The sequence below is a fragment of the Lynx canadensis genome, chromosome A1 (genome assembly GCF_007474595.2).
Source record: "Lynx canadensis isolate LIC74 chromosome A1, mLynCan4.pri.v2, whole genome shotgun sequence".
NCBI lineage: Eukaryota > Metazoa > Chordata > Mammalia > Carnivora > Felidae > Lynx > Lynx canadensis.
Window position 1 is genome coordinate 88,331,323 of NC_044303.2, and position 60,948 is coordinate 88,392,270.

General features: G+C 43.9%; 2 protein-coding genes across 2 annotated transcripts; one reads left to right on the top strand and one right to left on the bottom strand.

Moving 5' to 3' along the window:
• Positions 1-19,607: 19,607 nt before the first annotated feature.
• On the bottom strand, positions 19,608-34,857 carry PRSS38 (serine protease 38). The gene is given in 11 exon segments (XM_030315912.1): positions 19,608-19,672; positions 19,946-20,004; positions 22,922-23,052; positions 23,485-23,572; positions 23,574-23,625; positions 24,169-24,179; positions 33,218-33,222; positions 33,275-33,530; positions 34,089-34,149; positions 34,152-34,271; positions 34,719-34,857. Coding segments are annotated over 11 exon segments (987 nt in total).
• A 1,835-nt stretch (positions 34,858-36,692) lies between these two features.
• LOC115513927 (mortality factor 4-like protein 1) lies at positions 36,693-48,861 on the top strand. Its single transcript, XM_032592589.1, is given in 4 exon segments — positions 36,693-36,703; positions 43,553-43,562; positions 47,920-48,525; positions 48,528-48,861. Coding segments are annotated over 2 exon segments (699 nt in total). The 5' UTR covers positions 36,693-36,703; positions 43,553-43,562; positions 47,920-47,999; the 3' UTR covers positions 48,701-48,861.
• Positions 48,862-60,948: the final 12,087 nt, after the last annotated feature.

The window sequence follows — 60,948 nt, forward strand, 5'->3', positions numbered from 1 at the left end:
TGGGTCTTGTTTTTTTATCCATTCTGATACCCTATGTCTTTTGGTTGACACATTTAATCCATTTACATTCAGTGTTATTATAGAAAGATATGGGTTTAGAGTCATTGTGATGTCTGTAGGTTTCATGCTTGTAGCGATATCTCTGGTACTTTGTCTCACAGGATCCCCCTTAGGATCTCTTGTAGGGCTGGTTTAGTAGTGATGAATTCCTTCAGTTTTTGTTTGTTTGGGAAGACCTTTATCTCTCTGTTTATTCTAAATGACGGATTTGCTGGATAAAGGATTCTCGGCTGCATATTTTTTTCTGTTCATCACATGGACGATTTCCTGCCATTCCTTTCTGGCCTGCCAAGTTTCAGTAGAGAGATCAGTCACGAGTCTTATAGGTCTCCCTTTATATGTTAGAGCACATTTATCTTTAGCTGCTTTCAGAATTTGCTCTTTATCCTTTTATTTTGTCAGTTTCACTATGATATGTTGTGCAGAAGATCGATTCAAGTTACATCTGAAGGGAGTTCTCTCTGCCTCTTGGATTTCAATGCCTTTTTCCTTCCCCAGATCAGGGAAGTTCTCAGCTATTATTTCTTCAAGTACACCTTCAGCACCTCTCCCTCTCTCTTCCTCCTCTGGAATACCAATTATGCGTAGATTATTTCTCTTTAGTGCATCACTTAGTTCTCTAATTTTCCCCTCATACTCCTGGATTTTTTTTATCTCTCTTTTTCTCAGCTTCCTCTTTTTCCAAAATTTTATCTTCTAGTTCACCTATTCTCTCCTCTGCCTCTTTAATCTGAGCCGTGGTCGTCTACATTATTTTGCAGCTCATTTATAGCATTTTTTAGCTCCTTCTGGCTGTTCCTTTGTCTCTTGATCTCTGTAGCAATAGTTTCTCTGATGTCCTCTATACTGTTTTCAAGCCCAGCGATTAATTATAAAATTAGCTGTCACTATTTCCTGGAGATTCTTTTGGGGGGAATCTTTCCGTTTCATCATTTTGGATAGTCCTTGGAGTGGTGCGGAACTTCAGGGCACTTCTCCTGTGCTGTCTTGAATAACTTGCATTGGTGGGCGGGGCCGCAGTCACACCTGATGTCTGCCCCCAGCCCACCGCTGGGGCCACAGTCAGACTGGTGTGTACCTTCTCTTCCCCTCTCCTAGGGGCGGGATTCACCGTGGGGTGGCATGGCCCATGTGGGCTACTTGCACAGTGCCAGGCTTGTGGTGCTGGGGATCTGGCGTATTAGCTGGGGTGGATCGGCAAGGTGCACAGGGGCGGGAGGGGCAGGCTCAGCTCGCTTTTCCTTCAGTGATCCCTTTGGGAGGGGCCCTGAGGCACCGGGAGGAAGTCAGACCCACCGCTGGAGGGATGGATCCACAGAAGCACAGCATTGGGTGTTTGCGCGGTGCAAGCAAGTTCTCTGACAGGAACTGGTTCCCTTTGGGATTTTGGCTGGGGGGTGGGTAAGGAGATGGCACTGGCGAGTGCCTTTGTTCCCCACCAAGCTGAGCTCTGTCGTCCGGGGCTCAACAACTCTCCCTCCCGTTGTCCTCCAGCCCTCCCGCTCTTGGAGCAGAGCTGTTAACTTATAACCTTCCAGATGTTAAGTCCCGCTTGCTGTCAGAACACACTCCGTCCGGCCCCTCCGCTTTTGCAAGCCAGACTCAGGGCCTCTGCTTTGCCAGCAGGCCGCCCCTCCACCCCCGCTCCCTCCCTCCAGTCTGTGTAACGCGCACTGCCTCTCCGCCCTTCCTACCCTCTTCCATGGGCCTCTCATCTACGCTTGGCTCCAGAGAATCCATTCTGCTAGTCTTCTGGTGGTTTTCTGGGTTATTTAGGCAGGTGTGGGTGGAATCTAAGTGATCAGCAGGACGCAGTGAGCCCAGTGTCCTCCTACGCCACCATCTTCCTCTAGCTCACTTAACTATTATTTCTTCAAATAAATTTTCTGTCCCCTTTTCTCCCTCCTCTTCTTCTGGGTCTCTTGTAATATGAATGTTATTATATTTAATGGAATCACTTAGTTCCTAAGTCTATTCTTGTGTTCCATAATTCTTCTTTCTCTCTTTTGTTCAGCTTCATTGATTTCCATTAGTGTGTTTTCTAGGTCACCAATTCATTCCTCTGCTTCTTCCAGCTTGCTGTTCACTGCATCAAGCCTGTTTCCAGTGGTATTTATTGCACACTTCATCTCTGCTTGATTCTTTTTTTTTTTAATTATTTTATCTCTGTGGTAAGGGTCTCACTGATGTCTTCCATTCTTTCCTCAAGCCCAGTTAGTATCCTTATGTCTTTTAAATCACATAGGGAAATAAGAACTACAAACCCAAAACAGTAATACTGGCCTTCACATTTACCTGTGTGGTTACTCAGTAACCAGTAATTCTCACACAATGGAAGCTGCCATCCGGTGTCTTTCCACTCAGGTCAGAAAGGCCCCTTTAGCATTTCTTGTAAGCCATTACCCACAGCATACTCTCTCATCTTGGCTGATCTGGGAATGTCTTCATCCCTCCTTCATTATGCAGGACAGTTTTGATGGCCTTGAACTCCTAATTGACACAGTTTTTTTTAACTTCCAGTAATTATATCTCTTTAATTTCAAAAATTATTATTTTCAGCCATCTGTGTTTCTTTTAACAAATCCTATCCTTGTACCTTGAGTGCTATTTCAACCTCTACTCCTTAAAGAGAGATATATATATATATAGAGAGAGAGATTCTTAGTCAGGCTTCACACTTAGCATGGAGGCCAATGCAGAGCTCAATTCTATGGCTCTGGGATCATGACCTCAGCTGAAATCAAGAGTTAGATGTTCAAGTGACTGAGCCACCCAGGCACCCCAAATATATTTGTATAATAGTACCTATTAAATATACTTATTAAATTAAGGGCTGCTATAGTTTTTCCATTTCTTTGGATCTGAGTTCTTCTATCCATTAGATTTACTTTCTTTCATCCTATTTCCTAGCTGAATTTTGCTTGTGTACACATATTTTTCAGACTTTTGTGTGCTGAATGCTGAGCCATGCCATGGTCCCAGTGTGGGAAGTGCTTGGCTCTGGCCCCATCTTGCTTGGAGAGTGACACATCCTCTTTATGTAAACCATGCCCTGCTTTCGAGCAGGAAGTACCCTTGCTGACAGAGCAGATAACTCCACTCTGTCAGTCCAGCCTGCTTCTCTCTGCCCCACATGGGCATCTTGCCCCCCTGGTCTTGGTCAGCCACCCAGCTTATCATTGATGATGCCTATCTGTTCATTTGTCTTGGGATACTTTTCCATTTCTGAGCTGGTCAGTTATTACTTTTCTATTATGTCTCTGTACGTGGATCAGGAAGGGATGGTTTCAATCCACACTCTGCCTGCCATGTGTAAGCAGAGGGCCCTCCAACCTCATTCCCCTGCTCTCCCAGGAGCCTGTGGTCTGAGGAGCTCAGCCACACACACCCCTGGTCTCCAATTTGGATTTAAAAAATTATTTAATGTTTATTTATTTTTGAGAAACAGAGCATGAGGGGGAGAGGAGCAGAGAGAGAAGGAGACACAGAGTCCAGAGCAGGCTCCACACAGCTCAAACCCATGAACTGTGAGATCATGACCCAAGCTGAAGTCGGATGCTCAACTGATGGAGCCACCCAGGTGCCCCTACAATTTTGGATTTTTGAATGTATGGATTTATTTGGTATGAAGTGGACATTTATTAATATTGTGTTCTCTATCTCTCATTTCACCTTCTGTGATTCTGTTAGAGCTGGAAAGTCCTCCACATAAGTGTTATATGTTTATAGCTTTATTTATCTTTATTTGTGATATTTTTAGTTGCTGCTGCAGAAAGAAATGCTTGATTTTGAGGACTTTCTGAGAGTTCATTGAACCCATTGGCTTTCCTAGGAGGGCAGACTGTCCTCCATCTGCTGTGATGGCTGCTCCATGGCTGCCCTTCAGCCATGCCAGCCTCATCCGGGTGTGCAAAGTGCTGTGAGCACCAGCAGTGCCAGCACTATTCCAGGCTTGGTCTGCAGGGCTGCATGGGTCCTGTTCTTGGTTGGCCTGGGGCCTCTGCCGAGGAAGGACATTTCCCCATGTGTGCCAGCTTGCCCTGGGTGCTCTTGCATCATGAATGGGTGTCAAATTGGAGCTTAGGAAAGTCTTTCCTGTGCTGACTGGGATAATCATATGATTTTTCTCTGTTAATAAATTTATGTGTTTTCTGCTTCACTAAATGGCTAAGCAGTTCCCATGAGACCAACCTCCCTGAAGATAACAATGTAAACTTAGACAAAACATAATAACTAGCATATGAAGACTTGGAAAAGGAAACAGACTTCAAAGTATCAACTTTAGATGCTATTTATACTTTCTATCACACATGTAGCTTCTATTTAATTAATTTCTAATTAATTACCATTTTCTGTTTTAGGTATGTCTCTTGTAACAACCATGTTTTTTGGTCTTTTGGATCTGTGTATTTTTACCTACCTGACCAGCCTGAAGTTAATGGAATATCTGGTGCCTTTAAATTTAATGCAGCTGCTGATGTGTCTGTCTATAAGTCTATCATCTTATTTCCTGTGGTCCATTCTTCTTTCACTTTATATTGTTCATTTTCTCCCCTTTCCAGCCTTCTTTTGGATTGGCTTTTTTTTTAACTCTGCCACTTCCACCTATATTAATTAAAATCATACATTCTGTTTCTATTCTTTTCATTATTGTTCTTGAAATTGTATTTTATAATCTTAACTAAATAAAAAAAAACAAAGTTTATTTTATTGTATTAAAAAAATTTAGAGAGAGAAAAAGAGTGTACATGCGTGGATGAGAAGGGGAGAGAGAGAGAATCTCAAGCAGGTGCCATGCTCAGCATGGAGCCTGACACAGGGGTCAATCCCAAAATTCTGGGATCATGACCTGAGCGAAATCAAGAGTCAAACGCTCAACTGAGACACCTAGGTGTCCCTGAAAGAATAAAGTTAATCAGAAATTTTACTCATCTGGGATCTCAGACCTCAAACACTGTGGCTATACCTCTTCCACCTCAATTATATACTTGTTATGTAGTACTTTAACTCCATCTCTTCATAAACACCATCAAATGCTATTAATACCATTGTTATCATCAGTGTTCATCTACATTTGTAAAGTGCATGTTTGTAAGGTGTAGCCTGATGGAACTCTACATATGGATGTCTGCTTGTAACAGTCATTCAGGGCAAACCCAGAACCTTTTTAGAGTGAGAAGCCCTCCTGCTCCTTGGCAGCTCATACTCCAAGGCAGTCATTTAGCTCATCCATCACCTGATGATAGGCACTGTGTGTGAGGGTCCCAGATGTGAGCACTAGGTGGTAAGAAGGACACAGGGGACCATGAATGGGGATGAACATGACAGAATATTGATGGATGAATGGATGAAGAAGATGTGACCTACACATACAGGGAAATATTGCAGCCATAAGAAAAGGAATCCTGCCACTTGCAGCAACATAGACCTGAAGGACATTACATGGGGTGAGATGTCACAAGGTGACTACTGTGCAATCTCACTTGCATGTAGAATCTAAATACCCTGAACCCACAAACACAGGGAGAACAGTGCTACTAGAGGCAGAGGTGGCAGTGGGAGACTGGGGAGATGTTCACCAAAGGGGACAAACTTGCAGTTAGAAGTACATACAGTAAGAAAGGGATTAAAGGATCCAGGCATTATGACAATATAAAAAGTGGTAAATAAATAAGTCAGTGAAAATTAAAAACAACAGAAATCCCCAAGAAGACAGGAAGACAAGGAATCAAAACAAGCAATTATTAATAAAGAATTTTCCTAAATTAAGAAATGTTTGGATTTTTATGTAAAAATAACACACCATGAATCAATATCTACTTAGCCAGGCCAACATACCAGGAAGTCACTAATGCATAAGGGGAAAAAAGTCAGCTCATTACCAAACTTTATGACATCAACTGCTTAGGCCATGAGAAAAAGTAGGAGCACAGATGATAGAGATAGACAAGAAAAAAAAGGACTCAGCCCCAAAACAATGTTCTCCATACAAATATATATATGAGACATTTAAACATGACACAGATTTGGAAAAAAAAAAGATTAAGGAGGACAAGTTGTGAGCATCAAATTGATTACTTGTCAAATCAACCAGGAGAAATAACAAGACAGAATTTCAAGGTTCTGGGCTCTATGTGAGTGAGAAATAAGAAGATAGAACATGGAGGTTTTATGCCTTAACAATATGAATGCAGGTACAAATATTGTAATATGTGGTGAAGCTTATAGAGCATATAAAACATTTGGTATGTTGGCAGTAAACATATTGGGAGTGAAATGATGAGTTACTTTATTTTCATAATGTTGTTTGTCATCATGACCATGCTCTTAAATAATTTTGGGTAATCACCTTTCTTGTCCTTAAGACATAGTGTTCTCAGCTTTCATGAATTATAGAGATTAAAATAAAAGGAGGGAATGTAACCTTGTACCCTGGTCCAAGCTAGAATTTCATCCTGGCTATGGCCAGTGAGTACCCCTGGCCCTCAGGTTGTGGTATTGAAATAATGCTTTTTAGTTGGGAAACTAGGCCTTTGGGATAAAGCCTGATTCTAGGTCATGGGCAGGAAGTGTATAGTGAGCCTAAAATCTTGCTCTGCTATATAAAAGGAAACTAGCAAAGAATTAGTGTGTGTTCAGGATACCAGGACCACCTACTGTAGCTCCCATGACACCAATATGTGAGATTATGAACTTTAATGATCATAATTTCAGTGGATTGAAAAGCTTAAAAATATGTTTAAATCCATGACTTAAAATAACATTTTAATACAAATAGGCTCTTATTGTATAGTGAAAGGGAACCATCTCATTATCTCAAAACTTCTCCAGAAATACATAAACATTGTCTTTTCTATGTAAGTGCATTGCACAGGCAGGCAGATAATAGATGAAGGGTGTGACTCTTTAAAATGAATTATAGTGACTCTGATTTCTGGTTCAACATGTAAAGAGTTGGATGTCATTACTACATCTTTACATCAAGAAAGAGCTGAACAAACTGAAAATTAACAGCTCTTCCTAGATCTTCAGAGATCTGAGGTCACAGGGAATACTGCTACCCCCAACCCCAAGTCTGAGGTGAATCAAGAGACCCAGATCCCTGCACTGGGAGACATATTGGGGCCAGCCCCACAAGCTGACACACTGCCAGTCACAGGGCAAGGTTAATGTGGGAGATGAAGCTCTAAAGGGCCCACGTTTACTTCTGGGAGTTCATCAGGATTTCAGGGTGAAGATCAGAGAAGATTCCCATCCTTGTAGCAGGGCATGGGGAAGGAGGCCATCTATGATGCATCCTGTGTTAGACTCTGACATGGTCAGCAGTGAGATATCTCCAAATCTCACACTGAAGGCCAGCTGACCTCAGGAGGATGGAAGAAACAGAGGAACAAATTAATGATATAGAAGACAGAGTAATGGAAAGCAATGAAGCTTAAAAAAGAGAGAGAAAAAAGAATCATGAAAAATTAGAATGGATTTAGGGAACTCAGTGACTCCATCAAACATAATAACATTATATTATCCTGGAAGAGAGAGTAATGGGGCAAAACATTTATTTGAAGAAATAATCGCTGAAAACTTCCATAATCTGAGGAAGGAAACAGATATCCAGATCCAGGAGGAACAGAGAACACTAACAAAATAAAAAAAAGCAGACCCACACCAAGACATATTGTAATTAAATTAACAAATATAGTGATAAAGAAAAAAATTAAAAGTAACGAGACTGAGGAAGACAGTTACATACAAGGGAAACCCTATAAGGCTATCAGGGAATTTCTCAACAGAAACTTGTCAAGTCAGAAGGGAGTAGCATGATATATTCAACGAGCTGATTGGAAACATATGTAGCTGAGAATTTATCCACCAAGGGTATCATTCAGAAGAGAAGGAGAGATGAAGAGTTTCCCAGAAAAACAAAAACTAAAGGAGTTTGTGACCATTAAGCCAGCTCTTCAAGAAAAATTAAAGGGGGCTCTTTGAGTGGGCAGGAGAGACCTAAAGTGACAATATAAATGCAAGAAGCACAAAAGCAAGAAAAATGACTATTTCTGTAAAAATCAGTCAAGAGACTCACAAAAATGTATAAAAAATATAATAACATATACTTAAAACATGGGGAAGAGAGGAGAAAAGAATAGGTTCAAACTTAAATGATCATCAACTGAATGTAGACTGGTATATGTAGAAGATGTTATTTATAAACCTAATGATAACCAAAAGTCAAAAACAACTAATAAATATGCAATGACTAAAGAGAAAGAAATCCAAATATATTACTAAAGAAAACCAGAAAACCATGAAAGAGAAAGAGAAGAAAGGATCAGAAAAAAAATCATCAGAAACAACCACAAAGCAAGTAATAAAGTAGCAAAAAATACATAGCTATCAATAAGTACTTGATATGTAAGTGGACTAAATGATCCAATCAAAAGACATAGTGTGTCAGAATGGATGAAAAAAACAAGACCCATCAATATGCTGCCTACAAGAGAGTCATTTTATTTTATTTCATTTCATTTCATTTCATTTTTTAAAATGTCTTAGGTTTTCTTTTTCTTTTCTTTTTTAATTTAATTTTGTTAAATTTACATCCAAATTAGTTATCATATAGTGCAACAATTACTTCAGGAGTAGATTCCTTAGTTCCCCTTACCCATTTAGCCCATCCCCCTCCCACAATCCCTCCAGTAACCCTCAGTTTTGTTCTCCATATTTATGAGTCTCTTCTGTTTTGTCCATGTTTTTCTATTGTCTCCATGTTTTTCTATTATTTTTGTTTCCCTTCCTTTATGTTCATCTGTTTTGTCTCTTAAAGTCCTCATATGAGTGAAGTCATATGATTTTTGTCTTTTTCTAATTTCACTTAGCATAATACCCTCCAGTTCCATCCACGTAGTTGGAAATGGCAAGATTTCATTCTTTTTGATTGCTGAGTAATACTCCATTGTATATATATATATATACCACTTCTTCTTTATCCATTCATTCATCAATGGACATTTGGGCTCTTTCCATACTTTGGCTATTGTTGATAGTGCTGCTATAAACATGGGGGTGCATGTGTTCCTTCAAAACAGCACACCTGTATCCCCTGGATAAATACCTAGTAGTGCAATTGCTGGGTCATAGGGTAGTTCTATCTTTAATTTTTTGAAGAAACTCCACACTTTTCCAGAGTAGTTACACCAACTTGCATTCCCACCAACAATGCAAAAGAGATCCTCTTTCTCCGCGTCCTTGCCAACATCTGTTGTTGTCTGAATTGTTAATGTTAGCCATTGTGACTGGTGTGAGGTGGTGTCTCATTGTGGTTTTGAGTTGCATTTCCCTGATGATGAGTGATGTTGAGCATTTTTTCATGTGTCTGTTGGTCATCTGGACGTCTTCCTTGGAGAAGTGTCTATTCATGTCTTTTGCCCATTTCTTCACTGGATTATTTGTTTTTTTTGGGTGTTGAGTTTGATAACTTCTTTATAGATTTGGATACTAACCCTTTATCTGATATGTCATTTGCAAATGTCTTCTCCTATTCTGTCAGTTGCCTTTTAGTTTTGATGAGTGTTTCCATTGCTGTGCAGAAGCTTTTTATTTTGATGAGGTCCCAGTAGTTAATTTTTGCTTTTGTTTCCCTTCCCTCTGGAGACATGTTGAGTAAGAAGTTGCTGCAGCCAAGATCATAGAGGTTTTTGCCTGCTTTCTCCTTGAGGATTTTGATGGCTTCCTATCTTACATTTAGGTCTTTCATTCATTTGAGTTTATTTTTGTGTATGGTGTAAGAAAGTGGTCCAGGTTCATTCTTCTGCATGTTGCCTGTCCAGTTTTCCCAGCACCACTTGCTGAAGAGACTGTCTTTATTCCATTGGATATTTTTTTCCTGCTTTGTCAAAGATTAGTTGGCCATATGTTGTAGGTCCATTTCTGGGTTCTCTATTCTGTTCCATTGATCTGAGTGTCTGTTCTTGTGTCAGTACCATACTGTCTTGATGATTACAGCTTTGTAGTATAGCTGTAGTATATACGATTGTAATGCCTCCTGCTTTGGTTTTCTTTTCAAGATTGCTTTGGCTATTCAGGGTCTTTTCTGGTTCCATACAAATTTTAGGATTATTTGTTCTAGCTCTGTGAAGAATGCTGGCGTTACTTTGATAGGGATTGCATTGAATATGTAGATTGCTTGGGTAGTATCGACATTTTAACAATATTTGTTCTTCCTATCCAGAAGCATGGAACCTTTTCCCATTTTTTGTGTTTTGTCAATTTCTTTCATAAGCTTTCTATAGTTTTCAGTGTACAGATTTTTCCCTTCTTTGGTTAGATTTATTCCCAGGTATTTTATGATTTTTGTGCAACTGTAAATGGGATCAATTCCTTGATTTCTCTTTCTGTCACTTCATTGTTGGTGTATGGGAAGACAACCGATTTCTGTGCATTGACTTTATATCCTGCAACTTTGCTGAATTGATTAATCAATTCTAGCAGTTTTTTGGTGGAATCTTTTGGATTTTCCATATAGAGTATCATATCATCTGTGAAGAGTGGAAGTTTGACCTCCTCCTGGCTGATTTGGATGCCTTTTATTTCTTTGTGTTGTCTGCAGAGGCTAAGACTTCCAATACTATGCAGAATAACAGTGGCGAGAGTGGACATCCCTGTCTTGGTCCTGACCTTAGGGTGAAAGCTGTCAGTTTTTCCCCATTGAGGATGGTTTTAGCAGTGATTCGTTCATGTATGGCTTTTATGATCTCAAGGTATGATGCTTGTATTCCTACTTTCTTGAGGGCTTTTATCAAGAAAGGATGCTGTATTTTGTCAAATGCTTTCCTCTGCATCCATTGAGGGGATATATGGTTCTTGTCCTTTCTTTTATCACGTTACTGTTTGTGGATACAGCCCTGCATCCCAGGTATAAATCCCACTTGGTCATGGTGAATAATTGTTTTAATGTATTGTTGGATCCAGTTAGCTAATATCTTGTTGGGAATTTTTACATCTGTGTCCATCAGGGAAATTGGTCTATAGTTCATTTTAGTGGGGTCTCTGTCTGGGTTTGGAATCAAGATAATGCTGGCTTCATAGAAAGAGTTTGGAAGCTTTCCTTCCATTTTTAGTTTTTGGAGCAGCTTCAAGAGAATAGGTGTTACTTTTTCCTTAAATGTTTGGTAGAATTCCCCCCGGAAAGCCATCTGGCTCTGGACTTGTGTTTTTTTTGAAGAATGTTTATTACTAATTCAATTTCTTTACTGGTTATGGGTCTGTTCAAATTTTCTATTTCTTCCTATTTCAGTTTTGGTACTGTATATGTTTCTAGGAATTTGTCCATTTCTTCCAGATTGCCCATTTTATTGGCATATATTTGCTCATAATATTCTCTTATTATTGCTTTTTTTCCTGCTGTTTTGGTTGTGATCTCTCCTCTTTCATTCTTGATTTTATTTATTTGGGTCCTTTCCTTTTCTTTTGGTCAAACTGGCTACTGGTTTATCAAGTTTGTTATTCTTTCAAGGAACCAGCTTCTGATTTCATTGATCTGTTCTGTTTTGTTGTTGTTATTTGTTTTGTTTCGATAGCATTAATTTCTGTCTAATCTTTATTATTCCTGTCTTCTTCTGGCTTTGGGTTTTATTTGCTGTTCTTCTTCCAGCTTTTAAGGCATAAAGTTAGGTTGTGTATCTGAGATCTTTCTTCCTTCTGTAGGAAGGCCTGGATTGCTATATACTTTCCTCTTAAGACTGCCTTTGCTGCATTCCAGAGGTTTTGGGTTGTGGGTGTTATCATTTTCTTGACTTCCATATACTTTTTAATTTCCTCTTTAACTGCTTGGTTAGATCATTCATTCTTAGTAGGATGTTTTTCAGTCTCCAAGTATTTGTACTCTTCCAAATTTTTTCTTGTGGTTGATTTCGAGTTTCATAGCGTTGTGGGCTGAAATATTCACAGTATGATCTTGATCTTTTTGTACTTGCTGAGAGCTGATTTGTGTCGCAGTATATGGTCTATTCTAGAGAATGTTCACTGTGCGCTGGAGAAGAATGTATATTCTGCTGCTTTAGGATGAAATGTTCTGAATATATGTTAAGTCCATCTGGTCCAGTGTGTCATTCAAAGTCATTGTTTCCTTCTTAATTTTTTGATTAGATGATCTGTCCATTGCTGTGAGTGGGGTGTTGAAGTCTCCTACTATTATGGTATTACTATCAATGAGTTTCTTTATGTTTGTGATTAACTGATTTATATATTTGGGAGCTCTCACATTTGGCACATAAATGTTTACAATTGTTAGGTATTCTTGGTGGATAGACCCCCTTGATTATGACATAATGCCCTTCTGTATCTCTTGATACAGTCTTTATTTTAAAATCTAGATTGTATGATAGAAGTATGGCAACTCTGGCTTTCTTTTGTTGACCACTAGCATGATAGATGGTTCTCCATCCCCTTATTTCAATCTGAAGATGTCTTTAGGTCTAAAGTGGGTACAAGAGACTCATTTTAGACCTAAAACTACCTGAATGTTGAAAGAGAGGGGGTGAAGAAACATTTATCATGCAAAGGGATGTCAAAAGACAGCCAGGGTAACAATAATTATATCATACAAAATAGACTTTAAAAACGAAGAGTGTAACAAGAGACAAAGAAGGGTATTATATAATAATAAAGGGGAGAATCCAACAAGATCTGACAATTGTAAATATTTATGCCCCCGATTTGTAATACCCAAGTATATAAATAATACCAAACATAAAAGAACACATTGATAATAATACAATAGTAGTAGAGGACTTTAACACCCCACTTACAACATGGACAGATCATCTAAGCATAAAATCAACAAGGAAACATGGATTTGAATGACATACTGGACCAGATGGAATTAATATATTGAGAACATTCCATTCATCCTAAGCAGCAGAATACACATTCTTTCTAAATGCACATGGGACATTCTCCAGAATGGATCACATAGTAGGTCTCAAATCAGCCCTCAAAAAGATTGAAATCATGCCCTGCATCTTTTCTGACCACAACCACTCTCAAAATTGAAGTCAAGCAGAAAGAAAAAAAAATCTGGAAAGACCAAAAACACAAGGTTAAACAATGTGCTGCTAAATAATGAATGAGTCGACCAGGAAATAAAGAAGAAATAAAAAAGTACACAGAAACAAATGAATATGAAAAACACAGTGTTCCAAAACCTTTGGGATGCAGCAAGGGGTGTCTTAAGAGGGGCGTATATAGCAATACAGGTCTACCTCAAAAAGCAAGAAAAATCTCAAATATGAAACCTAACCTTATACCTAGTGGAACTTGAAAAAGAATCACAAATGAAGCCTAAAGCCAGCAGAAGGAAGGAAATAATAAACATTAGAGCAGACACATGATATGGAAACTAAAACAACAGGAAAACAATAATAGAACAGATCAATGAAACCAGCAGCTGGTTCTTTCAAAAAATTAATAAATTGATAAATCTCTAGCAGACTCAACAAAAAGAAAAGAGAAAGGACCCAAATAAATAAATCATAAAGGAGACAGGAGAATACAAACAACACAGAACTATAAACAGAGAATATTATGAAAACTATATGCCAACAAATTGGGCAACCTGTAAGGAATGGATAAATTCCTAGAACCATATAAATAACCAAAACGGAAATGGGAAGATAAAAAACTTGAGGAGACCAATACCCAGCAAATAAATTGAATCAGTAACAAAAAAATCTCCCAATAAATAAAAGTCCAGGGCCAGATGGTTTCCCAGGTGAATTATAACAGGATTAAAGAAGAATTAATACAATTGTCTTCTTAAACGATTCCAAAAAGTAGAAAATGAAAGAAACTTCCAAATTCATTTTATGAAGCCAGCATTACCCTGACACAAAACCAGATAAAGACTCCATTAAAAAAGAATTACAGGCCAATATCCCTGATGAACACAGAGGCAAAAATTCTCCATAAAATGCTAGAAGATTGAATCCAACCATACATTAAAAAATCATTCACTGTGATCAAGTGGGATTTATTCCTGGGTTGGAAACATGGTTCAACATTAGTAAATCACTCAGTGTGATAAACCGCATTGATAAAAGCAAGGATAAAAACCACAGGATCCTTTCAATAGATGAAGAAAGAGCCTTTGACAAAGTACAACATCCATTCATGATAAAAAAAAAAAAAAAAAAAACCTCAACAAAGTAGGGTTAGAGGAAATGTACCTAACATAATAAAGGCCATCTAGCTAACATCACCCTTAATGAGAAAAAAACCGAGAGCCTTTCCTCTACAGTCAGGAACAAGCCAAGGATATCCACTCTCATCACTGTTATTTAACATAGTACTCGAAGTCCTAGCCTCAGCAGACAACAAAAAGAAATAAAAGACATCCAAGTCAGCAAGGAAGAAGTCAAACTTTCAGTATTGCAGATGACATATACTATGTAAAGAAAACCTGAAAGACTCACCAAAAAACTGCTAGAACTGATAAACAAGTTGAGTAAAGTCACAGGATACAAAATCAATGTACAGCAGTCTGTTGCATTTCTATACACCAATAATGAAAGCAGCAGAAAGAGAAATTAAGGAATCAATCCTATTTACAATTATACCAAAACATTAAGATATTTAGGAATAAACCTTATGAAAGAGGTAAAAATATCTGGCTCTGAAACTATAACACTGATGAAAGAAATGGAAAGATGACACAAAGAAATGGGAAAACATTTCTTGCTCATGAAAGAATATATATAGTTAAAATGTCTATACTTCTCAAAGAACCAACACTAATCCTTCTTAAACTCTTCCTAAAATTTGAAGAGGGAACACGCCCCAAACTCATTCTTGAGGTCAGCATCACCCTGATCCAAATCCAGACAATGGGTTTTTCCCCACAAAACAACAGTATCCCTCATAAATACTGATGCAAAAATTATCAAAAAAAATAGCAAAATGAATTCAATAGCACATGAAAAGGATTATACAACATTACCAAGTGAGATTTATTCCTGGAATGCAAAGATAGCTCAACATTCAAAACCAATCAATGTGGGGTGCGTGGGTGGCTCAGTCGGTTGGGTGTCCAACTTCAGCTTAGGTCATGATCTCACCACTCGTGAGTTGGAGCCTTGCACTGGGCTTTGTGCTGACAGCTCAGATTCTGTGTCTCTGTCTCTCTCTGCCCCTCCTACCCCTTCTCTCTCAAAAATAAATAATCATTAAAAATGTTTTTAAAAATCAATCAATGTAATAATGACATTAACAGAATGTGGATGAAAGCCACATGATTATCTCGGTGCAGAAAAGCTTTTCACAAAATCCAACACCCTTTCATGGTAAAAACATTCAACAAGTTAGGAATAGAAGGGAGCTTCATTGGGTGGCTGGGTGGCTCAGTTGGTTAAGTGTATAACTCTGGATTTTGGCTCAGGTCATGATCTCAGTTTGTGAAATTGAACCCTGTGTCGGGTTCCATGCCAATTGCTGGCAGTGCAGAGCCTGCTTGGGATTCTCTCTCTCCTTTTGTCTCTGCCCCTCCCCTACTTGTGCTCTCTTCCTCTCTCTCAAAGTAAACAAACTTAAAAAAAAAGAAGGGAACTGCCAAAAAAGGGCCATATGATAAACCCAAGCAAACATACTCAATGGTGAAAGACTGAAAGCAGTTCATCTAAGATCAGGAACAAAACAAGGATACCCACTTTTGCCACTTCTATTCTAACCTTATGCTGGAAGTCCTGGCCAGGGAAGTTAGCTAGAAAAGAAATAAAAAGGTATCTAAAGTGGAAAAGAAGAAATAAAATTATCTCTGCTCTAAACATGAATTTCTGTGTAGAGAATTTAAAGATTCCACAAAAAAACACTTATTAGAATACATGAATCAGGAAAGTTGCAAGAGACAAAACCAATAGAAATCATTCACGTTTATATACACTAACAATGAATAAAAAGGAAGTTAACAAAAACAATTCCATATACAATACTATCAACAAGAATAAAATACTTCAAATTAACTTACCCTAGAGGTGGAAAACTTGTACACTGAAAAGCACACAACACTGCTGGAAGAATTAAAGAAGTACCAATAAATGGAAAAGGCATCTCATGCTCATGCACTGGGTGCATAATGTGGTTAAGTTGTAAATATGACCCAAAGCAATCTACGGACGCAACACCATCCCTATCAAAATTCCAATGGTATTGGTTGCAGAAATTAAAAATTCATCCCAAAATTCATATGGAGAAAAGCTTCCATGATATTGGTTTTGGTAATGCTTTCTTGGATATGACACAAAAAGCACATGAAACAAAAGCAAAAACAGACAAGAAGGAACTACATGAAACTTAAAAACTGTGCATCAAAGGACATAACCAACATAGTTGGAAACCTATAGAATGGGAAAAAAATATTGGCAAATTATATATCTGGTAAGAAATTAATATCTAAAATATATAAAGAATTCCTATAATTCAACGACAAAGACACAAATAACCTTACTTTAAATATCAGCTAAAGACTTGAATAGACATTTCTCCAAAGATGATATACAAATGGCCAACAAGCACATGAAAAATGCTCAACATAATTAGTCATTAGAGGAATGCAAATTAAAAATAATGAAGTGTTACCACACACCCTTAGAATGTCTACTATCAAAAAAATAGAAAACAACAATGTTGATAAGGATGTGGACAAATTGGAACCCTCATGCACTGTTGGTATGAATGTAAAATGGTGCGGCTATGGTGGAAAACAGTATGGAAGTTCCCCCCAAATTTGTAAAACTACCCTATGACCAGCAATTCCACTTCAGCGTATATACCCCCCAAAATTGAAGGCAGAGTCTTGAAGAGATATTGGCACATGCATGTTCATAGCAGCAATATTCACAATATCCAAGAGGTGGAGAGCAACATGAATGTCCATTGGCGGATGGATGAATGGGCAGATGTGGTAAATACATTCAATGGAATATTATTCCATCCAAAAAAGTAAGGAAATTTTTGACATATGCTACAACATGGAAGAACCTTGAGAAGACTGTGAAAAGAAGCTGGCCACAAAAGGACAAAGACAGTAGGATTCCCCTTAAATGAGCCTAGAACAGTCACACTCATAGAAGTGGAACAGTAGAATGCGCATTTCTAGATGGGGAAGAGGCAATGGGGAGTTATTGTTTAATTGGCACAGAGTTTCAGTTTTGCAAGATGAAAATAGTTCTGGAGATGGATGGTAGGAATGGCTGCACAACAGTGTGAATGTACTTAATGCCACTGAATATACACTAAAATGGTTAAATGTTAAGTTTTATGTTGTGTGTGAGTTTGTTTCTCCACCAGAAAAAGAAAAATTAAAAGGACAGTCTACAGAATGGGAGAAAATATTTGAAAATTACATGTCTTATAATGGATTAATATCCAGAAGGTATAATGAGCTCCTACAACTCTACACCAAAAACCAAATGACCAAATCAAAAATGGGCAATGGGCTTGAACAGATATTTTTCCCAAAGAAATGGCCGTAAACACACGAAAATATGTCAACATCACTCATCATCAGAAATGCAAAACACGAGATACCACTCTACACACTTTAGAGTGGCTATTATAAAATAATGAGGGGGTGCCTGGGTGGCTCAGTTGGTTGATGTCCACTCTTGATTTTGGCTCAGGTCATGATCCCACAGTCATGGGATTGAGCCGTGCTTCGAGCTCCACACTGAATGTGGAGACTGCTTGGGATTCTCCCTCTCTTTCCACCTGGTCCCTGACTCATGCTCTCTCTCTCTCAATAAAATAAAATAAAATAAAATAAAATAAAATCGGAAAAGTATAGGTGCTGGCAAGGATGTGGAGAAATTGGAACCCTCGTGCACTGTTGTTGAGGACGTGAAATGGTCCAGCTGCCCAGGAAAATAGTTTGGGTAGTTCGTCCCAAAACTAAATATAGAATTACCATATGACCCAATAATTGTACTTGTGGGCATATATACAAAAGAACTGAAAGCAGGACTCAAACAAATACTTGTATACAAATGTGCACAGTGGTATTTCCTCAGTAGACAAGACGTGGAGCAAACCAAATGTCCACCTGCAGATGAATGGATACAGGAAATGTAGCATATACATATACTGGAATATTATTTGCTCTGGAAAAGGAATTAAGTTCTGGTACACATTACATAGATTGAACCCTGGAAATATGCTGAGTGACGTAAGCCTGATGCAAAGGACAGTGTGTCGTCGGACTTACATGGGAGAGTAGAATAGGATAGTTCATGGTGACAGGACTTGGGATGGTAGTTGTCAGGGGCTGGGGGTGGCACACTGTATAGGAGTTATTGCTTAATGGAAGAAGGAAACATCCTGGACATGTATAGTGGTGATGGATGTCCAACAATGTAAATTCACTTAATGCCACTGAAGTCATTGTATGCTTAAAAATGCTAAAATGGTAGGGGCACCCTGGGTGGCTCAGTCGGTTGGGCATCTGACTTGGCTCAGGTCATGATCTCATAGTCTGTGAGTTTGAGTCCCGTGTCAGGCTCTGTGCTGACAGCTCAGAGCCTGGAGCCTGCTTCTGATTCCGTGTCTCCCTCTCTCTCTGCCCCTCCCCTTCTTATGTTCTGTCTCTCTCTGACTCAAAAATAAATAAAAACATTTTTAAAATTTAAAAAAATTTAAATTTAAAAAATGGGAAAAATGGTAAACGTTATGTAATGTGTATATACCACAATTAAAAAAAAACAGTTTAAAGACAAAACAGTAAGTGAAACATTAGTCTTGGAGAACATAACCAAGGACATCATAAAAGTTTGGCTCCAGAATTCTTTTTTTTTAACGTGAAATTTATGGTCAAATTGGTTTCCATACAATACCCAGTGCTCATCCCAACAGGTTGCCCTTCTCAATACCCATCACCCACCCTCCCCTCCCTCCCACCCCCCATCAACCCTCAGTTTATTCTCAGTTTTTAAGAGTCTCTTATGGTTTGGCTCCCTCCCTCTCTAACTTTTTTTTTTCCTTCCCAAAATTCTTTTAAACATTGGTTGGAGAAGCTTCTCAATGTATGTTCTCTGTAGAGTCCCTGCGGATGTGACCGGAATGCACCTGGATCACAAGTACCTTCCCTGTACGGGGCCCTGCTATGGCCACCCTGTGGGCCCGCTAGCCCCGTGGTCACCCCCACCTTTTCTCTTCCACCCCCGGCTGGAGTGTCTCGCCAGCCGCTCGGCTCTTCTGTTGTCCCTTCCACACTCTCTCTACTGGTTATCCTATTTTCCTCGTGATTTCAACATCAGAGATTCTAGTTTCCATGGTGATGTTCTTGAGAGGTTTTGTCTCTTCAAGTCTTTTTGCATTTTCTCCAGTTTGCATTTTTGGCTCTCTCTCTTTTTTTTTTTTTTTGTCCTCATTGCTGTTTTGACTAGGTTACTCCCTGCCTGTCATTATTGGAATTTTAGTCTGATTGAGAATACCGGGAAAGTGCACAGATTACCCTGAAACCAAGGCATTTAGTTGTTGCCTGATTCTCATGAGTGATGCTCTGGGGCTCACTCAGTGAGGTGTGGGCGCTGTGTCCCTGGCACGCTCACTCCTGCAGCGGCCTCGCCAAGGCCTGTGCAGAGAGTGGCTAAGGGCCAAAGGCCGGCTGGCATTCTGGTCGGGAACTTGCAGTCTTCTGCTCAATTGGTACGGCATTCAGCAATGCTTCCAGCGATTCCATCCAAATGGGACAGGTTATGTGTGGTGCTCTCTCTGTGCACACACTGCATTAGCAGGTGAATTCCTGGTAGCACAGAGCACACATCCTGACCTAAACCCTCGCTTGTAGACCTGCTTCTGTCTGGTGCCTCCAAGCAAGTTGCCCAGATGGCTAGCGATTACTCACCTCTTAGCAGGGAGCCTACTCCATGTAAAAAGGTCTCTTTAGCTGGGTCTCCAGGGGCCCTGGATGGCAAAGGAGGGTAACAGAGGACAGATAAAACACTCAAGTGATGCAGGCGCTAAAGGCCACAAAGATGCTCTGGCCCCGAGTGCAGCTCTCTCAGCTTCTTGCCAGAATACAGGGCCAATGACAGCGGATGAACCACTCAGGTCCCTCTTGTCACTGTGGGGCCTGACAACACTCGGCACACTGCAGCACTCAGTGAATAGTTCTCGCATGCTACATGGGACGAATGTGGTTATGTTCAAATCATTCTTAAATTCCTGGGATAAAGTGTACTTGGGTGGATGTACGCTGTTTCTGGGACAAACTATTTGGCCATGCCAAATTGCAGTTTTGAAACTTAATACCTCCAGCGACTTAAATTAACACATTAGTCATACACTACTTTCTCACATGTACTTGGGCCCCGTTTTGAGTGTCTTATGCACAGACACCACATATCCCGTATCCATGGCCTGTTATAATGATGCAACATTTCAGTGTCTGCTGGGGTAATTCCCCCCGTCACTGGCCTTCATATGTAGCTTTATTCCTCAGTGTTCTTCTTCTGTTTTGATATAAACCTCAAAATCAACTATTTAGCTCCAGAATACACACACATGTGCGCACACACACATGCCTGCATGCAACACACACTGCCCACACACTCATGCACACGTGCATGCACACACTAGGGTTGCTTTGCCTGAGAAAGACAGAGTTAACATTTGTTCAAATCTACTTTTTCTTGTTCTTTCTCCCTCCCACCCCCCACAGGGCATTTTAAACATTTCCTCCATATGGACGTTCACATTTCTTGTTAAGGCTGTAAGGTATCTTCTCTCTTTGGCCGCTACTGTAACAGGTGTCTTCCCTTCTGCTATGTCTCCTGGCCAGAACCCGTTCTGCTTTTGTCCATGTTTTGTCTGGTGGCTTACCAAGTATTCTTACCGTCTCTGGGAGTTGCACATTGTCCTCTTGTGTGCTCTGGATGTGCTCTAAGTTTTCTGACATAGTTTTAATGTCTCTTCCTGCTTGCCCAGATGATTCTCTTGTGCAGCTGTGGCAGCTGCTGTTCCAGTGGTGTGAAGGGTCAGGAGACACAGGAGCGATGTCCTGTGACCCAGCCTTAGCAGGAAATGCACTGTTTCCCCACCAAGGAAAGGACCGGCTTTTAGGCCAAGGCAGCGTGTACCTTACTAGCAATAGCTATCTTTACTTTCTTTCCTTTATTTTTGGAAAATGGGTTTTGAATTTGTTAAAAAGCCTCTTCATTAATATTAGTCTTATTAAGGAAAGTTAATAATATGTGAATTACACCTATGGGGTCCTGCATTCCTGGAGTAAATCCTACTTGATTACAACGTGCTATCTTAAAGTTGGATTCTGGTGGCTAGTCCTTCACCAGGACTTCTGAACTGTAAGCTGGACTGTGGCAGTCCCCTGCTTACGTGGTGGTCAGGTGTGTTCACGCATGTGCACCACCAGGGTGAGTCTGGAAGCCTCTCCCCAGTCTGCGTGTGGGCTGCGTAGCAGCACAGGGATAGCCCTCAGCAGAAGGTTTGACAGGTTCCCAAGGAACCCTCACCAAGGGCTTTTACATTCCTTCTGAAACGTCTCCACTTCTTCTCCAGACTTTGGCCTATTTGAACCTTCCATCTCTACTGTGGTTACCTTGGTAAATTACTTTCTTTCTAAAAAGTGAAATGTTTTATTTTAAAATTATTTACATAGAATTATACAATACCTTTTATGATTTCAGAGATTTTTTTTCTTTAATATTTCCCCCTTGTCATTTCTTGTTTTGTGTATTTTTTGCTCTCAGCTTATATCTTTTTTTAAATGTTTATTTATTTATTTTTTTTTTTAAATTTTTTTTTCAACGTTTATTTATTTTTGGGACAGAGAGAGACAGAGCATGAACGGGGGAGGGGCAGAGAGAGTAGGGAGACACAGAATCGGAAACAGGCTCCAGGCTCCGAGCCATCAGCCCGGAGCCTGACGCGGGGCTCGAACTCACGGACCGCGAGATCGTGACCTGGCTGAAGTCGGATGCTTAACCGACTGCGCCCCCAGGCGCCCCAATGTTTATTTATTTTTGAGAGAGAGAGCTAAAGAGGAGAGAGAGACAGAGTGTGAGCAGGGGAGGGGCAGAGAGCAAGGGAGACACAGGATCCAAAGCAGGCTCCAGGCTCTGAGCTGTCCAGCAGAGGCCCAAAGTGGGGCTCAAACCCACAAACCGCGAGATCATGACCTGAGACAAAGTCTGGCACTTAACTGACTGAGCCACCCAAGGGCCCCAGCTTATATCTTGATGAAGTTAGTGACTTCTTACTTTTTGATTTTTTTGCCAAAACCAGATGTTTAGAATGTTAGTTTTGGTGTTTTCTTGGCATTTGGCCCCCTGGATTTCTGTGTTCATCTTTTTAGTTCTTCCGAATGCCTACTCTCAGCTCACATCTTTCAATTTTTCATATTGGAAATTTGGGCACTTAAAAACTCTTTGACACTGACAGGTCTGAGCATTTAAACTCTGCTGGCTTTGGCTGCACATGGATTTCATGTCCCGACACTGATGGCCGGCTGGCCTGTGCTTCTCCCGCTTGCTGCCTGTCACCCTGATAAGGCCACTGAGTGCCAGGCGATATACACACTCTGTCTTCGTGAGGGGGCCTGTGCTCTCAGTGACAGACGACATAGCCCTCTGGGATGCTCACTTGGTAAACATTTAATATCTTACCACATCTCAGCCCAGAGCACTGGGCCCTTTTGTGGTGAGATGTGGCCCCACATCTGGGCCTGGCCGGTGGCCCTCACAACATTAACAGGACAGCCAGCATGGTCACAGGGACACTGAGGGTGGCGCATAGCATGGAGGAGAGGGTGGGGAGTGGCTGAAGAGGCAGGGTGTGTGCTCTATGTGATAATGGATCCCACTTTGAGAAATAGGAGACCCGCGCATAAACTGCAGGATACATAGGGTATGTGCATCCACGGCCCCAGCTCACCACTCCAACCTGCAACCAGGTTTGGTTGAATTCACAGACGAGTGGGCCGCCAGAGTCACCCTGGAAAGAGAGGGGGTTCCTGTGAATGGGGAGTTCAGGGTCGTGCAGCCTCCTGCATCCCACACACTCAGCCCCACTTTGCCGGTGCCAAGCTCTGCTGCAGGCGGGCTGTGCTCCAGGCACTGTCCTGCCAGTGGGGATGGGGGTGGGGACGGTGCCATGGGGTGACAGACAGTGGGCAAGGCCCCAGGCAGACGTGGAGCCCTGGGCTGTTCTGGCAGTGCTGGGGTCCACAGGGTGCTGAGTGCTAACTGGAGTCGCATAAGCCACCCAAGACTCCCGCCCAGCTGAAGGCCACATGGTGATGTGCTCCTGAGCCCTACAGGAGACAGGCCATCCGGGACCACCTCCCACTCCCGAAGTGCCCCCTGGCTCAAAGCAGGTGAACATCTGAGAGCCCAGGCTTGGCCCCTGCCCCTCAGAGGGAAGCACCTCGCACACAGTCTTCACGTTTCTTGAGTCCCCGGCACAGAGCATGTCCATCAATAATATCTGACAGTGTCCGTAGAGCAGCTGGCACAGGGCAGTGAATCAGGGGCATCTGTGCCTCCTGCAGCTTGTCTGAGGTGTGGCCTGTCGGAAAGGAGTGCAGGCCCAGTGAGGGGTCCCCAAGGCACCTGTCATCCTGGGGCCCAGCTGGCTCACCCTGAAGGCTCCTCCTGCCCTGACCTCCTCATGGCTGCCCTCTCTGCACTGGGGTTGCCTGGTTTGCTAAGTGGGTATGAAATATATGTGTCACGTGAGTCTTCCTAAAGCAGCAGGAAGGGCCACACCACGTTCTAGCCTGTTCCCTCCCACTGCCTGCAGCTGGGGACAAACAAGCCTCTGTCAGCCCAGTCCCCAGGTGGCTGAGAGGGCACTGTGTTGCAAAAATAAAGACCTCTGGTTTTTGGCCCGGTGGTCACCCTTGCGTGCCTCAGTCTACCCTGATGGGCACAGCCATTGGTCCCAGAAACCTGTGCTCTCCTGGCCCATGTGTGAGAGGTTCCCATGGCTCTGGGCATCGCTCTGACTGAAGAAAAGCTGTTGCACAGGCTTCAGACCCATGCGACCCTGGTGTCAAAGGGGTGCCCATTTGGGGAAGGCACAGCACCCTCCAGGGGCACCTGGGGAAACCACTTTTGGAGCTACAGAAGGTGACCCAAAGCAGGGAGTCAGCAGCGTTTGCGGTTGACGCTGGCTGCGCAGGCAGGGCAATGTCAGGAGAGGAGCCACGGACAAGGCAGGTGGTGCAAACGGGCACGCAGAGCAACAGAGCACCCACAAACCAGGGTTTGCAGTGCTGGAAGAGGCAGCCCAATAAAGTGCATCGGGAAATACGCTGGCTGTAACCTCTCAGGGCCTCCACTGTGACCACGCAGGGCAACAAGGAGTGCACTTCTCTCCTGCCATAAGCAAGGCAGCAATGTGTCTGCACAGGACACAACTGCTTTCCTACATTGTGGCTGTCCAGGGAACACATAGCAGATGAGGCAAGACCTCAAGGGACCCATGCCCCTCGGGTGGGGAGCGTCCCCAGGTACCCGGGCGCTGGAACCCCAAGGTGGACACCACAGGGAGGGTGTTGCAGAGAGAAGGAGGCCCAGAGGGCACAGAGTCTCAGCTCCCTCAGCTTGCTGCTGGGTCCTGAGCCGTGCGTGCAGAGGGTACAGACAATCCCATGGGGAGGATGGGCAGAGGATGGTGGGGTGGACTCCACAGCCCCAGAGCTCACAGGGGCCTGGTATACCGAGGTTCCAGCCATCCCAGAGTGGAGAGTCTTGCTGACCACCCAGACAGTGGTGGAGACAGAGGACGTGTGGTGTAAGCTATCCATCACCACTCTCACGGCCGCCACAGCCCCATGCAGCTGGTGGACGGAGGACCAAACTGATGAGCCTGGCAGAGCACAAGGGAAGAGGTGGAAGGAAGATGTGTATGGAAAGCGGTCAGCAATAATTTCAATGGCTTGTGTAGGGTGGGCCAGCACACCAGCTCAGATGCTCGGAAGCCCAGGAGAGGTTTGCACTCACTAGTAGGTCTTTCCTCTAAGTCTCCACTGAGAGCCATGGGACAATACAGGAGACAGGGCAGGGGTCCAGAGAGAGAGCCCCTCCCACGCAGGAGGCCAGGGGATGGCCAGCTGCCACCGGAGGACTGCAAGAGCACAGCTTGCTTCCTTTTTCACCTGTGGACCACGAGCCTTCCATTGGTCGGGAGGACCAAAAGATACTCTTGTCCCAGGACACAGAGTCGAGTGCAGCTGCCCCAGGTGTGCCAGCACTGTGCACAGAGGCCCATTTCCATGGGCCCACAGCACTGCCAGGGACCAAGGCTGGACCAGGCAACTCAGGGCTCCTCCTTCCCAGCACCAGTTGCCCTCCAGAGGGTAGGCGACAACGTGCCACGGTGGTGCAGAGGTGCTGAGGTGAAAGGAGGAGCAGGAACAGAGAGACACCCCAGGCCCCACATCCAGCAGCCACCACGGAGGGACCTGAGCCTCTGGTGCACTGAAGGCAGCCAGAGCAACAGCAGAACCTGCAACCCAGCTCAAATTCTCACCAGACTGCCCCGCCCTCGCCACCCCACTAATGGACTCAGCAGAGAAGGGTCTATTCTGGGGCTCACAGGCTTCAGTTCTAAATGTGCTACAATGTCCTGGCATTCAACAAAAATGTAACAGATACACATGCATGCACACACTCACACATGAACTCACACCATGCACGTGCACCCCTCACCCATATGCATACATGCACGTGCACACACCTGTACACACACATGCACACACACATGTACAAAGGCACACATGTACACAGGGGGTGGTCTATGAATCTGTCCTTGTGCTAGAATCACATTGTCTTGATATCTATAACTTTACAATATTTGAAAGTGGGAACTGTGAGTCTGTCCAGCTTTGATCTTCTCCTCCAAGAGTGTGTTTTGGCTACATAGGGACCCTTCCAATTCCATATGAACTTAAGAATCAACTTTTCCATTTCTTCAGAAAAGGCACTGGACATGCAGGCCACTTTGGGTGGTGCTGACATTGTGACAATTTTGTCTTCTAACCCGTGAACCAAGTTGCCTTTCCATTTATTTAGGTCTTTCAAAAATCCCCCTCGGCAATGTTTTGTAGCACTTGGTTTACAGGTCTTCACCTCCTTGGCTGAATTTACTAAAGGTAGCTTTTTTTTCAGATGATGTAGTATTATTTCTTAATGTCATTTTGTGATTGTTCACTGAAGGCATATAGAAACTCAGTTAACTTTTGTGTGTGGTTGATCTTTATCCTGCACTTTGCTGAAATTGTTCTTGTTTGTAGTGTTTGGTTTTATGTGTTGATTTTAGGATTACTTGGAATTTGGGTGACTTTTCTTTCTTTTTCTTGCCTAATTTAACTGTCTGAAGCTTCTGGTACAATACAAAATGTCAGTGGTGAGAGTGGCCTTCTTATCCTGCTCATGATTTAGGCGTCAGTTGTCCACCTTTCTCTGCTGGGTAAGATACTGGCTGCGGGTTGTTCATAAATGTCCTTAGTCGTGCCAAGGAAGTACTCCCCCTCTTCCTACTTTTTGACTGGCTTTTTTTTCTTCATGAAAGGACATTGGATCCAGTCAGAGGCTTTTTCTGCATCACTTGAGCTGAACATATGGGTTTCCCCCTTCATTCCTTTAATGTGGTGTGTTCTATTGGTTAATTTTGCATGCTGAGCCTCCTTTGTATTCCTGGGACAAATAACACTTTGTTGAAGTTGTATAATCCTTTTTTAAATGTTTATTTATTTACTTTTTGAGGGAGAGAGAGAACTCAAGTGGGTGAGTAGGAGAGAGAGAGGGCAAGAGAAATCCCAAGCAGGCTCCGTGCTGTCAGCCCAGAACCCGATGCCAGGCACAGCTCACGAACCATGAGATCATGACCTGAGTTGAAACCAAGAGTCAGACACTTAACCGACCAAGCCACCCAGATGCCCCAAAGTGTATAATCCTTTTAATGTGCTGTTTTTTATTTTGATGGCATAATGGTATGTATGTATGTATGTTTGTATGTATGTATTAATTATATAATTTATTGTCAAATTGGTTTCCATAAAAACACCCAGTGCTCATTCCAACAGGTGCCCTCAATGCCCATCACCCACTTTCCCCCTCTCCCCCACCCTCCCATCAACCCTCAGTTTATTCTCAGTATTTAAGAGTCTCTTATGGTTTGCCTCCTTCCCTATATGTAACTTTTTTTCTCCTTCCCCTCCCCCGTGGTTTTCTGTTAAGTTTCTCAGGAACCACATAAGAGTGAAAACATATGGTATTGGTCTTTCTCTGTATGACTTATTTCACTTAGCATAATACCCTCCAGTTCCATCCATGTTGCTGCAAAAGGCCAGGTTTTATTCTTTCTCATTGCCAAGTAGTATTCCATTGTATATATAAACCACATCTTCTGTATCCATTCGTCAGTTGATGGACATTTAGGCTCTTTCCATAATTTGGCTATTGTTGATAGTGCTGCTATAAACATTGGGGTACAAGTGCCCCTATGCATCAGCACTCCTGTATCCCTTGGTAAATTCCTAGCAGTGCTATTGCTGGCTCATCAGGTAGATCTATTTTAATTTTTTGAGGAACCTTCATACTGTTTTCCAGAGTGGCTGCACCAGTTTGCATTCCCACTAACAGTGCAACAGTTTCTCCACATCCCCTCCAGCATCTGTAGTCTCCTGATTTGTTCATTTTAGCCACTCTGACTGGCGAGAAGTGGTATCTCAGTGTGGTTTTGATTTGTATTTCCCTGATGAGAAGTGACATTGAGCATCTTTTCATGTACCTGTTGGCCATCTAGATGTCTTCTTTAGAGAAGTATCTATTCATGTCTTCTGCCCATTTCTTCACTGGATTATTTGTTTTCTGGGTGTGCAGTTTGGTGAGTTCTTTATAGATTTTGGATACTAGCCCTTTGTCTGATATGTCATTTGGCAAATCTTTTCCCATTCCGTCGGTTGCCTTTTAGTTTTGTTGATTGTTTCCTTTGGAGTGCATAAGCTATTTATCTGGATGTGGTCCCAATAGTTCATTTTTGCGTTTAATTCCCCTTGCTTTTGGCGATGTGTCAAGTAAGAAATTGCTGCTGCCTAGGTCAGAGAGGTTTTTTTCTCCTGCCTTCTTTCCCTCCCTATGGCTTTGATGGTTTCCTGTCTCACATTAGGTCCCGTATCCCTTTGGTTTATTTTTGTGAATGGAGTAAGAAAGTGGTCTAGTTTCATTCTTCTTGGCATGTTGCTGTCCAGTTCTCCCAGCACCATTTCTTAAAGACACTGTCTTTTTCCATTGGATATTCTTTCCTGCTTTGCCAAAGATTAGGTGGCCATACATTTGTGGATTCCAATTCTGGGTCTCTATTCTATTCCATGGCCTATGTGTCTGTTTTTGTGCCAATATCATGCTGTCTTGATGATGACAGCTTTGTAGTAGAGGCTAATGTCTGGGATTGTGATGCCTCCCGCTTTGGTCTTCTTCTTCAGTATTACTTTGGCTATTGGGTTCCATACAATTTTAGATTTCCTGTTCTAGCTTCGAGAAGAATGCTGGTTGCAATTTTGATTGGATTGCATTGAATATATAGATTGCTTTGGTAGTGTTGACTTAACAATATTCTTCAATCCATGATCATGGAAGGTTTTTCATTTCTTTGTATCTTCTTCAATTTCCTTCATAAGCTTTCTATAGTTTTCAGCATACAGATCTTTTACATCTTTGATTAGGTTTATTCCTAGGTATTTTATGATTCTTGGTGCAATTGTGAATGGCATCAGTTTCTTTATTTATCTTTCTGTTGCTTCATTATTGGTGTATAAAAAATGTAACTGATTCTGTACATTAATTTCGTATCCTGGACTTTGCTGAATTCATGTAGCAGTTCTAGTAGACTTTTGGTGGAGTCTATCGGGTTTTTCTGTATACTATCAGGTCATCTGCAAAAAGTGAAAGCTTGACTTCATCTTTGCCAATTTTGATGCCTTTGATTTCATTTTGTTGTCTGATTGCTTGATGCGAGGACTTCCAACACTACGTTAAACAACAGCGGTGAGAGTAGATATCCCTGTCGTGTTCCTGATCTCAGGGGAAAGCTCTCCGTTTTTCCCCATTGAGGATGATATTAGCTGTAGGTTTTCATAAATGGCTTTTATGGATGTTTAAGTATGTTCCTTTCTCCCTGACTTTCTCGAGGGTTTTTATTAAGAAAGGATGCTGTATTTTGTCACTGCTTTTTTTTCTGCATCGATTGACAGGATCTTATGTTTCTTTTCTTTCTTTTCTTTTTCTTTTTCTTTTCTTTTCTTTATTAATGTGATGTATCACATTGATTGATTTGCAAATGGTTGAACGAGCTCTGCAGCCCAGGAAAGAATCCCACTTGATCATGGTGAATAATTCTTTTTATATGCTGTTGAATTCGATTTGCTAGTATCTTATTGAGAATTTTTGCATCCCATATTCATCAGGATATTGGCCTGTAGTTCTCTTTTTTTGCTGGATCTCTGGTTTGGGAATCAAAGTATGCTGGCTTCATAGAATGAGTCTGGAAGTTTCCTTTCCTTTCTATTTTTGGTACAGCTTGAGAAGGGATAGGTATTATCTCTGCTTAATGTCTGGTAGAACTCCCCTGGGAAGCCATCTGGTCCTGGACTCTTATTTGTGGGAGATTTTTAATAACTGATTCAATTTCTTCACTAGTTTATGGGTATGTTCAAATTTTCTATTTCCTCCTGATTGAGTTTTGGAAGTGTGTGGGTGTTAGGAATTTGTCTATTTCTTCCAGGTTGTCCAGTTGGCATATAATGTTAAATACTTCTTTTATAAAAGAATAAATGGCATATAATTTTTCATAGTATTCCCTGATAATTGCTTGTATTTCTGAGGGATTGGTTGTAATAATGCTATTTTCATTTGTGATTTATCTATTTGGGTCATCTCCCTTTCTTTTGAGAAGCCTGACTAGAGGTTTATCATTTTGTTTACGTTTAAAAAAACCAAATCTTGGTTTCATTGATCTGCTCTACTGTGTTTTTAGATTCTGTATTGTTTATTTCTGCTCTGATCTTTATTATTTCTCTTCTTCTGCTGTGTTGGGGTGTCTTTGCCGTTTCTGCTGCTATTTCCTTTAGGTGTGGCTGTTAGATTTTGTATTTGGGATTTAATGTGCTGTTTGAATTAAGTTTGTTGGTGGTCTTGTTGAGGATTTTTTACATCTACATTCACGAAGAATAGTGTCTCATACTTTTGTGTCTTGCTTTGGGCTCAGTGTAATGTTGGCTCCATAGAATGAGGTGAGTGTTCCCTTCTCTCCTATGTTTTTCAAATATCATTTGAGAAGAATTGCCATTAACTTCCTTTAAATCTTTGGTAGTGTTCATCAGGGAGGCCACCTCATCCTAGACTTTTATTGTTGAGAGGTTTGTGAATACCAACTTGCTTACTTGTTACAACTCACTTGGAGTTTTAAGTTTCTCTGGAGGTCAGTTTTGGTAATTTGGGCATTTCTAGGAATTTTTCCCTTTCATGTATGTTATCAGACTTGGCGTGGAGTTATGTCTAGTATTCTCTTAAATCCTTTTATTTATGTGATGTCAGTAGTGGGTGTTCTCAGTTCATTTCTGTAGTCAGGCTAGCTAAAGGTTTGTTCATTTTGTTGGTCTTTTCACATAACTAACATTGGTCTTATTGACTATTTTTTTTCCTCATCTCTATTTAATTTTCTCTGCTTTCTAGTTATTGTCTGCTTTCTGCTAGCTTTGGTTTAGTTTCTCTTTTGTTTTCTTAAGTTGTAAAGTGAAGTTATTATCGGAGGTCTTTCTTCTTATAAATGTTAAGTACTTCTTTATAAAAGAATAATGGCATAGCTATAATTTTTCCCATAGTACTGCTTTTGCTGCATCCCATACATTTGGTATGTTGCATTTAGTTCTTTTTTATTTGTCTCTAAGTATTTTGTAATTTTCCTGTGATTTTTTTTCTTTGATCCATTTGTTATTAACAATGTGTGTTTTACTTTCATGGTTTTTGTGAATTTTTCCATTTTCTTTATATTACTGATTTCTACTTCACCCTGTCTGGGTCAGAGAAGATATTTTGTAGGATATTTACCTTTAAGATATACTGGGACTTTGTTTGTGGCCTAATGTATGGTCTATCCTGAAAATTTCACAAGTGCATTTGTGTGTGGCTGTTGCGGGGTGGGTGTCTATGTGTGTCTGCTACATCTAGTGGGTTCATTGTGATGTTCGAGTCCTCTTCTTTCCTTCCTTATCTTCTGTCTGGTGTTCAGGGTCCCATTGTTGAGAGAGGCAATTGAAATCTCCACTATTACAGTAGAGCTGTCTAGTGCTCCTTTCAGTTCTGTCAGTTTTTGCTTCATATATTTTGATGGTTGTCTTTAGGTGTGTAAATGCTTATAATTTTATATCTTCCTGATGTGTAAACCTTTATTCATCTATCATGTCCTTCTTTGTTCTCTTGTAACTTTTTTTTAAGAGTGTATTTTATCTGGTAATAGTGTAGCCACCCTGCTCTCTTTTGGTCACTGCTTGCAGGAATATATTTTTCTGTCCTTTCATTTTCAACTTGTTTGTGCCCTTGGAATCTCAGGTGAGTTTCACAAACTGCACAGAATTGGATCATGTATTTTATCCATTCTTCTAATCTCTGTCTTTTGATTGGAGAATTTAATCCATTTACATTTAAAGTAATTATGATAAGGAGAGACTTACTTCTGTCATGGTGCTATTTGTTTTCTCTATGCCTTGTATCTTTTTGTCCATCATTTCTTGAATTACAGTCTTCTTTTGTGCTTAAACACTTTTTTTCTGTAGTGAAATGTTTAAATTCCTTCTTCATTTCCTTTTGTGTATATTCTACAGATATTTTTTTTGTTACCATGGGAATTACATTGAACATGATAAAGTTATAACTTTCTAATTTGAATTTCTAGCAGCCTAAATTCAGTAAATTTTTTTAATTAAGTAAAGCAGACATTAATCTTTCTTAACCTGGTATAAGATTAATCTAAAGTCTCCAGACCAGACCACAAATTTATAGCAAGTTATTAGAAGGATTTCATTAAAATAGAAAATAAGAGAAGGAGACCTAGCATCATTGCAATAAGACCAAAAAATAAAAAAAATAAAAGATGAAAATATGGGAAAAGAAATGATGAAACAGTCATTATTGGAAAAAAAAAATAGGGATGTTTCTTTTCCAAATACTAAATTGACAAGGTATTAAAGTGAGTTCTATAAGGTGGCTGGGAAAATCAATGTGCAAAAATCAATAGCTGTCACTAATCAGCAATACAATAAAAAAAAAGTTTCAGGGGTGGCTGGGTGGCTCAGTCAGTTAAGTGTTCAAGTTCGGCTCAGGTCATGATATTGCAGTTTGTGAGTTCAAGCCCCATGTTGGGCTCTGTGCTGACAGCTCGGAGCCTGGAGCCTGCTTCGGATTCTGTGTCTCCCCCTCTCTCTACCCCTTGCCCACTCATGCTTGTCTCTCTTTCTCTCTCTCTTTTCAAAAATTATAAATAAATGTTTAAAAAAAGAAAATAAAATATTCAGTAACCATAAAAATTCTAAAGTACTCAGGTATAAACCTAGAAAGAAAATATGAGGCCATTATGGAGAAAACTAAAATAACTAATAGATTTTTAATTTTTTTATGTTTATTTTATTTTTGAGACAAAGATGGTATGAGTGAGGGAGGGGCAGAAAAGAGAGGTACAGAGGATCTGAAGAAAGCTCCAGGCTTTCTCCTGACAGCAGAGAGCTTGATGAGGGGCTTGAACTCACAAACTGTGAGATGACCTGGGCCAAAGTTGGATGCTTAACTGACTAAGCCACCCAGGTGCCCCATTTTTAAAATAAGTTTAAAAAGATTGTTTATAAGTTGAATTTAGAATCTTAAGGAAAACTCTGTTTTGAAATCTGTATTTGTATTTTCAATATACTAAATATACATTCTGTACTCAGAATCGATGTAACTTCTTCTCTGTAGACAACAAAGACAGCCAGGGATAACAAAACCACACACTGACAAAGAAATAGTGATTGATGGGTGGGATTTCCAGTCTCCAGACACCTGCACTCCCATAACTGACAGAATTCATTCTTCTCTGTAGTGACACAGAGCTGTCATCCTACACAAGCTCCAATTAAGAGATTGACCCCTTAGTTCTCTTACCTTGTTGGGAGGATGACTCCCCATCCTGTAGCCCAGCAAATGACATTCTGAAGGTTCACATCTGGGGGTGCAACGCAGACTGGGAGCACAGAGTCAGAAAACACAATGCGAGATTTCAGCTGCACCAGGGCAATGTCCCCTCCAATAGGGTGGTACACTTCATACGTAGGGTGAATGATCACCTTGTTCACCTCGAACCACTGGGTGTGATTGCCTGCAACCCTGAGGTCCACAAGGCCCACGTACATATCAAATGCTTCAGTGTTCTTCTCCCTGTGGGGACAGAGGACAGAGGCACAGTGGCTTGTGCACCTTGTACCTGGGAAGGGAAGTCTCCTAGGAGTTCACAGGCCCAGGGAAGCTGGAGCATGGTGGCCTGGGTCTCCAGGCTGTCAGCCAGGATATGGAAAAGCAAACTCCTGCCAGCACACTGGAATCCTGGTTGTCTAAGAAAACTGCCCCCAAAGAAGTCCTAAGCTTGGGCCCATGGAGGATTCAGGGACTCATCATGACATGCTGCTCACCGTCAGCCCAGGAGGGTGAACTTAGGTGTGCAGTGAGTCGCCCATGAAGGTACGTCTTTCCTCACCTCTCCTGTGATGTTTCCTCTCACCTCTCATCCTATGACGAGGCTCCACACCTGTCCCAAGAAGCCAATGGCCCCCAAGGAGCACTAAGCCCTGTGAGAGGAGAGGCTGCCCTGGCTGGAACTGTGTGCTGGGCGCCACTCTCTCCCCCACTTCTGGGAAGTCCCAGCTGTAGGTAGCCCACGTGGTCAACCCCAGAGGCCCTGGACCTCCTAGGGAATGGCACCTGGTTCTGCCCACTCACTTCTGGAAGCAGTGGGCTGCCGACAGGATCCAGTACTCATCGATGATGGACCCTCCACAGCGTGGAAGCCTGCATAGTGCACGCTGACCTGCCATGGCCACTTCCTCTCTGGGACATCCACGCCCCCCACAATCTTCCCCTGTATTGTAACGATGGCACAGGCTGAGGAGAAAGGGACAGAGTCTGCAAGTTATCAGCGGTGGCAGGTGGATGGGTTGGGGAGAAACACAGAGTGGCAGAGAGGTCCTGCCTCTGGGTGAGAAGGGAAGGGAAAGTTTGGGGAGGTCAGGAAGAGGGCAGGGAAAGGGAAAAGACAGGGAGGGGTGAGGCATGAGAGGGAATTGGAGGGGAAGTTTGGGGGAGGGCCAAGGAAGGGAGGCCAGGGCAAGGGAGGGGATGAGAGTGAGGGTAGGAAAGGGAAGGCAGGTAAGGGAAGGTTGCTGAGGAGGGGCGGAGAGGTGCGGGGAAGGGCATGAAAAGGAGGATAGGAGCAGGGAGGGGCTGGGAGGGGCGGGAGGGGAAGAGAGGGGTGGGCCTCCACCCCACGGAAAAAGAAGCCCCGAAATCGCCCCTAGGACCCCTTCAACTTGGGCTGGGAAGGGTCCTACCCATGTCTCGGTTCAAGGAGACACCCTCGATCCTGGGGTGTTCCGTGGGCTATGGCTGCAACTTGGGTGGGGGGCAGGAGGAGCAGGAGCAGGATGAGGCCGGGGGCTGCAGGCACCGAGGCTCCAAGCACAGCATGAGGGACAGATGGCCGGGAAGCCATGAGGTGGGAGGGTCCCAGGGGTTCAAGGGCAGGACCTCGTCTGACTTGCAACCCTGCTGGGGCATGCGACGCCAGGAAGATGTGAGGGCACTGCAGCACCTCGGCGCAGAGCACGTGACAGCACAGAACACGTGAGGGCACCGCAGCTCCTTGGCGCAGAGCACAGTGACAGCACAGAACACGTGAGGGCACCGCAGCGCCTCGGCGTGGGGCACGTAACACCGGGAACACATGAAGGCACCACAGTGCCACGGCAGGGGGCACGTGACAACACAGAACACATGAGGGCGTGCAGCTCCATGGAGCAGGGCACAAGACACCAGGAACATTGATTGGCGGGAACCCTGACTACCTGTTTTGGGCAGACACGTGGTGTCTCAGCCACCTGGGCAGGCCCCTCCTCCTGGAGTACCCGCAGGCTGCAGGCTCCTCATTTCCCATCAGGGAGCCAGTCCTCTGGTGGCCTCGCTCCAGACAGCCCACTCTTGGGGTCACTCCGATTGTACATTCCGGCTCATGTGTTCTGGCCTGTCTGTCCACCTTCATGTTTCCCAAGGGACAGGACTCCACCTGCGTCCCCTCACTGCAGGCTTGGGATGGGAAAGAGTGGTGCCTCCTACTCTGGGTGAGGGGAGAGAAGAGGGCCCGTCCTGCAGGGGGTGTGGACACACGGCATGGGTTCTCAACCAGGAGTGATGTTCTCAGGGGACATTAGGTAGTGTCAGGAGCCATTGTCGATGATCAGAATTGGGGGGTGTGGTATTGGCATCTAGTGGGTTGTTCAGGGACGCTGTTAAGTAGCCTACAGTGCACCTGCTGCCACCCTCCCAGAACCAAGAACTGTCCAGACCCAAGGTCAATAATGCTGAGGCTGAGATATCTCAGCCTGCAGGTTCCGCAGGGACCACCTTACTGTGGGGGAAGGGGTTGGAAGTTGGCCTTCTGCTGATGAATTCTGCTTCTGAGGCACCTTTTGGGGGGCAGAGTGCGGAGCTTTCCCAATGTCTGCGTTGAGAATAGGAAGGATGGTTAGAGCATTCCATCATGTTGGGCCACCCTGGTCTGTGGGTTTAGTTAGGACTAATGGTGAGAGTATGTGTGTGAACATGTGTGAGATTCTGTGAGCATGTGAGAGTGTGTGAGCATGTGAGAGTGTGTAGCATGTCAGGGTATGGGTATGTGTGAGCGTGTGAGCATATGTGTGTGACTGTGAGCATGTGTGACTGTGAGAGCATGTGAGAGTGTATTGTGTGACTGTGAGCATGTGTGTGAGTGTGTGAGAGTGTAAGCGTGTGAGAGTATGTAAGCATGTGAGAGTATGGGTGTGTGTGAGCGTGTGAGAGTGTATTGTGTGACTGTGAGCATGTGTGAGTGTATGAGCATGAATGTGTAAGCATGTGAGAGTGTATGTGTGTGAGTCTGTGAGAGTGTGGGTATGTGTGAGTGTATGTGTGTGACTGTGAGCATGTGTGAGTGTATATGTGTGTGTGTGTGTGTGTGAGACTGTGTATGAGTGTATATGTGTGAGTGTGTGAAAGTGTGCGTGCATGTCTGGGAAACTGTGTGTGAGTGTGAGTGTAGGTGTGTGAATGTGAGAATATGTGGGTGTGTGAGTGTGTGATAGTGTGTGTGTGTGACTGTGAGCATGTGTGTTGGCATATGTGTATGTATGTGAGAGTGTGTATGAGTGTATATGTGTGTGAGGGCGTGTGTGCATGTGTGGGAGAGTGTGTGTCAGAGTGAGTGTAGGTATGTGTGAGTGTATGTGAGTGTATGTTTGAGTGTGTATGTGTGTGAGTCAGTGTGTGTGTGTGTGTCAGAGTGTGTGAGTGTGTTTCAGAGGTGTGTGTGTGAGTCAGTGTGTGTGAATGTGTGTGAGCATATGTGTGTGAGAAAGAGTGTGTATGCATGCATGTGTGTGGGCATTTCCAGGTCACAGGCTCCTCTACATCCAAGTTGGACACATGGGAGGAAAGAAACACTGCAGGGAACTCCACACTGAGCTGCTCTTCAAGTCCTGTGGCCCCTAGCTAGTCTGTTTATCCTTTCAAAATCTCCTGTGTGTGACTTGTGTGGTTGTGAGTAGTGGGAGGAACAACATGGAATGTGCTCATCATTTTTGTCTAAACCTGAAGGAACTTCTCCCAGCTGAGTTAATTTCCACCAAACTGCTATTTTCACTTGCTTGAATTGATGTTTATTTTCCATGTTGGAGTCTTTCCTTCGATGTCTGCTCTTCCTTTGTTTCCATTTGAAATTAAGACTACTGGAATGAAAAGTGATTGGAAACTCGGGTTGTGGACAGTGCTGGGTGAGTCATGGGTAGCCTGTGATGTCAGTAACTTCAGGACATCCCTCTAAGCTTGTCAGCTTGTACACATGATCTCAGGCTCCTTCCTGAGGCAGGGGTCTTACTGCAGACTCTGGGAACTCAGGTAGAAGGTAGTTGTGTTTTAATCTGCATTGTATATACTATGTCCTAATGCTCGTAACTTAACGCTGGCACCCAGGGCCCTAAACTGTGGATTTTGCTGTTACTCTGCAGAAAATAGAACTCTAGATTGTCTGCGATAGTGAGGCACATAGCCTGAAGGTGTGGAGTGGGGGGAAGATTTAGGGTTGTAACTTCTTCTCAGTTTTCCCTGGACACTCCTGGGTGTATCAACCCCTCCCACAGTCAGAGCTAGACACACCGCTTCTTCCTGAGGATTCTGTATTGTAGATCAGGATGTTTTCTGCTTTCTCCGTGGCCTACTCAGTTCTGTTACATCAGTCACTACTTATATATATCTGTCATCCACTTGGTCAAAAACCATTCTTATTAAAGTATAATTTACACACAGTAAAATGAATCAAATCATGCAAGTTTTGAAAAATGCTTGCAGTCATGTTACCACCACAATCAAGCTATAGAAGAGTCCCATTGCCTTCCCCTTTAGAGTCCTTCTGCCCATAGTCCCTTGAAACAGCTAATCTAGACTTTCCATCCACACAGTTTGCCTTTTCCAGAATGTCATAGATGCATTCTTTAAAGTCTGGCTTTCCTTACTTGATATAATGCATTTGAGATCCATCCACGTGTTTGCCAGTAAAACTGATTGGCCTCAACATTTCTTTTCTGGGGGATTTTAACTATGAATTTAAGCTCTGCAATACTTATAGGATTGTTTAGGTTATTGGTTTATTCTTGAGGGAGTTTTGGTATGTTGTATCTTTCAAAGAAACTGTCCATTTCACTTGAGTGGTAGAACTTAGAGCCATAAAGTTGTTAGAAAAATTCCCTTGTATTATTTCAATGCCTGTAGTAATGACCCTCTTTCATTCCTGATACTGGTGGCTTCTAACTAGATTTTGTTTTATTTATGAAGGCTGTTGTTTCTTTGTATGCTACTTGACTGAATTTTCTTCCATTCGTGATAGTTTCACATCGATTCTTTTTTAGGTATTAAATTGAAAGAGCTCTTATATATTCGTGATACAAGTATCATCAGATGTATGATTACCAAATACTTTCTCACAGTAGAAAGAAATTAGGTTACCTTTTGATTTTCTTGAATTCACTCTATGGCTCACAAAAGTTTTTAACTTTAAAGAAGTCCAATTTATCTATTTCTTTTGACATTGGTACTTTTAGAGTCATATCTAAGAAATCATTGCTTAACCACCAAGGTCATGAAGAGTTAATCCTGTGTTTTCTTCTAAGTGTTTTATAATTCCAGCTCCTATATTTAGGCCTTCAATCCATTTGGAGTTAAATTTGAATATGGTGTGAGGCAGGGGACCAGATTCACTCTTTTGCATGTGGATGTACAGTTGTGTTAGGATCATTTATTGAAAAGACTAATATTTTTCCCATCGATTGTCTTGGAACCCTTGTCATAAAACAACTGACCATAAAAGAAGGGTTTATTTCTGGACTCTTAATTCTGTTCTGTTGAGGTGTATTTCTGTTCTTACACAAATTCCACACTCTTTCAATTATTGTAGCTTTGTCGTAAATTTGCGATCACAAATTAAGTCCTCCAGCTCTGTTCTTCTCCAAAATTTTTTTGTCTATTCTGAGTCCTTCACATGAATTTTAAGGTCAACTTATAAATTTCTAAGGAAACCCTGCTGGAAGTTTGACTTTAGTGAATCTGGAGAGTAGTACCATCTGTTACAGTTTGAATTATCCTTCCCCTACCCTGCCCGCCCCGTAACAGATATGTTGAGGTCCTATTGTCGGTACCTCGAATGTGACTTTATTTGGAAATAGGGTCGTTGCAAATGTAATTAAAGTTAAAATGAGGTCAAACCAGGGTATCCTTGATCCAAAATAACTGTTGCTTTATGAGAAGAAGAGAGAGGAGCATACAGGGAGAAGATGGCCTTGTGATGGAGAATGCAGTGTGAAGGTGGAGGCAGAGATGGAGGGAGAGATGCATCGACAAGTGGAGGAATGCCAAAGTTGCCAGCAGCATGAGAAACCTGGATGTGGAGATGTACTCCATCAGAACCCTTACACAAACAGCCTTGCTGACACCTCAATTTTGGAATTCTGGCCTCCATAACTGAGAGAGAATGAATTTACGTTGTTTTAAGTCAAGTGTGTGCTATTTTGTTATGGCAGCCCCAGAAACAAATACAGATTTTGGAACCAGGAGTGGGGTCTGGTAAGTTTGAAATCTATAAGGCACGTAGTAGCCTGGAGTCTTGAGCAAGTGTTGAAGTTAAGGTCTTGAGTCTGAAATCTGCAGGGCAGGTGGGCAGGCTGGAAATGGAGCAGGCTGGAAATGTGGCAGCCTTAAGGCAGAGATCCAGGATACCTCAGGGCTTTGCTGTGAAGGCCATCAACTGATTGGATGATGCCACTCACATAACAAAGGTAATCTCCTTTACTTAAAGTCTATGATTATAAATATTAATCACATGTACAAAACACCTTTACAGCAACATCTGGAGAACATCTGAGCAAACAATTGGACACCATAGCCTAGCCCAGTTGACCCATAAAATTGCCCATGACAGTTCATTCCTTGTCAATTCAGTGCCCGTACATATCTCCTTAATCCATAGTTAATCTCCAAATAACGACAATATGAAGTCTTATTTCCATCTATCATGATAGAACCATCTCGAATATAAGTGAAAATGCACTAACCCTTTCCTAGGAGACTATGCAAAGTGCACAGGTGATGCTCACTCTTCTCTTATAGAATCTTCTATTCTTTTGTAAAATATTTATTTATTTATTTATTTCAAGAGAGTGAGCACACGTGAGTGGGGAAATGGCAGAGAGAGAGGGGAAGAGAGAGTCCTAAGCAGGCTCCGTGCTCAGTGCAGAGCCCGACATGGGGTTTGATCCCACAAACTGTGAGATCATGATCTGAGCTAAAATCCAGAGTCAGATTCTCAACCCACTGAGCCACCCAGGCATCCTCACACACACACACGCACGCATGCACACACACACACACACACACACATTCTTAACAAAATGAGGAAAAAGTACTCATTGCAATTACAGTCCGAGTTTCTGCAAATGGGCACGTGGTCCTTGCTAGTCTCTGTAAGTACTCTCCTCCACTCCTCATTCTGTATCCCCTTTTGCCCTTGGCAAGCACCTCAGGTGGTTGTGGCCCGTGACCTGGTGCAATGACCCAAGTCTGCCTTCCTGAAGCACTTGTGCCATTGGTTCTGCCTGAACTGTGTCGTTTTCCACTGATTTAATCACTGGGCACAGTAATGCTAGACACACCCCGAGAAATGTCCTGTATTACAGATGAACTCCTTCCCTCCACTGTGGACATACAGCTCAGTTTCCTTTTGGTGCATTTGTTCTTGGTTTCTCTCCTACTCCTTTTTATCTTGTTAAGGTTGCTAGTGACGGCTCCACTTTCCTAAGTTTGCTTGTCTTGGTCAGTGTAGCTAAACCACACTGGTTCTTTAGGGTTGACATATATCTTTTTTTTTTTATTTTTAATGTTTATTTATTTTTGAGAGAGAGAGACAGAGCATGAGCTATCAGCATAGAGCCTGATGTGAGGCTTGAACCATGAACCATGAGATCATGACCTGAGCCGAAGTTGGACGTTTAACTGAGTCACCCAGGTGCCCTGGCCATTATATGTTTTTTTTTTAACGTTTATTTATTTTTGAGACAGAGAGGGACAGAGCATGAACGGGGGAGGGTCAGAGAGAGAGGGAGACACAGAATCTGAAACAGGCTCCAGGCTCTGAGCTGTCAGCACAGGGCCCGACGCGGGGCTCGAACTCACAGACTGTGAGAGATCATGACCCGAGCTGAAGTCGGATGCTCAACTGACTGAGCCACCCAGGCGCCCCTATATGTTTAAATTATCAACAAGAGGCGGTCTTGAACTTTGCCTTCTCACTTCCTCAGGTTATATTCTACTGTCTAATGGTTTCACCACTGGGCTGGACAGTGGCTTAATTGCTTCATGGGGGATGCATCTGGGAAGAAGTATGATGATTTGTAAGGGGCGCTTATGCATAGCTATTCATCATGAATGTTATGCAGCCATAAACTCTTATTTTTAATGTTTATTTATCTGAGAGAGAGAGAGAGAGAGCACACATGAGTAGGGGAGGGGCAGAGAGAGGGAGAGAGAGAGAATCCCAAGCAGGTTTCATGCTCAGTGCAGAGCTGTATGCAGGGCTTGAAACCACGATCATGACCTGAGCTGAAACCAAGAGTTTGTCACTCAACCAACTGAGCCACCCAGGCACCCCTTTTGTTGTCCCCTTTTAAGCTAGGAAGGACATCAGTGCTGCCATTCTGAGACATCTGTGGCCTCATGTTAAAAGGTTTGTTCTCGGTTTCCTGTTCTCGTTTTAAGCTGCATGTCTCCAGTCTCACATGTCTCCTGGGGCTATTAGTATGGACTCCATTCGCTTGGGCAAAGGAACGACAGAGTCCTGGTGGCACAAGGCCACATTCAGAAACCCTCGTCTGGGGTTTTTCATTTTCATAAGCTTTTAAGGAACCTGTCAATATCTCGGAGGTAATCACCATTCAGTAAAGACTGTTCTCTGGCATCTGATCCCTGGAAATATTGCATCCCTTGCATTGTATTTCAGGACTGCTGCCCTTCAAGGCTCTCCAGATCAGCACCCATCCTGCAGAGGGTATGACGCCCTGTACTCTGCCTCCATTCCTTCCCAGACCCCCAGGCTGGAGCCCCTCACCCTGCACTTTCCATGCAGTTGGCAGAAGGCAAAGAGAATTTGGAGGAGAAAGCCACCCAACTTGAAAAGGTAAGAGCCTTTCAGGGAAGGATGTGGAAGTGGCCTGGGAGGGAGGTCTTGAGGAAGGGGATGAGCCTTTCACCTCATGGTGAAAGGAAGAGCATGGTCGCCAGCTGTGGGATGTGCCCACAGAGCCAAGGCCTGAATTCCTGTTGGGTTGGCTGCAAGAAGTGGGTGGGCGATGGCTCCCGAGAGGCATACTGACCCATTCTGTGTGGCTGGCAACACCAGTGAAACATTCTGACACAGCACGTTTTCATTTATCCTGGAGCAAATCAGGCCAGATCATCATTCCAACTTCTAGCAATTTTCTGTAAGTACAGCACTCTGGCAAGAAATAAGGAGTTTGCTCTGAGCTGGGAAAGAGTTGGGCTTGCCTGTCTCCTGCAGACACAACTTGCCCCCCACGTGTGTGTGGGGTGGCTACGCTAGACCAACCAAGGTCTGGGTCCGGCCAACCCTGCAGGTGTGGCAAGAAGCTCTGCTTGACGTTCTCAGGCCCTCTGCCCCAGGGTACACAGAATGCTCACAGTCCAGAGGCCTCTCTGCTGCAGAGGTCACCAACACTGCCCTGCAGAGGCAGAAGCTCCAAATGACAAAGGACAGCTGATAAGAGAGGACACATAGGATCCCACTTGCCCACAGCCTAGCAGGCCAGGGGTGCCCATGGCCACATTCCCTCTTCTTTACACCTTTCTTCTCTAACAAACTTGTGGCCATGGGATGGTCTCAGTAGCTGGGGGGTGGGGCTGCCTTTTCTGCCTGCCCTTCTCTGCTCCAGGTGAGTCTCTGCAGGTGTGTCATCATCCAGGGCAGAGTGTGGAATGTTCCATACCTGCAATTTCCTGTTGGAGAAAGCAGCCCCTTAGAAACTCAAGGATTTCAGAGCCATTAACTTCCACCTCTCATTTCTGCCACAACACCCACACTCAGGGTGGCACTGGTTCACAAGAAGGCTTTGTTCTGCCATCTTGGCACATGGCATGTCATCTTTCACTCTTCCAGGGGAGGACTATAAAATGTGCTTTAGTGAGCACCACGACACATGCACTTCAGTCTCCTATAGAAACTCTGACTTTAAGCCTGGTGGAAGAAGGGCTTAGGGCTATTGGCTACAAGAATAGCTCTCTTCTTTCATCAAGACCCAAGGAAACTATGGGGTTTGAACAATGAGCCAGGAAAATGCATTATGGACAAGATGTAAAGCATGCTTTGGGAGCATGTAGTCTAGACCAGGGCTTCGTCATGTACACCCTATTCATGGAGACACCCAAGAAGCTGAACTTCTCACTTCTGCATATGAGGGACCAGCATGCATGGAACTGGTCAAGGTTGAGATAGGAAACAGTGCTCACCCAGAGAGCTAGAAACACATATTAATAGAACAGTGTTAATAAGAACGATGAAGCCACCTTTTCTAGTTCTGATTGTACAGTGATGCTCCTAGGCTCTTCCCAGTGTCATTGAGAATGGTGATAGCACCTATCCTAGTCCTGATTGTATAGTGAGGGTCCCTAGGTTGTCTTAATTTATGGTGATGTTTTCTGTAGCTTTGTTGTCAGGTTTTTTTTTTTTTTTTTAGCATATATTCTTCAAGTCAGGGATTTTTTGTCTTCTTTTAACCTTGGTAAGGTTTTTAGCCCTGTATTTTTTATTTTTTAAATGTTTCTTTATTTTTGAGAGAGAGACACAGACAGAACATGAGTGGGGGAGGGGCAGAGAGAGAGGGAGACACAGAATCTGAAGCAGGCTCCATGCTCTGAGCTGTCAGCACAGAGCCCAATGTAGGGCTCAAATCCATGAACCACAAGATTGTGACCTAAGCCAAGGTTGGACTGAGCCACCTAGGTGCCCCTTAATCATGTATTTTTAATGGTCATTATTAAATTCCTTCATGCTCTATTGAAATGAGCTTGTATTTTTATTATATTAATGTAAATTATATATAAACTATATATTCATTAATATTGCCTTATTACATCCCTACAATTATGAAACTGAGAAAATCAAATACAAAAGAGTGGAAGAGTGGAAATGAGTATGTAATAAAAATGACCTGTCTGTCTATGTGAATAATTTAGAAGAATTTACAAATTATTCTAGTAGTAGAATTCAGCAAGTTTCCTAGAATGAAGATAAAATATAAACAATCATATGTGTATACATAAGCAACAAAATCTGAGATACACACTTAAAGATACATGACATTTACTATACAACAAAATGTTTAAGTATTTAGGATTACCTAAGGATCAGAAAAATTATAAAAGTTTATTGAGATGTTAGAGACAAATGAATGGTGAGATATCCAATGTTCATGGATATAAAGGCTTAATGTCGTAAATGTACCTGTCTCTAAATCAATCTATAGGCCAATGAGAATCCGGTAAAAATATGATATAGCAATTACTTGAGTGGTATGGCAGACAGAGTAATGGTTCCCCAAAGCTGTCCACATCCTAATCCCCATGTCCTGTGAAAATGTACCCCTCCTGGTAAAAGGGACTTTGCAGGTGTGATTAAGGTAAGCATTTGAGATGGGAAGATTTTCCTATATTATCCAGATTGGCCCAGTGTGAAAACCCATGGGTCCTTATATAAGATAGGCAGGAGGGTTCATGTTAAGAGAAAGCAAAGTAACCACAGAAGTAGAGATTGAGTGATGTTGTCACAAGCCGGGGTATCTGGCAGCATCTAGAAGTTGGAGTCAGCAAGGAATTGGTTCTTTTCCACAAGGAACCAGCCCTGCAGATGCAATTGTTGATTGTAGCCCCATCAGACTCAGTTCAGACCCTTGACCTTCAGAACTATGAAAGAATATGTGTTGTTTTAAGCCCCCCCCCCAAACACACACATCTGAGATAGTTTTTAAATGTACAGAAAAGACTGGTTTTAAAAGTTATAATTCATGTGGAAGGGTGATAGATAAATTTTCCTTTTAAATACCAAATCTTATTATGACACCCTAGTAGTTAAAACACACTGGTGCCTATGCAGGCACAGAAGCTGGTTGGAACTGGACAACCGATAGTGGAATCAAGTGCAAGATTAGATCCTTCCATGTGTGGAAGTTTGACACATAACTCAGGTGGTGTTGGAGGCCAATGGGAGAGGAGGAGATATTCGGCAAATGTTCTTGGTAAAGTAGCTACTACATGGGAGAAATTAAGAACGTGACCTCACACTCTACAAAAATAAAGAGAACACTTTAAAATGTTTAGTTTAATATATGGACAAGTTTCCAATAATGGCAAACAGTTTAATAGGGGCTTTCCCATGAAGACAACACATAGGCGTCATCTTCACAGAGGCAGGAAACATCTAAATCATCTAAATCGTGGTAATGAATCACCAAACCCGGGGGAGCAAGGAGGTGGAGAGGTGAGTCAAGCAGTCAAGGCTGCTCCTGCTTTTTCAGAAATGGCAGCTTTGTGGCTGTATTACTTTTGGCAGTCTTTGGGGTTAGGGAAACAACAGTAGGAGGCCATGGTTCTCCAGGGGTGTGGACCATGGTAAACCACACCTGCCCTGGACTGCAGACAAGATGGGATGCCCCCTAGGAGGGAGCGGGCAGTGAGCCAGCTCTCCCATGGACTGCAGTCCAGCCTTGAATCTCACGGAAGCTCAGAAAATCTCAAACCCAAGCTTGGTGTAAGGGAGCTCCAGATTGCCCCTGGAGAAGCAAGCAGAAATCCTCTTAGGATAGTGGTCACATCACCCTGGGCCTGGGATTATTCTGAAAAATGACATTTAAATATCTGTTCAGCACACAAACAAAGATGACCAGAAACATGAGATAATTTGCCATGACAGAACTGGTGGAAAAACAGACATGAAGAAACCCAGATACTTGAGTTATAAGCCAGAAACTGTAAAACAAATGTGCTTACTATATTCAAGGAGATAAAACCAGGCCTGTAAACTTCTGAAACAACTGGAAACTATAAATTTGACACAGGAGATTTGAAAAGGAACCAAACAGGACTTCCAGAAATGAAAAATACAAAAATCAAGTTCAGAACTCATTGAATGACATTTATAATTACCTTGACTCAGGTGAAGAGAGACTCTGTGGACCAGAATATGAGTCAGAAGAAATTACCCAGAATGGGAAGGTAAAAGGGAAATTCAAAAAAGAAGCATGAATATGCTTTCATGCTATTGATGTGTATATTTTTTAAAAGAAAAAGTGCTGTTTTGTTTTCATTTGGGTTTGAATAAAATAATGAGAAACATTTCTGCTTTTGGCCAATATAGAGTAACAGAGACCAAATTTACCTTTCATCTGAAACCACCATGAAGTGGTTTATCTATCCTAAAAGGATAGATATAGGAAACCTGTTTTTAGTACTTGGATATCAACTAGTGCATAATTGTAATCCCTGAGAGGCAGGAAATAAATGGAAGTAGCTTTAGCATTGTCTCAGCTTCTGGGACACAGCACAGGAGGAAGGATCCTGGATGGGGCCTGGAAAAGCACTTGCCTGAGTCATGGGACACCAAGGTGGCTCAGCCTGTCCACACAGAGAACCAGAGGTGTGAGGGCTGCACAGAGGTGAACCTGGGGGATTGAAGAAGACCCCCTCTTGGTGTTCTGCTGAGCACAGATCAGCACAAACACATGTAAAAACTGTCCGAAGCTGAGCAAAGGATCTCCCAGAAGAATGAGAGGGAACAGTACCCAGTGCTTATACAGGACTGGGAATAGTGGTCCCACCAGCCAGCCATGAAGAAGTCATAATTCATGGAGCACTGGATAGACTGCTCATCAAGTTCTCACTGCAGAAGTGTGGAATAATTAGCCCCAGACTGAGCCCTGCACAGACCCACCTAACAATCCCAAAAGCAAGACCTAAAAGGCCTGTCTATTCAAGTAACTTCAATGCATCCCGGGTCAGAGCTCAGCAAGATGTGTAGAAATACAAAAACATCCTGCACCAACAAGGTAAAACTCAATGTCTGGCATCCACTCATAGTTCACTGGGCATGCAAAGAAGTGAGAAAACACAACTACAGTGAGGAGAATTAAAAAAACAAAACATGGGCGCCTGGGTGGCTCAGTAAGTTGAGCTTCTGACTTCAGCTCAGGTCATGATCTCATGGTTTATGGGTTTGAGCCCCACGTCAGGCTCTGTGCTGACAGCTCAGAGCCTGGAGCCTGCTTCAGATTCTGTGTCTCCCTCTCTATCTGCCTCTCCCTGGCTTACACTCTCTCCCTCCCTCTCAAAAATAAATAAACATTAAAAAAAACCCAGAAACTAACAATAATTGGCAAGGATGTGGAGATTGGAACCCTCATGCACTGTCAGTTGGGGTGTAAAATGGTGTACCCATTGTGGAAGACAGTACAGCCATTCTCAAAAAAAAAAATTACACATAGGATTACCACATGGCCCAGCAATTCCACTGGCACATACCCCAAAGAATTGAAAGCAGGATTTTGAAGAGATGTTTGTGCATCCATATTCATAGCAGCATTATTCACAGTAGATAAAACATGGAAACAAGCCATGTGTCCATCAGTGGATGCATGGACTACCAAAGCATGTTCTATACATACAATGGAATATTGTTCTTCCTTAAAATAGAATGGAATATTAGTTTGCTTTAAAAAGGAAGGAAAGATATAAATGGTGCCGAAACAGGACCCGAAGCCCAAATTCCAGGAGGGTGAGCGAGTGCTGTGCTTTCATGGGCCTCTTCTCTATGAAGCAAAGTGTGTAAAGGTTGCCATAAAGGACAAACAAGTGAAATACTTTATATATTACAGTGGTTGGAATAAAAATTGGGACGAATGGGTTCCAGAAAGCAGAGTACTCAAGTACGTGGGCACCAATCTGCAGAAACAATGAGAACTTCAAAAAGACAATCAGGAGCAGTATGCAGAGGGGAAGATGAGAGGCGCTGCCCCAGGGAAGAAGACCGCCGGCCTGCAGCAGAAAAGTGTTGAAGTGAAAACCAAAAAGAACAAACAGAAAACACCTGGAAATGGAGATGGTGGCAGTACCAGCGAGACACCTCAGCCTCCTCGCAAGAAAAAGGCCCGAGTGGATCCTACCGTTGAGAATGAGGAAACATTCATGAACAGAGTTGAAGTGAAAGTAAAGATTCCTGAAGAATTAAAACCGTGGCTTGTTGATGATTGGGACTTAATTACCCGGCAAAAACAGCTGTTTTATCTTCCTGCCAAGAAGAACGTGGATTCCATTCTAGAGGATTATGCAAATTACAAGAAATCTCGAGGAAACACAGATAATGAGTACGCTGTGAATGAGGTGGTGGCCGGCATAAAGGAGTACTTCAATGTGATGCTGGGGACTCAGCTGCTCTACAAATTTGAGAAGCCACAGTACGCGGAGATTCTCGCAGACCACCCGGACGCGCCCATGTCCCAGGTGTACGGGGCGCCGCATCTACTGAGATTGTACGAATTGGAGCCATGTTGGCCTATACTCCTCTGGACGAGAAGAGTCTTGCATTGTTGCTGAATTATCTTCATGACTTCCTAAAATACCTGGCAAAGAATTCTGCGACCTTGTTTAGTGCCAGCGATTATGAAGTCGCCCTGCCTGAGTACCATCGGAAAGCTGTGTGAGGCGAGGCACTGAAGCTGTTTGGATTTCTGTAAACACATTTTTGTTTAGTCCTCCTCTTGTACAAATGATGTACTTTGCAAATGTTAGTGTATAACAGAATTGATGTTTGTTTTCTGTTTGATCTTAAACAGAGAAAATAAAAGGGGTTATAGCTCCTTTTTTCTTTTCTTTTTTTTAAATTTCAAAGTCACTACCAGTGTATTCAGTGATGGACGACGAGAGACATACTGTAGAGTGTTTTATTGCCTAGTCGACCAAGCTCCTTTTGAATGCTGGTGGTTTTATCCCTTTGACACTCCGCACTTTTATAATATGTGTTAATGCTGTATGACAAACTGCTCTGATTCCTAGTGCCAAAGGTTCGATTCAGTGTATATACCTGAACACGCTCATCTGTCTGTGCTCCTATTTTTATGGTGCTTAAAGTAAAGAGGCCATCCTACAGGCCATCCATGCTGTTCCTTAGGCATCGTCCCTTTGCTCCGATTGTTGAAGAATGGTGGCTTGTTTCATGGTTTTGTAGTTGTGTCTAATGCACGTGTTAACATGATAGATGCAATGCGTTGTGTAGCTACAGTTTTCTGGAAAAGCCAATCTTTTAGGAATTGTTTTTCAGATCTTCAATAAATTTTTTCTTTAAATTTCAAAAAAATAAAAATAAAAAGGAAGGAAATTCTGACACAAGGTACAACCTGGATGAATCTTGAGGACATTGTGCTATGTGAAATAAGCCAGTCACAAAAAGACAAACACTGTAGGATTCCACTTACATGAGGTCCCTAGAGTAGTCAAAATAGGCACAGAAAGTACAGTAGTGGTTGCCAGGGGCAAAGTAGGTATTATTTAATGAATATAGTCTTAATTTTGCAAGATGACAAGGGTTCTTGGTGGTAATGGTTACACAATAATGGGAATATAAGGAATGCCATTGAACTGTACACTTTAAAATGGTTAGGATGGTATATGTGTATTTTACCACAGTAAAATAATTAGGATCAGCCCACGAAGTCTGTCCTTGGACCCACCACTACAGCAGTGAATGCAGACAGGTAAACAAAGCCTCACACTAAAGGCCCTTAGTCATACATCATGTCAGCTTTGACAACAGTTACAAGGCATACTTAAGGACCAAACACAGTTTGAAGACACAGAGCAGCACCAGAACCAGACCCGGGTGTGGCAAAGATGTTGGAATTACCGGACAGGTAACATAAACTATGACTCATATGCTAAGGGCTCTGATGGATACAGTAGACAGCATGAGGAGCAGATGGGCCATGTGAGCAGAGAGATAGAAGTGCTAAGGGTGGGGTTAAAGGGAAATGTTAGAAATCAAAACACTGTCACAGAAATGAAGACTCCCTTTGCTGGACTCATCAGCAAAGTGGACATGGCCAAGGGGACAGTCATGAATCCTGAAGATATGTCCAAACCCTGACAGACAAAGAGAAAAAAAGTGAAAAAATAACACAATGCCCCAGAATGGTGGGACAATCACAAAAGGTGTCACATACACATAGTGGGAATATCAGAAGGAGAGGAAAAAGAGAAAGGAATAGAAGAAATATTTGAAGCCGTAAGGAGTAATGACTAATGACTAATGGTAGACACCAAACCACAGATCCAGGAACCTTAGAGAACATCATCAAATGGGGCGCCTGGGTGGCGCAGTCGGTTAAGCGTCCGACTTCAGCCAGGTCACGATCTCGCGGTCCGTGAGTTCGAGCCCCGCGTCAGGCTCCGGGCTGATGGCTCGGAGCCTGGAGCCTGTTTCCGATTCTGTGTCTCCCTCTCACTCTGCCCCTCCCCCGTTCATGCTCTGTCTCTCTCTGTCCCAAAAATAAATAAACATTGAAAAAAAAAAAAAAAGAGAACATCATCAAATAAGATATATGGAAAGACATATCATATTCAGTGCAGCAAAAAATTAGACAGAGGAAATCTTGAAAGACATCAGAGGAAAAATCCTTGCCTATAGAGGAGCAATGTCATCAGACTTCTCCTCATAAAGCATGAGTTCAAGAAGAGACTGCAATGAGGTTTTTTAAATGTTTTAAGTGGGGTGCCTGGGTGGTTCAGTTGGTTAAGCGTGCAACTTCAGTTCAGGTCACTATCTGTTTCATAAGTTTGAGCCCCAAGTCGGGCTCTGTGCACTGACTGGTGAGGCCTGCTTGGGATTCTCTCTCTCTCCTTCTCTCTCTGCCCCCCCCCCCACTGTGATCTCTCTCTCTCTCTGTCAAAATAAATAAATATTTTACAAAATGAAATAAAATCTTAAAAAAAAAGAATTAAAGACTGCTTCAGTCAAAAACAATATATTTTAAACAGTATTCACAATAGCCAACAATGATAGCCAGAAAGCAGTGAATAACATACTCAAAGTGCTGGGGGTGGGGGAAGGAAATACCAACCAAGAATTTTATATCCAGCAAAATTATCTTAAAAAAAATGAAGGCATAATAAAAACATTACCATATAAACAAGAGCTGAGAGAATCTGGTGCTAGCAAATCTGCTTCCTAAGTTTTATTTAGGAAAATTCTTTGGGTTGAAAGCAAGGACAATGGATGGTAATTAGGATGCACATGAACAAATGAAGTTCTCTGGGACTGGTACTTATGCAGATCATTGTGAGAGACTGCATAATGTATATACCCTCTCTTTCATCCCCTTAACTTGTTTAAAAAGCTGTTGCATAAGGCTATATATATATATATATATTACAAGTATACAAATGTATACAATCATACACACACACACGTATTTGGGTATGTGTATACAAATAAACATAATATTTCTGATGATAATAGCACAGAAGCCATGGGTGGGTAAAGAAATCACATAGGAAGATGTGCACACTGAGGTAACTAAATGCTATTGTACGGTTGTACAGTGGCTACTGCTGAGGAAACAGCAGCATGGAGGGGAATTTCCAAAATCATCACTCCCTAGTGTCTTTTTGTTCAACAGGTCTTTCCTCTGCTTATGTTTCCCCTTTCATTTTCCCCATAAGGGCAAGAAGAAACCCAGCGTCCCCTTGAAACAAACTTTGCCAAGCCTTATTCCACTACACGAGGAGACTCCTCCCCCCAGATACCAATAGCACTGCACTTATAGCATCCCCAGCATCCACATTCCCACTGTCACCCCCATCAACCGTGTCTAGGCTTTTCCTATCATGTCCCTAGAGTCCTTCCAGCCACCACCCTCTCTGCCTGATTCCAAAGCCACCGCACACTTAAGTATATGGTAAGGCAACAGCTCACACTTAATACCAAAATCCATATTCGTTTCCTATTGGTGCATAACAAATGATCAGAAACCTATCATTTTACCTAAAAACACATATTTATCATCTCACAGACCTGTAGGTCAGAATTCTAGAATGATATGGCTAGATTGTCTGCTCAGGGCATCACAAGGACTTTAAAACAAAATACATTACTAGAGGTAAAAAAAAAAAAAGACATTTAAAAAGTGTAAAAGGATCAATTCATCATGAATTGTGTCGTGTATCATGAAGATGCAATAATTATAAAGACAGAAACATCTAACAACAGAGTCCCCAAATTCATGCTGCCAGAACTGACAGGATTGAATGGAGAAACAGACATTAAACAATAACAAGCTGAATATGTTAACAACTCACTTTCAGTAGTGGATAAAAAGCTAAGCTGAAGATCACCAATGATGAGCAAGCCTGGAACAACACCAGACCTCAAGAACCGTAGAACGCCTAACCACGCAACAGCACACACATTCTCCAGAACTCATGGAATAGTCTCCAGAATAGACCATTTGCTAGATCAAAAAATAAACCTCAAATAAACTTAAGGGACTGAAATTTAAGGGACATACAAATTATGTCCTCTCACCAAAATGGAATGAAATCTGAAAAGAATAATAGAATAAAATCTGGGAAATTCACAAATATGAGTAAATTAAACAACATACTCCTCAGTAACCAGTGGGTCAAAGACAGTATCACAGGATAAGTTAGAAAATACTTGGAAATAGATTAAAATGAAAGCACAAGAGCGAGCGAGAGAGGCGAGAGAGGGGAGAGAGATTCCCCCCCATCACATATAAAAACATAAGACATGTATGGGGCACCTGGGGGCTCAGTTGGTTAGGCGTCCGACATCTGCTCAGGTCATGATCACATAGTCTGTGATTTCGAGCCCCTCATTGGGCTCTGTGCTGACAGCTCAGAGATTGGAGCCTGCTTCAGAATCTGTGTCTCCATTTCTCTCTCCCCTCCCCTGGTTGTGCTCTGTCTCTCTCTCTCTCTCTCAAAAATAAACATTAAAAAAACATAAGAGATCTAGCTCAAGCAGGTCTTAAAAGTATGTATAACTTTAAATTCCTGCATGAAAAACAAGAGAGTTCTCAAATGAATACCTAACCTTCCACCTTAAGTAACAGAAAGAAGCAAAAACTAAACCCAAAGCAAACAAAAGGAAGGGGGTAATAGAGATGAGAGTGGATCAATGGCATACAAAATAAAATAGAGAAAACCGAAGTTCTTTGACAAGATCAACAGAACTGATAAACCTTTAGCTAGACAATGAAAAAAAGAAAGGCTCACATTAATAAAGTTAGTGATAATTACCAAAAAAAAAAGTTAGTGAAGGAATATTTTTAACAACTGTTTACCAACTACTGAGAAATTTATATGAAATGGGCAGATTCTTAGAAAGGCACAAGCTATCTAAACTGACCTCAGTAGAAATAAAATGTCTGAATAGACCTATTCCAAGAGACTGAGTTAGTACTTTTAAGATGTGCCAGAAAGAAAAACCCCAGACCAGAGGCTTTCAAGGGTAAATTCTACCAAACACTTAAAGAAGAAGTAATACTCATTCACAAGCTCATCCAAAGAGAAATAAGCAAGGGAAGGGAGAAATAGAAGGGAAGGGAGCCCTTCTCAGTTCAGTCCTGAAGGCTAGTATTTCCCAGACCCAACAAAGACACCACAAGAACAGAAAACTGCAAACCACTGTTATGATGCAGAAACAAAAGTCCTCAATAAAATACTATCCAACTGAATCCAGTAACAAATTAAAAGCATTATACACCATGAACAAGTGGTATTTGTGCTAGGGATGTAAGGTTGGATTAACATGCAAAAACAATGTGATAAACTCTATTAATAGACTAAGGACAAAATCCACATGCTCATCTCAATAGATGCAAAAAAAAAAAAACCACCTGACAAAAATCAATACCATTTCATGATAAAATGACCAACAGACTTGGAGTATCAGGGACTTCATGGACTTGATAAAGAGCATCTACAAAACCCCCACAGCTAACATCATACTTAACGGTGAAAGACTGGGTGTGTTTTCCATAAGATGAGGAACAAGACAAGGATGTCTGACCTCATCACTTCCATTCTAGTCAACATTGTTCTGGAGGCTCCAGCCAGAGAAATTAGATAAGAAATGAAAAGAGGCATCCAGATTGGAAAGTAAGAAGTCAAATTATCTCTATCTGCAGATGACATGATCTTGTGCATAGGAACTCCACTAAAAATGGTTAGAATTTATAATAGTTGCAGGATACAACATCAATATGCAGAAATGAATCAATTTCTGTACACTAGCAATGAACAATTTGAAAATGAAATTAACAAAACAGTTCCATTTCAATAATATCAAAAAGAATAAGATACTTAGGAATACATTAAACAAAAGACGTGGAAACTTTTTTAAACTTATTTTTAAATCTAAATTGTAGTTATTTAACTTAAGTGCAATATTGGTTTCAGGGGTAGAACTCAGTGATCCATCACTTACATACAATACCCAGTGCCTATCACAGCGTCCTCCTTAATGCCCATCACCCATCTAGCCCATCTCCCACCCACCTCACTCCATCAACCATCAGTTTGTTCTCTATAGTTAAGAGTCTCTTGTGGTTTGTTTCCCTCTCTTCTCTCTCCTTCCCTTCCCCTATGTTCATCTGTTTTGTTTCTTAAATTCCACATATGAGTGAATTATTATTATTATTATTTATTCTTTTCCATCGCCAAGTAGTATTATACCAAATCTTTTTTTCAAGTTTATTTATTTATTTTGAGAAAGAGATTATAAGCAGGGGAGGGGCAGGAAGAGAGGGAGAGAGAGAATCCCAAACATGCTCCTTGCTGTCAGCACAGAGCCCAACATGGGGCTTGATCTCATGAACCATAAGATCATGACCTGAGCTGAAACCAAGACTCAGACGCTTAACTGATTGAGCCACCCAGGCACCCCCACATCTTCTTTATCCATTCATTAGTCATTGGACAGTGACTAATTGAGACCTAGGGACAAGGACATCTAGGACCAACTTGGGGGACAGGGACATGTGGGACAGACCTGGAGCACAGGGACATCCAGGACAGACCTAGGGGACAAGGAAATCTAGGAGATACCTGGGGACAGGGACATCTAGGACAGAACTGGGGCCCAGGGACATCCAGGATGGACCTATGGGACAGGGACATCCAGGACAGACCTGGGGGATAGGGATATCTAGGACAGTCCTGAGGGACATGGAAAGATCTAAGACAGACCTGGGGGACAGGGACATCCAGGACAGATGTGGGGGACCTGACATGTAGGAGAGACCGGGGGACAGGGACATCTGGGTGAGACCTGGGGAACAGGGACATCCAGGGCTGACACTGGGGACAGGGACATCCAGGACAGACCTGGGGGACAGGGACATCTAGGACAGACCTAGGGACCTGACATATAGGACAGACCTGGGGACAGGGACATCCAGGACAGACCTGAGGAACATGGAGATCTAGGACAGACCTGGAGACAGGAACATACAGGACAGACCTGGGGGACAGGGACATCTGGGTGAGACCTGGGGGACGGGGCATCCAGGACAGGTCTGATTTCCTCCAGGCAGCAGGAGGTCCAGCTGACATGCAGGAGACCCAGAGCCCCGGTCAGCCAGAAGCCTTGTCTGCACAGACTTGCATGTCCTGGCATCCAGCTGAGCCAGATCCACTCTGAGCATCCTGCCCCCTACATCAGATCTGGTGCTGAGGCCCCATGACAGCAGGAGCTGGACAAGAGTCCCCGGGTGGAGGGCTTGTGTGGCACCCTGTTTCCGGGCCAGGACCAGGAGCCAGAAGCAGCTGGGGACACACAAGCCCTTTGAACTGGGTAATCAGGAGGCAGATTCCTGTGGTGCCAAGTGTCTGCTGGTGGGGGCTGGCCAGGCTCCCTGCTGGCAAAGTCACCTCCATCACACCTGAGGGGTGGGACCTGGGCGCTGCAGAACACACTCCACAGCACGGTGTGATTGCAAAGGGACCTCTGCTTCGGGGGGCTGGCAGAGGGACCGAGAAGCTGTCCCACATGCCTGTAATCCTGCCCACTGTGCTCCACCTCACCCAAGACACCTTCCAGCTGCTTGGGGAGCAGTCCGCCACCACTGTCCCCTGGGGGCCACACAGCCACGCTGTCCTGCCACCTAGGCTGGGGGCTCTGCTGGGCAGGGTCTTGCTTTCCTCCCTGGAGCCCTGAAGGCAGTGGACTCCCCAAGTAAGGAGGGCAGCAGCATCCAAGGAATGTCCTCCTAATCCAGCCCCCACCCCAGCCAGGGCGCCCAAGGTCAGCCCTGACCCCAATCCCAGCCATGGTGCCTGACTATGGGGGTGCCTGCCACTGGCCAGGCCCCCTCCCCTCTGCCATTCCAGCAACACTGCCTGGTAGGTAAGACTGTCCCTGCTCTTCCTCAGGCCTGGTCCCACCTCTTGCCCAGCACTCTGCAGTTATGTGCAGACACCAGTGGAAATGGCTGAGGCCCGCTGAGCATGCACAGGTGTGCTCAGCATCCTCTTCACGGATGCTGATGACTTCAGTAACCTCAATACAATCATCAACATCCTCATTTAAAGATAATGCCCCTGGGGCGCCTGGGTGGCGCAGTCGGTTAAGCGTCCGACTTCAGCCAGGTCACGATCTTGCGGTCTGTGGGTTCGAGCCCCGCATCTGGCTCTGGGCTGATAGCTCGGAGCCTGGAGCCTGTTTCCGATTCTGTGTCTCCCTCTCTCTCTGCCCCTCCCCCGTTCATGCTCTGTCTCTCTCTGTCCCAAAAATAAATAAACGTTGAAAAAAAAAAATTTTAAAGATAATGCCCCTTTCTGCAGAAACAACTCCTATTCCTGTGGCTTAACTGTCCCTGCCCACCTGCTCCTCACTCCCACATCCCCTCCTGTGCCCCCTGGACTGTCCCCGCCCACCTGCTTCTCACCCCCACATCCCCTCCCGACCACACCCCAGTCTGTGTCCCTGCCCTGGAGACCCAGTCCACCCACATCTTGGGCCTTGCTCTGGTGCCCCCTACCCGAGTTTTGCCAGGGCCAGGCCACATCAGCAGAGCAGGAATAGGGGTCCTGGCCCTGACAGGATCCTAGGGTGTCAGCAGTAGGCCGTGGGGTCCTGAGTGCAGGGTCAGCCCAGGTATGGTCATCTCTGTGCCTCATGCCTGAGCTGGGTCTGACCCGTGTCCATCCCCTGCTTCCTGTTCAAAGCCCTCTCCCAGGCCCATGCCATCCCTCCAGCCCCGGGCAGCCTCCCTGTGATTTGTACCCCCTGAGCCACCAGTTCCTAGCCCTCTCCAGGAAGGCTCAGCCACAGTCAAAGCCCCAACCCCACCTTCAACTGCAGCTCCATGCTGACCTGGCACCAAGGTCCCCACCCCAGACCTAGGCCCTGCAGGCAGACGGATGAGACCTCCTTGTGGTTCACCCATGAGTCGAGGGTGGCCTGTCATGCAGCAAACGTTGACCGATACGCAGCTAGCCAGCAGTAGCAGGAGCTGGGGGGCTGGGGCGGACCACGGTGTGCCCTGGTTCTCTGCCCACACCACAACTGCTGTTTCTCCCAGAGCAGCCCTCTGCTGATGGCCTGAGAATCACCCCCCAGCCACAGAGCCTGTGTCCCTGTGAGCCCAGCATGGGGAGCAGAGCGTGTGCCCGGGGAGGCAGAGGGGCCCCATAGGGGCCGCCCAGCCTGCTGGAGGGTCTGCCTGGTCTGAGCACAGGGAACAGCCGGCTGGACGCTGAGGGTGCCCAGCTGCAGTCTGGAGGGGTCCTGGACATGGGCCTTCTCTGGGCCTCAGTTTCCCCAGCTGTAAAAGGCGGGGCTCATCAGATCTTCCCTGGGAGCACGGAGTACGTGGCCTGTTCTTCCAGACACGGCCTCCCCCTCCCACAGCTGGTTCCCATTAGAGCAGGGCTGGCTCCCCCAACTTAGGGAGCTCCTCAGGCAAATGAGGAAATCTGATCTGACCATGGCTCATCCCACATTCCAGCCCTGGGAGCCCCAGAGCAACTCCTCCTGCCTCCTCAGCCCCTATGGGACCTCACCCTCAAGTGGCTCCAGAAGGCAGACAGGGGCTCCTGGGAAGAGGACCTGGGAGGAGGCTCGTTCTGTTGGGGGAACCATTTGCAGAGCCCCCCTTGTGCGGCCTAGCTCCCAGGCTGCTGGGGCCCTGACAGGGGCCAGCAGCTGCACGCCTTTGCAGGGCCAAACACCAGCCCTGTTGTGCGGAGGGGGAGAGTTCCAAGAATGGCACCAGGTCCCCACCAGCCCATCCCTGATCCCTGCATGATGGGGGCTGGGGGGGTGGTTCTGGGGATGGGACAAGGTCCCCACCAGCCCGTCCCTGATCCATGCATGACAAGAGGGTGGTTCTGGGGATGGGACAAGGTCGCCACCATCCTGTCCTGGATCCCAGCATGGCAAGCAGGAGGGGATTTCTGAGGATGCCGCAAGGTCCCCAATCCTCACCCATCAAGGACCCGCCCAGTGAGAAGGAAGGGCAGAAGCTGCCCCAGGACCCCCAGCAGCCCACCCTGCTTGTGAGCATGGGGCCAGCTGTGAGTGCTGGGACTCCACATGTCCACCTGCCCCAGCCTGTCTCCTCCCCCAACCTGGCCGCCTGGCCTGTGTCTGTCCAGTCTCTTGACCAGGAGGGTTACTTGGCATCACACAGACAAAGGTTATAGGGACAGAGGACTGAGCAGGCAGGCGGTCCTGGGGGGCTTGTGTGCGCATGTGCATGTTTGTGGGCTGTGTGTGTGCGTGAACTGCGTGTGTGCGCGTGTGTGCATGTGTGTGAGCTGTGTGTGTGAGCTGCTTGTGTGTGTGCATGTGTGTGTGAATTGCATTGCGCACGTGTGAGCTGCATGTACGCATGTGTGTGAGCTGCATGTGTGCATCTGTGTGCTGCATGTGTGCATGCATGTGTGAGCTGCATGTGTGTGTGCATGTGTGTGTGAACTGCATTGCGCATGTGTGAGCTGCATGTGTGCATGTGTGTGAACTGCATTGCGCATGTGTGAGCTGCATGTGTGCATGTATGTGAGCTGCATGTGTGCATGTGTGTGAGCTGCATGTGCGCATGTGTGTGTGCTGTGTGTGCGCATGTGTGTGCTGTGTGTGCGCATGTGTGTGAGCTGCAGGTATGCATGTGTGTGAGCTGCATGTGTGTACATGTGTGTGAGCTGCATGTGTGTGTGTGGGCTGCATGTGTGTGTGCATGTGTGTGAGCTGCCTGTGCACGTGTGTGAGCTGTCTGTGCACGTGTGTGTGAGCTGCACGTGTGTGCATGTGTGTGAGCTGCACGTGCATGTATTTGTGTGAGCTGCATGTGTGCATGTGTGTGTGAGCTGCATGTGTGTACATGTGTGTGAGCTGCATGTGTGTGTGGGGGCTGCATGTGTGTGTGCATGTGTGTGAGCTGCCTGTGCACATGTGTGTGAGCTGTCTGTGCATATGTGTGTGAGCTGCACGTGTGTGCATGTGTGTGAGCTGCACGTGCATGTATTTGTGTGAGCTGCATGTGTGCATGTGTGTGTGAGCTGCATGTGTGTGAGCTGCCTGTGCGCATGTGTGTGTGAGCTGCATGTGTGCATGTGTGAGTGAGCTGCATGTGGGTGCTCTGCGTGGGTGAAGCAGCCATGTGTCTTCACTCTCTAGGACAGGAAATGAAGCCCGTGCTCCCAGCCGGACGTGCTGCCTGCCCCAGTGGACCCAGCCTGGCTCCTGACTCTGGATCCTCTTGGTGGGGTCTGCTGGGCAAAGGGCTGGGGAGGGGATGTACACTCAGGGGCTTCTGGCCCTGGTGGGGGCCTGTTGGGGTGGCAATGCCTGGCTGGTGAGGAAGCTGGTGGCCAGAACAGGTGCTGGAGACCCTCCTTATCTGGGTCCTTTGGCTCTCCCAAGACACCAGAGGCAGGCACTGGTGGGCCTGGGACCAGTGCCAGCCAGACGGGGCTGGAAGAGCCACCCAGCACCAGCCAAGACCAACAGGGATCCCGGAGGCTGCTTGGGCTTTGGCACCCCCCCCCCACCACCCCGGTCCAGCCTCTGGGAGCAGCCAGGACCTGTTGAGTGGGACTGTCCTGCCCAGGTCTAGCCCAGCCCTGGAGTTCTGTGATTCCAGAATACCTGACACCTGGCAGGCTTACCTCTCGACCCCCACCATCCTGGGATTCTGCCCAAACACTCATCTCTCCCCAGGTGCCCACCCCTCTGTCCATTCCCTCTGTACTCTGGGCTTGTCCCCACCACTGCCAGGACCACAGCCCTCCACCCAGCAGCAGGGTCTGCAGGCCCTGGGAAGCCTCGCTGCCTGTAGGACACCCAGCTCCAGGGCGTTGCTGGAGCCGTTGCCCTTTGTCAATCACCCAGAGTGTGGTCCACGCTGGACATGCAGGCAGGTTCTGGGGAACACACATGCACACACATACATGTGCAAATATGCAATCTCACACCAACAGTTGTGCACATGCAGACATATGCACACAAGATGCTCACACACACAGCTGCACACACAGGGCCATCACTTTCTCTCTCTGGACTTTGAGCCACAGCTGCCTCCACACCCATCCCCCTCTTGGTCTGCTGATGGTCGGCCCTGAGTCCAGTCACACAGGCTTCCTCTGTGCAATGTCCAGCCCTCAGGTGAATTCCTGTCCCCATAGAGAGAGCAAGACTGTCCCGTACGCATCACCCCACCCAGCAAATGCCAGCCAAGCTTAATTGGCACCTACGCACTCTCGCTCCAGTCTTCGGGGGCTCTGGGGGCCTGGGCCTGGGGTCAAGAAGCAGAAAAGGTAGGGCTCATCCCTGTGAGGGCAACCAGCCCAGGTCACACCACAGAAGCCTTTGAGATGGGATCTGAGCCCAGGGGAGTGGGTGTCAAAGCTGGGCCTTCACACTTGCGTGCAC